Source organism: Carya illinoinensis, chromosome 10 (genome assembly GCF_018687715.1).
Source record: "Carya illinoinensis cultivar Pawnee chromosome 10, C.illinoinensisPawnee_v1, whole genome shotgun sequence".
Taxonomy (NCBI): Eukaryota; Viridiplantae; Streptophyta; class Magnoliopsida; order Fagales; family Juglandaceae; genus Carya; species Carya illinoinensis.
The window spans coordinates 30,846,728-30,918,816 of record NC_056761.1 but is presented as its reverse complement, the minus strand read 5'-3'; the positions used below and the strand labels follow the sequence as shown (position 1 = coordinate 30,918,816).

The following is a 72,089-nucleotide window of genomic DNA, read 5'->3' as shown; positions in this document are numbered from 1 at the left end:
TTCAACCTATAAAACGCAGCAATTCACAGATACCAACAATTCTGGGTTCGTTGCTGCTTGGACGCCAAAGTTTCGTTGCAACTAGTTTAACTTAGCTGATCATGTTGTGAATCGTTAGAAAAACATATGTTTTCCATCGTTTTATACGGATGGGAAAAACAGAGGAAACCGCTGCAAATTATGTCATGAGTGATGTTTGTAATCGCTGCATCACTCAGTTTGGGTCGATTAGTAACGTTGCAATACCGCATATTTTTCCGTTGCAAAATATCAGGTTTTCCATCGATGAATCGGAATTCACAGAACAGTTCTAACTTTACATCGGCAAATCGCGTCCACCACAAATTCAAACTTTACTCTGTTCTGGCCGGGTTCGTTTACGGCATTGAAGGAGAGGAGGTGGAGCCCGATCTGTGTGGGGGAGAGCAGATCGACGGTGAGAGAGACGGAGAGCTTGTGGAGGGGCTGTGGAGCATGGGAGCGGCCGTGTAGAGGGCTGACTGAGCGGTGGTGCTGCGCCGTGGAGGAAGGCAGCGCAGGGCTTGATTGAGAAGCTTCAGCCCGATCCGTGTGGGGGAGAGCAGAAGAGACACGGCCGAGAGACAGAGAGCTTGTTTGGGGCTGTGGACCTCATTTGCTGGAGGTGGTGCGTTGGCTGAGGAGGCGGCGGCTGGGAACCCATGCTGTTTTGTTGGACTTCGACGGCGGCTGGGAACCCATGCGAGAGAGGGCCGGGCTTGGGGGGGTCGACGGCAGAAGATCTGTAGACGGCGAGAGAAGGCCGGAGCTTGGTTGGGTTGGCCAGCGCGGTGGGTCGACGGCGGAAGATCTGTAGAACATAAAGGGGCCAGAGAACGTACTGAAGATGTGAAGATCGGAGGCGTGAAGATCTGTAGGGGGGAAGTGAAAAACAGTGGGTACGTATAAAGGCGCACGGTTTTGTTGACTAATTTGAAAACCGTTGCAAAAGTTTTTTGTTTTTGTTTTTGAGATGTTGCAGCGACTATTTTGTTGCAACAAGTTCAAAAATCGCCATAACAATTAATTTGAATATTGCAGCAATTTATAGTCAACGTAAAAAGCCAAAAAGTGCTGCTTAAGACCAATTTCGAATTTTGATGTAAAAAGTTTTGCAATAACATAAAAATTGTTGCAAATAAAGATTTTTTGCAACAATTTTATTTTCATCAAATATAAAATTATTGGAACAAGACCTTATTCTTGTAGTGCCTCCTATACTTTATTTATATGCTTTATTTATGGTACACGTCATGCTAGCTCATAATCAAAAAAACCTCGCGTTGGAAAGGTGGGGTAATCCATATCTCAAACCATCTTCCCATAAAACAAAAATTAAAAAATAATGAAAAAAAAAGCCTAATTTCGAGGGCTTTGACCATTGGCTAAAGAGAAGGGAAAGAAAAAAAAAAGGGGGGTACTTGTGGTTTTGAGTACCCCACATCTATCATTCCTAGGCTTTCTTTAGAAGATTGAAGAAACCTTTTTCCATCGTTCCTTATGGTCAAGAATAAACCTCGTGTTTGAATGGAAGGAAAAAAGAAAAAGTAAAGTCGGTCAGACAATAGATCTACACTCTTTTACGCATCTATCACCTAAAGTTGTCTATAATTTTCTAATGAATAATGCTAGTCCAGGGTATAGCTGGCATTTTATTTATTTATTTATTTATTTATTTTATGATTAAGAAAATAGTATTTTAATAATATTTTAATTTTTTTAAAAAAATATTAAAAATATATATATGTAAAAAAAATAAAAAATAAAAATATATTAAAATAACTAGTAGTAGCTGTAGTGTCACCCATTATTAATATTATTATTATTATTTAATCTTAAAGTGTTATAGATAATCTGATATTCTTATCTTAATATAGAGTGTTATATAATTAAAATTATTGGGATATCTATTGTGATATTATATTAAAAATAATTATTTATTTAAAAAAATAAAATTAATTCTTTAGAATTTTTTTTTTGAAAGAGCCTTCTTATTGATAAAAAAAATCAATTATAGAATTTGTCTAACAAGATATTACTTGAGATAATCTCAAAACTCTCCTCGATCATTACAATTTCACTTTCATAACGGAAACTTAATTTAGTTAGTTGATGTGCCACACAATTTTCAGATCTTGAAACCCATGACACCTTCCAATTTGACATCCTTTGAAGCATTTCTTGTATATCATCCACAATTTGTCCAAACCAAAGCCAATTTTCACCCTTATTGTTTCCTACCTTCACAAGCACCTATGCATCACTTCAAAGATAACATTACCAAAAATAAGTTCTTTACATAGTTCCATAGCTCTATATAAAGCAAAACATTCGGCTAAGACTGGTTTTGAATAGAAAGGGTTGGTAACAAAAAGCGATGCTAATATCTCCCCTTCGTTATCACGCACAATGACCTCGATATCTATTTTTCTTGCACCTTCATCGACTGCTGTATCCCAATTGGCCTTAATAAAACCCTCAGCTAGTCTTTTCCATCTTTGAGCAACATGCATTTCGGATCCCCCTTGGTTACCCCCCTGTCCTACTCTATGTTGAGAATTGGTAAGCAAAACATGTTGCGTCCTTTCCCTACTCTTTAATGGATTTTTTTCCGTTCCTTTTTTTCCCTCTGATTCTATTTTCTCTTTTTGAAGATTTGAACTTTTATTCCAAGTTGCCGGATGTGAAGTTCGGTAAATGATTGATTTCAAGAGAATAAACTTGTAATCATGTTCGGGATATTCGAAGGCCTAGGGCCGGCGCTAGCTTCATGCTATATTTTTGAAAGGATAAATGTCCTTGCATGGTGGCACTAGCTAGGGGCTACTTGCTACATGTTTGAAAACAAAACTGTTTAGTTCATTCAAATTAACTTACAAACTGACGGTGTTTGTTACTTATCTCTGATTGATAAAATCTATATTCTCATGTAAAGCAGATTTTTTGTATTACATATAATCATATTAATTTGTGAACATAATTTTTTGTGAAATCCATTTATAAACCTAGTTCTTTTGATATGAGAGTAGTGGGAATCACTAAATAATAAGAGGACCACCCTATCTAAATTACCCCATTTGTTTTTTCAAAAATTTTATGTATAATCTCTTTTGCACGTGTAACAGCAATAACAATGAAAACTGTACCAAGAAGAAGCAGCACAGCTCAGTGAAAAGTTGAGTTTTGCTGGGTTATAAAATCAGAAGCAACCAAGTTGAGAAACTCTCAAGAAATTCGGCCATTAGAGGACATTACAACCATATAAGAGCGAAGTGTCTGAAAATAACTTCTTCGTGCAAGTGGGTTACGACTAAAAAGAACCGATTTTTATCAGTATACGTCAAACCAGAGTCTTGCAAATGAGTTTAGTGGCTTGCTTATAAGAAAAAAAAAATGAGGACTTTTTACATCATATAGAGTTTAGTGGCTAGCATTCACTACAAGAAAATTAGACAGTTATTGTAGATTAAAGAAATGAAAAAAATATATAAATGCCGAAATACCGGCTAATACAGGCCGAAATATAGGTTGGTACATGTCGAAATATTAGCTAGTATTTAAGACGGTACAAAATAGATATAATATCTATACTAAAATCAATAGCCAGTACAAAATATACTAACTATATGGTATGATATTTAAAACACATTTACAGTACGTCGGTTTGATTAAAAATATTATGATCACTTGATCATTAGATTTTAACCGGAGATATCCTGATACTTTTGTAAATAACAGGCCCAAGCAAGCCCAACCCATTTTGAAAAAGGAAACCGAGGGGTGGCCTTTTGGTACTACTACCACTTGGGGTTCCCACCACCTGGCGACCTTGTCTTGGGCCAGATGGTGGCATCCCTGGTTTTTCATTTTTTTAATTTGATTATTATTATTTTTAAATCTTAAAAAAAATAATAAATCTTTAAAAAAATAATATAACTGAATTTATATTTACTTCTTTTTTCCTTTGTTTAGTAAGAATTGTAAAAGATTTTAGGGGAAAAATTCTAAAACTTGTTTAATTTCTTACATTTGCAACTATACACAACGTACTAGCATTACCATGACCTTATGATTTAGGGATATTTATATTTTTTGCAACTCGATCGGGATACTAGAGGTAAAAAAAATAAAAATAAAAATAGCATACTAGCACATTTAGGTGTTGTTTATATAATGAGTTGAGATAAAAGATAAAAATTGAATAAAATATTGTTATAATATTATTTTAGAATTTGAAAAAGTTAAATTGTCTATTATATTTTATATGAAATTTTGAAAAAGTTGTAATGATGAGATGAGATGAAACACTTTCACTATCCAAACAGGGGTCTTAATGTCACAAACTTGACTTATATTTTTATCCAAGCTATTTGGATTCATATTTTATTCTTGTTGAAGGTAATCTAAGTAGTTCATATCCTACATTCATTTATATGAGTTTAGATGTTTGAATTACATTAACTTTATTTATTTATTTTTATTAGTATTGAAATATTCACTTCAAAATTGTTATAAATTTTCCAATTTACTCGATTGATCCTACCTCCATTCCAAATCCAATTTATGACTAAACCCTTTTTAGCTTCAAAACTAAGAAAATTGGGAAATCGGCTTTGAAGTAATCTATACCGGAAATATGTACATACGTTTATACTAGAAATTCACTTAGTGGTGGACTTAATACAAATATTGGGGGCGGGGCAAGGTGGTGTCACGGTGGTGCACGAGGGTCCCCACCCATGAGGACTGCAGAGGGGGAAGCTCCATGGCCACCATTCCCCCTCTGCAAGGCCTGTGCAAGGTCAGTGAAGAGTTCATCACTAGTTGTTGGGAAAGTTTTTGGGACCCAAAATAAAAAACGAAAAAGGCTTTTACCTTCCCCTTTGCTTACACTGCAAGGCCAAACATTTACCATTTCATCAGCTTCCTTAACTTAATCTTTTCTTATAAGGAAGAATTCAATGAAATTAGAAAATTTTAGGATGGATCAATTACCTCCTTTTAGTGAGTTTTTCATGAATAGGATGTTTGCCATCATGTTTTGAGCTTGGAATAGTTGGAATGATTGAAATTGTTAGTTCGTAGAAAGTGTGCTTTTATCTGCATGTTTTATGCTTGGTTTTACCTTTTCAGTTAGGCTAATGAGCTTAGAATATATACGATTTTGAGTAAGGTCTTGATTCTAGGAACATAACCACTCAAATCCCACTTTCTAAGAACCAACAACATGAATCAATTGAACAAGTACTTCTTCAAAGTTGACACATGACCAACATCCATAGAATCAACTAATGAGATGAAACCAATAAAATAGAAGACTATCAAAAAATGAAGTGATTGGCTCATTCGAACGCTCTTTTCTTCATTAAGTTCCTCTCCATAAACAAAAGGTTTAATTGGGTTGGCCTCAATCTTGCAGGCAACGACCATTTTTATTTAATGGTAAGAATTCTTCAATCTTTCACCACTACTTTACCACTTGTAATGTATTTATTTTTTTATCATTTTCTTTTAAATATTTTTTTAACATCCTTAGTCATTAAGAAAAAATTTTTAAAATATATAATTTTAGTGATAGTCACTTGCTTAATTATTAAGTAAAAGAAAAATTTTAAAAAAATTAAAAAAAGTAGTAAAGTAATGATAAAAAAATAGTAAGTGTATCATTATTCTTTATTAAGGTCAAAAGCGAACATTTTACAACGAAATAGATGATACTACACTTCATCCCAATTCTTATCATCTCTAAGCACATTTACTGTTACCACTTTAATAGCAGCTACCTAAAACATACTCCAAAGCAGGTGTGACTGTGAATGACGTAATATTGAACGAAGAAGAGTTTATTCTTGAATAATTAACTCTGAATTTAGTGTCCTAACCTGCTGAGCTCTTAGGTATTGTACAAGAATAAATGGATACGTATCTACAACGAAATCCAGGATTTTTCTTCACCTATCTTCAACAGTAAAATCAGGTTCAACCGGTTTCTGTAGCGAGTTTAGGATGTCAAACTCTGATGCATACCGCGTACTTCCACCTCTTCTAGTGCTTGCCGCATATTTGCAACAGCCTGAGCTGTATGGGGGCAAGGGTGCACTCACTTGTAGTGCAGATTCGGGCACAGAGGCAACTAGACTCTCCCTCTTCTTGAGCTCAGCTGCTTCTTTCTGTCTTTTATATCGAAACCAAGCTGCCTGTATGAAGCAGGCAGCCCATGTTCTCCATTGGTGAGAATGAAACCTAAATGTGTGCCTGAGTTGCTTACTGTGTAGCCTTCGGAATTGGGCTGCTACAAACTTCAAGTCCTCAGCAATGAGAGCAAAAGCTTCAACTTCAGTGATGGCTTCCACTGTGCGTGTAGATGATGGAAGCACAACATTTGGACGAGGGTCTAGGGCCCATGTTAGTAATTCCTCACCACAAAAGTCGCCCGGGCCAATGCAGCATGAGTTAAAGAACCCAGTGCGACCACCATTAGTGGTGTAAGAATTTAAGTAACCTCGGACAATGAAAAGCATCTCAACTACAGGATCACCCTCTCGAACTAGGCAAGTGCCAGGAGTGCATAGGGAGGGTTTCAGCCTTTCACATATGGCATCTAACATCCTATCATCCATCTGATCAAAGATTGGTACCTGTTTTACATTTTCGTGAAATTCAAAGTCAAGAGTAAGATCTTATGGTTATTTCACCCAATGTTATGAGCCCATTGTCAACCATTTGATCAACAAGAAAGAAAAGGAAGCAAGAAAGAGACCAGTCCAAAAGTACTGCTCTGATATGGTGTTAAGTATTATAGGAAATAGGAAAGACATCCTAGAAGGAGTTCAAATGAATTTGAAGACATACTTTGAACAGTGAACAAAAAATACTAATACCGTTTTCAGTCCACACAATAGCAAATTACTAGCAAGAGATAGATCAAGTTAGGTAAGGTCAAGAATTGCTCAAGTAACTTGATGGGAAGTTCACAAAATTCATTCATCATAGAAAAGAGAGAGGAAGTGGAAAGCCTACTTGTCGGACTAGATCAAGACAGAGGTGGCGTTTGATATCTCGCCTGAGATCCATTGGAAGACCCTTCAGAATATCTTCCTCGTCAACTCCCCGAGTTGTAACCCATCTGTATTGATCATACCTTCGCACATTTTGCTTCAAATCACGTGGTAGCTGCCTGTGACGCATCCATTCTTCGGTATCTGTCCTCCTAATCCTCCACTCTTCCAATCTCACAGTAGTGGATTGGAGGTACATCTGTACATTAAAAACAATGATACCCCAGGAATTCAAAACTTCAGAAATAGAAGGTGCCTGAATAACTACAGGGAGAATGTTAATTCTAAGAGGCACAAACAAGGATTTCAAGTAGCTCAACTTGAACAGTATAATGAATTTAACATAGAAATGGACAAAAATGCACGTATTCCAAGGACACCCAACAATTCTCAACTATGTTATTAGTCACCCATTTTAGTGAAAGCACGGTGGAACAAGTTTATGGTGAAAATAATTCAACAGAACAGTGAAGAAAGCTTGAACTGGTATGAACCTTCCATAGAAAATCGAAAATGCATCTAGTTTTGAAACTTTTGTGAGGCCTAACACAAGCAGACAAAAGCCTATGCTAGAGATGATTTTCTAGGCCCTGTAGAAAGTCTCTACAAGCTACGCTTACCTGCATGTTACCTATAAGCAAAGCAAAAAGCACCAATCCAAGAATTGCAATGATAACAGCAAAATTAATTTCTCCAATATAAGTGCTGGTGAAGAGATTCTGCCCCAAAGAGCTGCAATGTTAATACATAATTGGTTAGACTACAAAATACTGGGGTGCAAATTTAGTTGAAAGCAAATAATGAGTCAATGATTCAGAAGAGTGACCAAATAGATATTTAAAATAGCATCTGAGATGAATCTATTAGCTAACAATTTCCAATTCACCCTAAGAATTTCAGAAAGATGAGATTGTTATAATTTGTCTTCTTCATTGGCACTGAGTCTTTCTCATGATAGATCCATTTGGAAGTATGAAAGTTCCTTCAAATAACAGGGACTAACATGATGGAACATTTTTTTTCAGTTTCAAACTGTATTGTGTTGTCCAGGCAAAGGGATAGTTACCTTAGATTTCTAAGCCCCCACCAAAGACAGTAGTAGTACTTGTTGAAGAAACTCGAGGCTGTAACTCCGAAAGTCAAGGCATCACGATAAATGCCAAACTGAAAGAAGTCACTATTTGCACCACACATTCTAGAGATATTGCTCGCTTTGAACCAAGCAGCTCTACTAGTGTCATTTACCATATGACAGTAGAAAAACCAATCTTGGCAACCTTCTTGTTGAAGACTACAAACTTTCTTCCAACATTCTTCTTGCCGTTGAAGGGATAAGAGGTACCAACAGGATCCTAAAACCTTTGAAAAAAAAAAGAAAGAAAGAATAACTGGAGTCAAATTGCGTATTGCTTGAACCAATAAATTATTAAAGATAAAGGAAGCGAAGAATCAGTAATTCTGAATATTTATTCTCAAAATAACAGACGATCAAGCTCATAAGAAAGGTCATACCAAGAAACATACAACAAAATAAGGTTTTTGCAGGATAAAATCTTTCAGATAATGCTCATGACTAGTTGTTGCTCTTGTATATGTCCCGTGTACTTGGCTATGCCTAGTTCTATCAATAAAATTTATTTACTGATAAAAAAATCTTTCAGATAATGGAGAATTGCTCAAATAATTTCAGTATGTGAAGAAGAACATATTGAAAGCATCACAAGTTTCTGTCAAGAAAGTGATTTATAGAAGTAACTTACGTGACTTGCCAACATATACAGCATCAGATTATACACTGCTCCAGCCCATGCTGTTTCCATCACAAGCCCATTGGTCTTGACAATTTGATATGAGAGGGGAAAGATAAGATATAGCCTCAGAAGGTACTGAAAGAAGATAAGGAAGCGAAGAACAATACTTGAAGGGGTCATTTCCGAATCTCTTATACTTGGGATTGCAGCCCAAATCAACATCTGCCATAATAAGAAAGTGTAAATTATTCAAAATGAATCTAGTGGGTATTCACTAAAATGGGGGCTGAAGTTTAACTATGCTAGAGGCACCAAATTCTTAACCTGTATAATCTAAATCAGAATTGGACAAAGAATTTGCACTCATTAAGTAATGCTTCTTGTAGCACCAATAACGTGATAGACATATACTGTTGGTTACGGTTTGATATTTGAATTTCAAATCTTTTATGGTTAATGCATGCCTGACATCAGTGCTGTTACGTGGCTATTACGCTTTCAATATTATAAGTAACATTACTCCTTTTATCAGTATTCCCCCTGACCTTTTTTGGGGCAATTCCCTTAGCAAACAGGCCCTTATCCACCTTTCATATCAGAAATGAAATGAGTTCTGAGACTCTTGAATCTTTGGCAGTGCATTTGGGTTAAAGGAACTTCTATAAGATTCCAAGTTCTGTTTTCTCCCAATCAATTTTGTGGCAATGAAGCGTGCATTATCATGGTGTGCGAAAAAGACTAAGAGAAGTTGGAGTCCATTGACTAGGAAAATTTTGAAGTTAAACAGACTAAACAATAAGGTCAAACTGAATTAAAATGCTCCATTTATATCGATAATTCTTGTTAACAGGACAATAAACATAAATACATCTATAACAACCTAAATACCTGTGGAAGGGGTAGAGCAGCAATAAGGTCAAGCCAAAAGTCTTTATGAAGGTATCGTGAGGATATCTTTGAAGGGTCAATAACAAGTTCTCCCCTACCAAATACTCGAGAGGAAGGAGCAACATAAGCAGTTCGAAACCGAACAAAAATCTGAACAATGTAAAATGCATCAACCAGTGACCGAATGACTGTGAGGGCTACTTCAAGGGATAAACTAATATCAATGCATGCCTCTTCATTAGCCACTGGTAAGTAAAAGAACAGGGGGTCCACAAAAAGTGAAACCAAACATGCCAATAAGAGTATTTTGTTCCATCTGTTCAGAACAGTTCCCCGAGGATCCAATACTATCTTCTCCACCACATCGTAATCCTCAGAGAAGACTCTGGAGAGTTCTCTTCTACCAAATGACTTGCTTGTTGCATCTTTCTTAGTCCTCTTCAGGCTCCGAAGAATATTTTTGGGTGGTGTGGAGTTTGAAGTTTCAAGATCATCATGAAATCTGGATGTCCACAGAATAAAGACTTTCAATACAACATTGATAAAGAGATACAAGAGATACAGCAGATACAAGACTTTCAAGAGATACAGCAGAGAATTCTCTCTTCTCTCCCTTTTGATTGTGGACTCTCTACAGTATGAACAGTAAATGTTGTAACTAGAAGAGAAAAGGAATTTTACATTGTAGCATAATTAAATCAAACAATAGATACCGTGAACAGCAATGAATTATACTAAACTACTACTGTTAAGTTGTATGTCATGGTCCTTGCTAGAGGAGTTTGCGGACAAACCTTACAGATCTTGATCTACCCGAAGCCATGGCATTTGAGAAACACAAGAGTTGTGCTTATTAATCAGTGGATGCCCTAAATATATATACCAAAGCACAAAATTTATCAAGTCATTAATCACCACAAAACCATAGATTCAAGAACTCAACCACGTGTGGGTCAAGAAACCTTTCAATACATAGTCTTGTTAAGCAACATGTGAAAGGAAAAGCACAGGTAAACACGTGAGTTTCATTACTTCAGCTAAGTTGAAAAAAGTCATTGTCGCGTTTTCATGTGAATGGTAAAGCAACACCAGAAGCAACCCGAAAGCACAAAGTTTTTGCACAATGTAAACAACACTCGTTAACAGAAAACACAAGAACAAAGCAGGCACAAAGAACAATTACAACACAGATATGCAAACTTACAATCATGGTCTCTATCAATGTTCCTCTCAGCCTAAGATTAACTAACATAAAACATGGGGTTTTCACCATTCGGTGGGAACATTAAGGAGAGTGAAGCGCAAGGAACTCGTAGCCATGTATGAAGGGGGGGAAAGCCGGCCAAGGCATATGGGAATGGAAGGAAGCTCACACATGCTTGTTAATTTTAATTTATGTTGCGCAGATGACTAACACAAGAGGGGGGGTAAATTGAGTTGTAAAAAAAAAATAACAATTATAAATCAAATATATAATATAAAATATAAACAAAATATGAAATAACAATAAATATAAAGAGTAAGGGTAAGAGAGAAGCAAATTCAGTATGTTAACGAGGTTCGGCCCCACTGCTTACGTCCTCGCCTCAAGCTACCCCTTGAGAATTCTCAAATTCACTATTCAACCTCTTTCAGGTGGAGATAGAAACCTATTACACCTTTGAACAACACCGCTACAAAGGATCCGTGTAGAACATCCTCTACACTTGCAATCACCTTACACGTGGTGATTTAACTATTTCTCATGTAGAATACTTTCTACACGCATAAGCTTTATACACACCCTTTTTCTGATACAAAAGCTGATAGTGGGTAGGTTATCAGAAAACACATCTCAATGAGTGAAATAAGAACAATACAGCGCAAACTATATCTCTCAAAATGAACAAAGATTAATGCTCAATGCTTAGAGAAGAGAGAATGAAAGTTTTGAATGAATGTTGTATGCTCTTGGTGTTGTGAACGTGAAGCTCTCAAATGATCTATTTATAGGCATATGAGACTTCATATTCAAATTTAAAAAGATTCACATGTCAAAGATAACATCATTCACTTTTTCAAAAAATTCAAATAAAAAGTTCTTCTTTTTTAATTGTCAAAGATAACATTATTCACTTTTTCAAAAAAATCAAACCTAATCTTTTACTTTTGGCATATGACAAAATGAGCACACTTTCCTTTTCAAAAAATTCAAACCTAATCTTTTACTTTTTGTATATGACAAAATGAGCATACTTTACTTTTCAAAATTTTCAAACAAAATCATATACCTTTTGTATAAGTCTAAAAAAACATCAATCACTTTTGAAAATATTCAAATAAAACATGCACATGTGAAAGATGACAATCAATCATTTTTAATATTTTCAAAGTTTAACCCTTTAATCAAAGCATGCACATGCAAAAGATGACAATCAATCATCTTTCAAAATTTTCAAATTTAATTTTCAAAAAAATTCATGCACATGTAGAAAATGTATTTTAATACTTTATGATAAAATATTAATTTTGAGCATTAATCTTAATTTCGAATTTTAATAGATTTACAACATTACTCTATGACTTTAATGTGAACTTGTTTCCTTCTTACTCATGCTTGGTTCTTTGATATGCTTGGTTCTTTGATGTGCTTGATTCCATTGTGTGAATAGCTTGAGCTTGAAACTCCCTTATTCTTTGAATTCATTTTTTATCATCAAAATCCATGTGTAGATTTATAATCACATGAAACTTGAAACCTTGGGTTCAACAATCTCCCCCTTTTTGATGATGACAAATACTTGATAGAACTTGAAACCTGTATTAATACTTAAGCCCCCCTGAAAATATGCGTTAGTTTTTCAAGTAAAAGTATAAATATAATTCCAAACATATATAACAAGTTTAGCAATTTAAACAATGTTAATGTTCTAGTCTAAAACTTCTCCTCCTTTTGGCATCATTAAAAAGGATCCGCAACAAGTAAATGGACCTGAAGAAAACGGTGCGTTAGTAGACACTGTAGATAGTTAAGTTAAAAAAAAAAAAAAAAATTCATCCGTCCGTGACCCGACAAGTGCGGCTGGAGATTTGAAAAAAATCGCCTGATGTTGTTGACAAACGAGATTGAAGGTTCCGAGTTTCTAAAAAATGTCATTTTCACCGATCGGGAAAAAAATACATTACTCTTTGACTTGGATGATAGTTTGTCTTGTTCTTTATGCTATCTGTATAAAATCAGTCCTGAAGTTCATCCAATTCGCATCAAGTTTTCATCTCATCTCTATAACTCATCTGCATTCCTTCAACATTCTCGTTTTAAGCCTTTTATTCTTTTCTCAATGGATCATTCTTCTAACATTTCTCTAGATCCATCTATGAGGTATTCTGTATCTCAACCTCCTGTCCTTTCTGCAGCTGCCATTGGTGACATGTTGCAGCAAGAAAATAATAATCTGACTAATAAGTCAGATTCTGATGCTATTTATGACTTGGTAAGTCTTGGGACTCGCTACTCTTCCTCTATTGTTACTTTTTCTCAGCGGCTACAAGCCAAAAATCACGAAGTTGAAAAGCTCAAAGAACAAATTGTTGTACTTCAACAAATTGTTCAAGAGTCTCACACAAGGGAAGGAATCATTCGACAGAAGAATAAACAGTTGAAATCTTTATTAGATTCTTTATTCCGCTTGCCGGTTCCCATGGATAAGAATGACATGATATTGTATGAAGAGAATGAGCGTCTCAAACATGAGGCTAAGAATCTCAAGTTTATGTAAAAGTATTTAAAAAATCTATCTCTATTTTTATTGACTCTGGTCTATCTTTTAAGAGATATTCATATCATGCATCATACGTATTTATCTTCTGATCATACATAATCTATCTTCTGGTAAAGGTTTTGTGAAAATATCTGCTAACTGATTGTGTGTGTTTGTGAACTCTAATATTATATCGCCTTTTTGCACATGATTTCGAAGAAAATGATACCTTATTTCAATATGCTTAGTTCTAGAATGTTGTATTGGGTTCTTTGAAAGATTTATAGCACTTATATTGCCACATTTGATTGGAATGTGATTATACATGAGTTTAAAATCTTCAAGTTGTTGCTTCATGTAGAGAACTTGAGCACAACAACTACCCGCAGCAACATATTCTGCCTCAGCAGTAGATAGTGCAACAGAATTTTGTTTTTTATTAAACCAGGAAACTAGTACATGACCTAAGAAATGACATGCTCCACTAGTGCTTTTTCGATCTATTTTACAGCCAGCATAATCTGCATCTATGTAACTGATTAGATCGAAAGATGTGTGCTTAAGGTACCATAACCCTAAGTTAATTGTACCACTAAGATATCTAAAAATGTGCTTAACTGCAATTAAATGTGATTCTTTTGGAGATGATTGAAAGCGTGCACATAAGCACACACTAAACATAATATCTGGTCTACTGGCTGTTAAATATAATAAGCTACCAATCATACCTCGATATATTTTCGAGTCAACTGATTTACCGGATTCATCTTTATCAAATTTAGTTGATGGACTCATTGGTATTCCAATTTCCTTAACATTTTCCATCCCAAACTTCTTCAGTAATTCCTTAATATATTTTGATTGATTGACGAATGTCTCACTTTTTGCTTGCTTAATTTGTAATCCGAGAAAGAATGTAAGTTCTCCCATCATGCTCATCTCAAATTCTTCCTGCATAGTCTTAGCAAAAACTTGACACATATTTTTATTAGTAGCACCGAATTTTATATCATCAACATAAATTTGAATCAAAAGAATATCATCATTTTCATATTTAATGAAAAGAGTTGTGTCGATTTTTCCTCTTGAAAAACCTTTTTCAATCAAGAAACCACTAAATCTTTCGTACCAAGCTCTAGGAGCTTGTTTAAGTCCATATAGTACTTTTGTGAGTTTGAAAACATGATTTGGGGAAATATGATTTTCAAAACCTGGAGGTTGCTCAACATATACCTCTTCATTTATAAAACCATTTAAGAAAGCACTTTTAACATCCATTTGAAAAAGTTTGAAATCTTTATAACAAGCATATGCAAGTAGCATTCGAATAGCTTCTAATCTTGCGACAGATGCATATGTCTCATCATAATCGATTCCTTCTTCTTGATTAAAACCTTGGGCTACAAGTCGAGCCTTATTTCTAATAATAACTCCGGACTCATCTTTCTTGTTTCTAAAAACCCATTTTGTTCTAATAATAGTATGATTTTTGGGTCTAGGAACAAGTGTCCAAACATCATTTCTTTCAAATTGATTCAACTCTTCTTGCATAGCTAGAATCCAAGATTCATCAAGAAGTGCGTCATCAATATTTTTGGGTTCAATTTGAGATAGAAAAGCAGTATGATTGCAAATATTTCTAAGAGATGATCGAGTACTTACACCTTGTGAAGGTTCTCCCAAAATTTATTCCACTGGATGATCTTTCACAAATTTCTACTGTTTGGTTACATCTTATATTAAATTTTGATGATCTTTCCTGATGGCTCCATGTTGAACTTCCTCTATTGTTTTCTCTTTGTTGAGATTGAGACTTTCCGTATTAGTTATACCTTCTGTTTCTTCATCAATAGATTTCTTGGAGAGTGAAGAATTAGATTCATCAAATATTACATGCATAGATTCTTGTACAGTCAAAGTCTTTTTATTAAATACTCTATAAGCTTTACTATTAGTAGAATACCCGAAAAAGATACCTTCATCAGATTTTGCATCAAATTTGTCTAAATTATCCCTGTCATTCAAAATAAAACATTTGCATCCAAATACATGAAAGTAACCAATGTTGGGCTTTTTATCATTCCAAAGCTCATAGGGGGTTTTATTTAATTTAGACCATAGCATAACTCTATTTATAACATAACATGCAGTACTTACCGCTTCGGCCCAAAAATAACTAGGCAAGTTGTTCTCATTGAGCATTGTTCTTGCCATCTCTTGAAGAGATCTATTTTTCCTCTCTACTACCCCATTTTGTTGAGGAGTTCGAGGAGCAGAAAAATTATGCACAAAACTATTTTCATCACAAAAAGTTTCAATATTTTTATTAACAAACTCTTTTCCCCTATCACTTCGGATACTTGAAATAGTATAGCCCTTTTCATTTTGAATTCTCTTGCATAACTTGGTAAAGGCATTATGTGCCTCATCTTTATGAGCAAGAAAGATGACCCAAGTATATCTAGAGAAATCATCAACAATAACAAATGCATAATATTTTCCTCCTAGACTTGCAACTCTATTTAGTCCAAAAAGATCCATGTGTATCAGTTGCAATGGTCTAGTAGTGAAAATATGTTTCTTAGTTTTAAAAGAAGTTTTTGTTTGTTTACCAAATTGAAATGCATCACAAATTTTGTCTTTAAGAAAATTTGTTTTTGGTAAACCTCTCACAAGATCATTTTTTGAAAGTTTGGAAATAAGTTCCATATTGGCATGACCTAATCTTCTATGCCATAGCCAACTAGTTTCATTTTGAACTGAAAAGCAAATAGCAGCTTGTGAGGTAATTTCTTCAAAATCGATTGTATAAACATTATTGTTTCTAAAAGCAATAAAACAAATATTACAATCATGATCATTCAAAATAATGCATTTATCCATTTTGAAAGTAACTGTAAATCCTTTATCACATAATTGACTTATGCTCAAAAGATTATGTTTTAAACCTTCAACAAGTAGAACATCTTCAATTATGAGAGAAGATTCATTACCAATTTTACCTATTTCCACGATCTTCCCTTTCGAGTTGTCTCCAAATGTCACGTGTCCTTCTTCTTTAGATCTAAGATCAAAGAACTTAGTCTTGTCTCCCGTCATGTGTTTTGAATATCCACTATCTAAAAACCACTTATTTTTGCTTGTGGATGACCTCATGCATACCTATAAAAACAATTAAAATGATTTTTCTTGGTACCCAAGTTTTTTGGGTCCTTTATTTATTAGTATTAGAAGAAACAAGATTTTTAGGTACCCATATGACCTAATAGTCATTGTATGATTTCTTCTAATAGGACAAGTATGATAATTATGACCATTTCTATTACAAAAATTACAAATAGCATGTGACATATATGAAAAACTTGAATGATTATAATAATATCCTTTTTTGACAAAATTATTTTTATGAAAAGAATTTTGAATATTAGTCTTTGATGTAGAATGATTATCAAAGAAATTTTTATAAGGTTTGTATTTTTGTTTTGGCATATATCTCAATCCTGCATTGTCAAAAACACATCTTTGACTACCAAGAAGTTTTTCAAAATTTCTTTTTCCATTCGTAAAGTTTTCAAGAATATTTTCTAAATCGATTTTCTTCTTATTCAATTCAAGATTTTCATCTTTCAAAATGATACTTTCTTTTCTTAAAATTTCAATTTCGTTTGTTAAAGAAGAATTTTTCTTTTTCAAAGCAGTATACTTGATACCCAATTTTTCAAATTCCTCATAAATCTCTTCTAAAACATTTTGCAATTCTTCATGTGAAGGATTTTCAATATTATCAAGATTTGTTACGTCAATGTCATCTTTAGCCATAAGACAAAAATTTGCTGATTCTTCATTGCTTGCTTCACTATCTGAGCTACTTGAATCATCATCCTATGTAGCTTTCATTGCTTTCTTGCCCTTGTTTCGATCTTTCTTTAGCCGAGGACAATCTGGCTTGATATGACCAGGTTTATTGCATTTATAACAAATTAAAGTGTCATTTTTACCTGAATCTTTCTTGGAAAACTTTTTGAAGGATTTCCTCGGAGGAGTTCTATTTTTCTTCAAGAACCTCTGAATTCTTCTTGTTATCATCACAACTTCTTCATCTTTATCGTCATTTTCCTCATTTTCATCACTTTCACTTTCATGAAGAACAGCTTTAAGTGCTAAGCTCTTCTTTGGCTTTCCTTTTTCTTCTCCTCTTTTCAATGTGTACTCATGGGTGATAAGTGATCCGATGAGTTCATTGACTTCGAGCTTCTTGAGGTCTCTAGTTTCAAGAATCGCTGTAACTTTTGATTCCCAACGTTTTGGTAAAGAGTTGAGAATTTTTCTTACTATCTCCACCTTGGAATAAACTTTGCCAAGAGCTGTCAAGCTGTTTATGATGTTAGTAAAACGAGTGTGCATACTAGAAATAGATTCATCATCATTCATCTTAAACATTTCATATTCATGAGTAAGAATATAAATTTTTGATTCCTTGACTTGCGAAGTTCCTTCATAAGTTACTTCCAAGTTATCCCAAATTTCCTTTGCCGTAGCGCAATTCATTATTCTATTAAATTTATTTCCATTAAGAGTATTATATAATAAATTCATAGCAGTTAAATTTAAAGTATAAAGTCTATCGTCTTCACGATCAAACTCTTCTTCTTCCTTTTTGGCCTTTACTCCATCAACCACTTTTGTTAGAATATAAGGTCCATTTACAATACATTTCCAGATTTCTCTACCTTGAGTTTGAAGAAATATTCTCATTCTAACTTTCCAGAATGAGTAATTATCTCCACAAAAGAGTGGAGGCCGACTGCTAGATTGACCTTTACCAAATGAAGTTGCAAGGTTAGCCATAAGATCTTAATTCAAAAGATAGTTAATCTTATAATAGAGCTTTTAGTTCTGATACCAATTGTTGCCCAGATGACTAACACAAGAGGGGGGTGAATTAAGTTATAAAAAAATAATAATAATTATAAATCAAATATATAATATAAAATATAAACAAAATATGAAATAACAATAAATATAAAGAGTAAGGATAAGAGAGAAGCAAACTCAGTATGTTAACGAGGTTCGGTCCCACTGCCTACGTCCTCGCCTCAAGCTACCCCTTGAGGATTCCCAAATTCACTATTCAACCTCCTTCAGGTGGAGATAGAAACCTATTACACCTTTGAACAACACTGCTATAAAGGATCCGTGTAGAACACCCTCTACACTTGCAATCACCTTACACGTGGTGATTTAACTATTCCCCGTGTAGAATACTTTCTACACGCACAAGGGTTATACACACCCTTTTTCTGATACAAAAGCTGATAGTGGGTAGGTTATCAGAAAACACTCCTCAATGAGTGAAATAAGAACAATACAGCGCAAACTATATCTTTCAAAATGAACAAGGATTAATGCTCAATGCTTAGAGAAGAGAGAATGAAAGCTTTGAATGAATGTTATATGCTCTTGGTGTTGTAAATGTGAAGCTCTCAAATGATCTATTTATAGGCATATGAGACTTTATATTCAAATTTAAAAAGATTCACATGTCAAAGATAATATCATTCACTTTTTCAAAAAATTCAAATAAAAAGTTCTTCTTTTTTAATTATCAAAGACAACATCATTCACTTTTTCAAAAAAATCAAACCTAATCTTTTACTTTTGCCATATGACAAAATGAGCACACTTTCCTTTTCAAAAAATTCAAACCTAATCTTTTACTTTTTGTATATGACAAAATGAGCATACTTTACTTTTCAAATTTTTCAAACAAAATCATCTACCTTTTGTATAAATCTAAAAAAGCATCAATCACTTTTGAAAATATTCAAATAAAACATGCACATTTGAAAGATGACAATCAATCATTTTTAATATTTTCAAAATTCAACCCTTTAATCAAGGCATGCACATGCAAAAGATGACAATCAATCATCTTTCAAAATTTTCAAATTTAATTTTCAAAAAAATTCATGCACATGTAGAAAATATATTTTAATGCTTTATGATAAAATATTAATTTTGAGCATTAATCCTAATTTCGAATTTTAAGAGATTTACAATATTACTCTATGACTTTAATGTGAACTTGTTTCCTTCTTGCTCATACTTGGTTCTTTGATATACTTGGTTCTTTGATGTGCTTGATTCTATTGTGTGAACAACTTGAGTTTGAAACTCCCTTATTCTTTGAATTCATTTGTTATCATCAAAATTCATATGTAGATTTATAATCACATAAAAGTTGAAACCTTGAATTCAACAATTTATTAGGTATATACACTACTACTTGTTTTGTCCAAACCAAGTAAATTGCGGTTTTGAAAATTTTCCACATTTTAGCATCATGCGAAACTGACATCTACTACCAACCATCGAAACACTTTGCAATTAAGAAAATGTCTAGTAAATTGGAATAAACAGTTGCCAGGATACACTTAAATTTTCCCGGAATATATGAGACAAAAGAGTTAAATTTGTTGTCAGGCTCCAGCTAAAAGGATGATCTCTAAAAATGGGAAACACGCGGCTTTACTAATTACAATGTAGTTCGACGGCATTGAGGATCCAGCTAGTTCCCGACTGACGAGGTAATCGTATTTTGAAAAACAACGCCGCTCGTTGACTTCTATCTCCCAAAGTAAACGACGCATGCGGTTGTGACAATCTTTTCGCAAGAAATGTTTGGTTAATAAATAAAAGTTAATAAACAAAATTGAGATTTGCTTTAGAATTTGCTGAGAGACGATATATTTATTTTAAAATAACATAAAATCATAATTTAATATATCATAATAGAGTTTTGCTATATACAAGCAAAGTCGCGTACTAATCTGCGTACCAATATTGATTCTTTCATACTTAAAAGTTAAATTAGAACTGTTTTCAATAAAATTTATTTGTTGACCAATCACAATAAATTGGTGTACATATTAGTGCACGAGTGTGCTTGCAACTAGACTTTTCCATCATAATAAATATTCACTTCAATCTGTGAGTTATATATAATTTTGTGATTTTTTAAAAAAAAAAAAAAATCTAGAACTCCTCATTGCAATTTTTTTTTTTTTTTTTTCATAGGTCGGTTGCCCCATTTCATTGTAACTTCTAGATTTTGCCCCTCTCAATGCACCGAATTAGACTAATTAAGTTCATGGTCAATTTTTGATAACAAAAATTCTATGTATATTCACTTTTGTATATTTTTTACGTACTATATTAATGTGATTTGCCACATCATATTTTTTTAATATTAAATAACTGATTTTATCAATCACATCAGTGTATAAGGAATATATAAAAGTGACTGTATATAACAGAACTCTTTAGATAATTGATGAATTTAAATCTTTTATCCAACATAACTCAAACCTTAGAGTCGGTGAGACATAAATTTACCAACTAGATCTTATATCATTTTTAACTCTTTTAAGTTTTAAAAATTTTAAGAAACATATATAGTCTATTGTTTGTGCAAACTGCTGCATGCCAAGTCTATTGATCAGTCAACTGCCAATTTAATAAAGAGAAATGTCAATTAGCTGCCTACATATAGATTTTATAAAAATAAACTTAATTACAAGCTAATATGATTTTATATGGCTAGTATATATGTGAGATTATAAGACATTTTTTATTATAAGGTAGTATCACTATAATAATAATAATAAAGTATTTTTAATGCGTTATTTACGATAAGAATGACTATTTGCGACAAAAATGTTTTCGTTTTGCTGGAAAATTGTCATTTTCATAATATAAAACTGAAAACAAATAAACATTGTTCTTGTTATATATATCAAACTGCATTTTACAAGTTTACACTCGTGAAAGATTTGTATATATAAATCTAATTACACTTCTCTTTATTAGACGATCGATATTAATTTCTCACACGTACGGTTGGTCGGCGTTTCTTTCCGGCCTCAGTATTTAAAGATACAATCCAAAGCAAAAATCAGTGGAAAAACCAATGAATAGATCGAACGAACGTGTGGAAGGGGACGTTGCACGGGTCCACCTCACAAAGCTCTGCTTTTAGCTAGTTTTTGCAAGTAGTAGGTTGAAAATGACATGATCGATCTCGCAAGATCAAAATCACGAGCTTACAGTACCGCCATGAATTCTGCATGCATGACTGCTTCCTCAGAGGGGATATCTTTGTAAATAGATCATGATCATGACTACCTACTTTGTACGCAAGCAATAGATTTTTGGCCACAAAATGGAAGGAAGCATGCATGCATGCATGAACTTAAAAAGTGTATTTAGGTACGTACGTCAATCGCAAGCCCGTTTGTGGACAACACGAAACTCAAAGTTTGTGGTAATTATTAAAGTAGCGGTATTCCTATCAACCAATATTGATTAATGCGAGCAGAGCCGTAGAGGGTGCTTTCATTTAATGACCATATGAAAAAAGCCTTCTTCTTGTTCCTATTCTGGTTAATTCATGCATCATGCAGCTATTACAGTTTCGTAGATGACTTCCCTAGATATTACTTAAGTCTATAATTTCATTCATGCAAGAATAAAATGTTTTAGACAATTTTAAGGCTCATAAAAATGAAGTAAAAAATCAATGTTATAAGCAGAATAAAGTGTCTCAGATGACCAACAATTTCCAGAACCAATATTACTTTCATGCTTATTATGAATCTATAATATAGATTGTTCATGAGACCATTATGACCAACACTTAGCAACAAAATGGCCGGAATCTTAGAAAGAGAAAAAAAAAAAAAAAAATTTTTGTAGAAATGATTAATGTCATGGTTACAAGTTCTAGTGTTACTGATAGTGTTTTAGAGAGACAGTGTTTTCCAGCGTCCTATATATATATATATATATATATATATTAATTAATAGAATACCCTATAAGAAATCTAAAATCTGGCCATATGAACTAGCACTACAAGAGATATGATTTTTTGAGACAAAAAATTTTGTCTCAAAAAATGGAAATTTCGTCCCTAAAAGTTTTGAGAGATGAAAAAATTTCGTCTCTATTTTGTCTCAAAAAGGCTGTCTCAGAAAGTTTTTGGAGACGAAAATCTCCGAAAAGTATTTTTAGGGACGAAATTGGGCGGAACCGGTCGAAACCGTTCGAACGGGAAATTTTTTCTGAGACAAAAAAATGTCGTCTCAGAATCAAGTTCGAACGAAAATATTTTTGTTCGAACAACATGAAATGTTAATTCGAACCAATAACCATATCTGACCAAGTCCGTTCGAACAAAAAAGTTCGTAAGCAACTTTAGTTCGAAGAAAACTATTAATTGTTCGAACAAATAATCTATTTATAGAAATCTTCTGTTCGAACGGACTTTTAGAAATGAATTAATTCGAATGAGTATTTAGTTGTTCGAACGAACGCATGGATTGTATTTCTCGATAAGTTCGAATGGGTATATTTTTGTTCGAATGAGAATTATTTGGTTCGAATGGATATGTTTTTGTTTGAATGTATGCATAAATGGTAATTTACCATTCAAACGGCATTGATCAAACAAAATGAAATTGATACTAATACAAATTGTAATCTATTACATCAATTGTTTAAATGTTTACAAACATCATAAATATTAAAGGCAATTAAAAAAAACCAAATGAATTATGATTGTGGTGGTAGTGGTGGTATAGGGTTTTGGGACATCATTAATTGAAATTGTTCAAACATTTTTTGGTTATTTAATTGTAGCCTCTCTTCTAATCTTGCTTCTAAATCTGCTGCTTGATCTAATCGGGTCAGCAACTCTTTTTTCTTCGATCTCAATCGTTCTATCTCAAGTGCAGCTTCATCTAATTTTTTAGTCTTGTCGTCATTCGATCTGGCTTTAGAAGATGATGAAGATGTTGAGGATGGCTTCACGCAACGTCCTAAGCCCCTCAAATATCCAGAATGTGATCCAAGAACTTGAGAAAAGATTTAAGCATCGTTGACAGATGATTCATCAGATGGATCCGCAACAGTGTCTTTAAGAGATATCATCTTGTCCTGGAAAAAGAAAAACATTAAAATTAGTATATGTAACAAAAATATATTTGGACAATGAAATTAAATAAACTTAAACTTACATAATTTGCCTCTGCCTCAGGATTGCTCCAAACACCATCACGATTTTTATGTGCTTTAGCATACAATTGGGTCAGATCATAATCAGTAGGATTTTTTTCTTGCTGCAAAATGAAAATTAATATCATAATTTATACGAAAAAACTGTATATATTAAGATTTAATGGAGACAATAAGAACTAACCATTTTTTTTGACAAGCGATGAAAAGATCGAGAACCCGCGTGATGGTGTATCGTTAAATTTGATCTATTTGTTTTGTTCACTGTACTCCGTTTCTAGAAAAAAGTATTATAATTTTTATTTAATACATCTATTATATATTATTAAAAAAAAGATAGTTGCGAGATTACCTGATAAGCAGGATCTTCAAACAGATCACAAACTTTCTCCCATTCGTTTGGTGGCATTGCTTGGAATGGATTTTGACGCGCCTCTATCGTAGTACTGAACTTCTGATAGTGTGCATGACATCGACCTTTGTACCTCCGGAATGCATTCGACATGAGTTCTTCAATCGTTAGTCGAACCTCCCGCCGACCAAAATTTAGTTCAAACTCGTCCTTCAAAGAATTATAAACAATTAGTATAATTTCAAACATTCGCATTTAAATAAAAATGTTATACAAAGTAACTTATTACCAGACAACGATTTTTGATGTGGTCTTTCACATCTTGGGGAACTTTAGCCCAAGAGGATGTAGCCATTGGTGCATACGTGCGAGTAAGTGTACCAACATAAGAAGCAAGCCAAGCTGCCGAATCCCCAAAGCCACTGGTGTGATCATCAGATATATCAACTTTAATTTTACCCACTTTCCTTATTTTTTCTATGCAGACACCCTTCGTAATGCCTCTAACTCGGCGCTGGTTTACAACAGCTACATATACAAAAATTAAAGCATATATTTTAATTAAATTAATCTTATTTGAAATATATACAGTGAAAAAATACCTTGTTCTGGTTATGGTGACGGTGGCCCACCATTGTTGGCATGTGAAGCACACGGGAATTCGCTAAGTGGTGGGGATGGCTCACGTGTTCTTTTGCGTTTAGGAGGCATATCTGTTTGAAATTATAATAAATTATTATTCGAACAAAATACATGAAATATTTTTATAAGAATTTTACCTACACAAATATTTGTTTGAAAATCATTCGGTATCAGTATTGCTGGACCAATCGCTCTCATCCTCAGTAGACATTTCAGTTGATTCATGTTCTTCCGACATGTCACATTCAATTACTTCGGGTTGAACATCTTCTCTGCGCAATGGGACCATGTCATAATGGCTTAGATCAACAAATAGATTGATGCATGATTCATTTTCTTGATATGCTTCTTCATGGTCTGGACTATCAACTTCTTCATGTGGTTTGTCTGCCTCTGGAATATAATCATATACATTTCTTGGCGCAAATTTCTCGACTATTCTCCATGGATTTCTGAACTTCGGATCATTTAAATAAAAAACTTGATTTACTTGGCATGCGAGAACAAATGGGTCATCCTCATACCATTTGCGAGATGTATTGACACTTACAAAATATTCATCCTTACGCACTCCCAACATAGGTTTTGGGACATCCCACCAATTACATTTAAATAACCAGACCATATATCCCCTCACATACTTTAATACTATGATATCTTCCACAATTCCGTAAAAATCAATATTTTCATCCTCATGGCTTCCTTCGACAACAACCCCACAATTTTGAGTTTTCCTATATCGTTCTCTGTCTGCTGTGTGAAATCTATATCCACGCACCAAACATCCTGAATATTGGATAGCCCGCTTAGACGGACCACATGCCAAAGCATATACTTCTGGTGAGATTTCACCTGAATGTTCATTATATTTCGATGCAACCTACATAAATAAATTTTACCTCATCTTATATCAATATCATATATAAATATGATGACACCTACAAATTAAATAAAGTTTAAAATACTTTCAAGCATAATTTTTTCCCGAATAATACCTTATGTTCAAACCATGAGGCAAATTCTTCTTCATGCGTCTTTTCTACGTCAGTCACACCATTCGTGCGAAGTAGTTGTATATGTTCATTGCATATGTTAATGTGAGTTATTAATTTGTATCAATATATACTATATTATTAGAAATGCACTTAATACTACTACCAAATTAGATGATCATCACGAACCTCAAATACTGTTCAATCTCTTCACAACTATTTAAGACATACCATCGATCTCTTTCAAACTCTCGCCCACATAGGTCATAGCCCCCTTGTGCACCTATAGGACGTACTTTTTGAGAAAACACGGTAAATGCTGACGAAACTCCCATTTGTCCACCTTTATAATTTCGATCTGGTCTCGTAAATCTAGTATCAACCCCATGAAAATACATTGAACAAAATGTATGCCACTCATTATGAATATATGATTTTGCGATCGATCCTTCCGGACGAGCCTTATTCCCCACAGATCGCTTAAGTTTTCTCAAAAATCGTTTAATAGGATACATCCATCTATACTGAACGAGGCCAGCAACTAAAGCCTCACGAGGGAGATGCACAGCCAAATGAACCATTACATCAAAGAATGAAGGCGGGTGCAAACTCTCCAATTTACACAATATCAATGCAATGTCGGCTTCCATTTTTAATAAGGCATCAACTTTTTACGTTCTACTGCAAATATTTCTGAAAAATCTCCCTAATTCTGTGATAGTTGTACGAACATCTGGAGTAAGCTTTCCGCGCACACCAACTGGCAACAATCGCTGTAAAAATATATGGCAGTCGTGACTTTTTAGACCAGTTATCTTCTAATCATGAGGTCGGACACATCTTGACATGTTCGAAGCATAACCATCGGGTAATTTGATTGTCATAAACCAATTACAGAATTTCTTTCTCTCATCACTTGAAAGTATATACCATCCAAGGGGCATATAAGCTGATGACCCAGTATCTTGCAAATGCAACTCTGATCTGATTTCCAACTCTTTCAAATCTTTACGAGAGTTAACTGTATCTTTTGTTTTTCCTTGTATTGACATTAGGGTACCCAAAATATTCTCACATATATTTTTTTCAATGTGCATTACGTCTAGATTGTGATGCAGTGTTAAGGTAGACCAGTATGGCAACTAAAAAAAAAATACTTTTTTTGGTCCAATTCAATTCCACTGCTTGTCTTTTCCTCTTTCGGCATCTTGCATTCTTTCCAAATCTGTTGTCTGGGACATCTGCCAATTGAGTGAGAATATCACTGCCAGAATACTCTGGCGGTGATGACCTACGATCAACCGTTCCATCAAACATTATCCTATTGCTTCGCCATCTATGATCATGAGGTAAATATCGACGGTGTCCCATGAAACATAATTTTTGGCCATTCGCTAACCACTGAGACTGTGTATCTTTGTTATAAACAGGACAAGCCATTTTCCCCTTTGTGCTCCACCCAGGCAAGTTCCTGTATGCCGAAAAATCATTTATTGTCCAAAGTACTGCAGCATGCATTTTGAATTCACGCGAAGCGGCCACATCATATGTATTGACACCCTATTCCCACAACTCTTTCAACTCTTCCATCATTGGCTGCAAATATACATCTATTTCATTTCTTGGTGACCTTGGCCCTGGAATCAATAGAGTCATCATAAAATAAGGATCCTTCATACACTTCCATGGTGGCAAATTATAAGGCATTACTATGACAGGCCAAGTGCTATGAGAAGTGCTCATGTTGCCAAATGGATTAAAGCCATCAATTGCTAAACCAAGACGTACATTGCGAGGTTTTTCAGCAAACCATAGATACTCGTCATCAAATTTCTTCCATTGTAAGGAATCTGCAGGATGAGTGAGAAATTGATCATTTTAAACTCTTTCTGTGTGATGCCAAGTCATATCTTTCGCAGTCATCCGGGAAGTAAATAATCTTTGAAGTTGAGGAATAAGCGGAAAATGTCTTAGCACTTTCTGGGGTACATTACGCTTATCTGATGTCCATCTTGACTCAAGACACACCGGACATGATTCACATTTTGCATATTGCTTTCAGAAGAGAACACAATCATTCTTACATGCATGGATGATATTATAATCAAATCCTAACCCTCGCTTCAATTTCTTCGCTTCATAAAAATTTTGAGGTACTACGTTATCCTCTGGCAGAGCCTCTTTAAATAATTCAAGCAGCATATCGATAGCGTTTGCAGAAATACGACAAATAGACTTTATATGGAGCAACCTAACAGTGAATGACAACTTGCTATGACAGGTGCACTCTTCGTACAATTCTCGTTGTGCATCCTCCCACAATGATCCAAAGTCTTCATTTCCCTCAAATGACTGGGTAGATGTTCCTTCTCCAACCCTGGCACCAAATATGTCTGCGCCAAGATCTCCTAACATTTCAGTCATATCTTCTCCATTATCATAACTATCATCAGAAATATCAACATTTATGTCCTCCGTGTCGATCTTGTTACATTCATCCATCTGGTTGAGATGACTACCAAATCTAACTCTTTGGGAAAATGGTTCTCCATGTAAAATCCAATGTGAATATTTAGAATCAATTCCATTTACGAATAAATGATCCTCCACAGTCGTCATATTATATGAACTAAGTTTTTTGCACTTCTTATATAGGCATCTTATAAATCCTCGACTATCAACACTCCCACAAGCAAATTCTAAGAAAGACTTCATCCCTTGTTCATATTGCTTATAGTCTCGACCAAGTCTATCTCCCAACAACATCCAACTTTTATCCATCTATAAAAGAAAACCACAATCATGGGATAAACACTATCATTCAACTATTACAATACATGTGTTTAATTACCATGTACTTTTAAGGTAGTTGGTGCTATCCCATTTGAAAGACTATCATCTATATCGCATATATACTCAGTCTAAAACTCGTATGTTAGTAAAAATTTCGGCAGCATTTCCCTACAATTCTCTAAGTATGTTAGTCACGATAAGTCGTCGACCCTATTCATGAGCCGAGAAACTTATGAACTACATATTCGAAGAATGTAGGAAAATGCTAAACCAAAATTTAAATTGACTAACACAGGAGTTATAACTAAGTATATATGCCATATAGATGATAGAATCACAAACTGTCCACTTTGGACAATTCAAGAGTTATACCCAAATATTCTTTAAGAGAATATTTGGCCACAACTCTCGAACGGGTCTAAGGTTTAACTGCATGTAAAATAACTATAAAATCCAAACACTCAGTAGTAAACATAACAAGCATAATTCACAAATACATGGGAAGATTACATTACAAGTATACATGATGGGCCATTAAAGATTTTGAAATATTTAATACTTGAGTACTTACTTATGTTCAAATATTTAATTATAATTTTTTAATTAAATATCTTATTATTATATTTGGAGTATTAAGCTATTTAATTAGTGTACTTAGATATAATTAATTATACATTATGTATTAATCATCTTATTAATTGAGTACTTAAATATTTTCACATATGTAATTATAATTTTTTAATTAAATATCTTATCTTGAATATTTAGAGTATTAAGCTATTTAATTAGTGTGCTTAAATATAATTAATTATATATTATGTATTAATCATCTTATTACTTGAGTACTTAAATATCTTCACATATTTAATTATAATTTTTTAATTAAATATCTTATTATTATATTTGGAGTATTAAGCTCTTTAATTAAACTATATCATAGATATAATTAATTATACATTACGTATTAATCATCATAATTAATACATGAGTACTTACTTATGTTCAAATATTTAATTATAATTTTTTAATTAACTATCTTATTATTATATTTGGAGTATTAACTGCTATTTAATTATCACTGCAAATAATAAGTATTTAATTGATACTGTTCGAACAAACACTCTATAAATTCGAATGGAACGCTGGTCGAGTTATATTCTGTTTGAACAAATAAAAATAAATTCGAACGGTATTTAGAGCGTTCGAATTAAACCAACCCAGAAACCAGTCACGAAACAGAGTACAAAACTGAACCACAAAATACAATTTTCACATTCATGATGCCATATTTCAATACAACACATTGAAAACTATATGAATATCCACAAATATGATTATTAAACAACTTAGAAAACTAATAAAACTTACCTCTTGTACTAGCAATTCAAATTTCAGTCAATCCACAATACCTATAACATAAAACACATTAAACTGTTGTTCTATCCCAACAAATAAATGCAAAAAATATTAAAATATTTGTAAACGAAAATCGGAATGAAAAATACAAAAAAAAAAAGCAACTTACCTCTTGTCCTTCTCCTTTCTCTCTCAAGAATCTCTTCTCTGTCAATGCTTTCAAGCTCTCTCTCTCCACAACACTCTCTCACAGCCTCTGCCACGCTCTCTCTCATTTTCTCAATCTTCAATCCGAGTGAAAATGAAGTGAAAGGATCGGATTAATAATATGTGCATTTCCGATCGAACTAAATTTTATAAGTTCGAACGCGAAAATCCAAATACCACTAATTTTTTCCACAATTTTTTCCCATTTGAATTAATATTTTTCCAATTCGAACAGAAAAAGAAATATTCTCCAGCATATACCGATAACTTGGCGCGAATTTTTCCTCCAAACAAAAAAAATTCGTTCGAACATGAATCATATCTATTCGAACTGACATTATATTAGTTTGAACAGATAATTAGATAAATATATAACTATACACATAATACACCCAATATTATTATGTGTATATGTAAAAATTATATACACTATATAATACTAAGTGTCACTAATATCATAATACTAAGTTTCTTATCAATCTATAATATTAAGTATTTAAAATAGTATAATATTTTACTTACAATCACTAATAGTGTTATACTTATAAGTTAGTATCACTATAAGTATAATACTAAGTATCACTAATAGTATAATACTAAGTGATATTAAAGTATAGATAGCATCAAAATATGAAAACTAATAATACTGTAATACTTTATAATATAGTCCAAGTACTTGGTTTATTATTAATATACAAACTAAATATATTAGAAATATGTTTTTTATACATATAATTAATGCAATGTTTTACTATATACTTACTATATTTACTTTATAATGCAATGCTTTAGACAATACTATTTTATACTCATCTAATGCATAATATATATACTATTACATATATATATACTAGTTACTTACAATATATATAAGTTACTAGTATAAAACTCTATACTATCGATATATAATTATCTAATATATATTATATATACTAGTGAGAAATTTTTTATTAGTACTAATACTAGTATTATATACTAGTATTACTAATATAAAACGTATTGTTTTACCTCTTGTACTTATATATATATTTTTATGAAGTATTATATAATTCATTCGAACTTATACCCTTTTAGTTCGAACTTATTATACTTCCGTTCGAACGAAATTACGTTATTTAAGCCGCGAACCAGTTTCTTCTCCATTCATTTCGTGCCTTCTCTCATTCAAACTTACTCTTTGATTCCTCCACCGTTAGCAGCCACAACGCCGCCACCAACTCCGACCAACTCCTCAAATCTCTTAGAACAAGAGATATGGGTTAAATGATCTTTATTTTTTTTAGTTTTTTGGTTAGTTTTGGGGGGGGGGGTCGGATTTTGAATCAATCCGGACCCATTTTGTTGTTTTGGGGCCAAATGACACAACTATAATCGGTAGAAATGATAGGGATTTACTCCTAAATCATTTCTACCGATTAAAATATTGGATTCCTTGTGAAAAACGAATGTGTCGGTTCGGTTCTGAGTCAACTCAGCCATGTCTGTTTGGCTCAGGTCCGTTCGAATGAATATAAATTCCATTCGAATTAAAGTCAAGTCCATTCGAATTAAATTTAGGTTCATTCGAATGGAATATAATTTTATTCGAATGGAGTTTAGGCTAATTCGAATGGAGTTATCTGAGGTCATTCGAATTAATTTTATGTTCATTCGAATGAATTTAAATTTCATTTGAATGAATATAATTTAATTCGAATTGAATTAAAGGCCATTCGAATAAGCAGTTGTCAAACATGACAGCACAACATCATCATTCCTCTAATTCACTTTAATTAGATCACATATATATTTTATACATCAACAGTATACTAATGGCAAGCAGCAGCGGAAGAAAACATTCCAGACCCCAGACATTCGAAAGTACTTCCGCAGCTCCTTCTCAGCCGGCCGTTAGGCCTATACTAGTTGAGCGGGAAATCATTCTAGGTGACTTCCGTGACCTCACTTGGGAGGGGCGGAGCATACATGACATCATCACCGATCGTGGATGGACCCCGATCTGTCGACAGAGGGGCACAGCATATCCTGAGATGGTTGGTGAGTTTTACCGTGCCATCGGTGAGTAGTCTGGTGATGCTCTATGCGATAACTTAGTGGTCCGAGGAGTGAGTATTATGTTCTCTCCCTGCGTTATTGCTGAGTTTCTAGATTTGCGGCGAAAGCCCAGTGCCTATTCTGCAGCAGCAGCAGCGAGAGCAGCGACTGCACCATCTGGAGAGGATACAACAGTCGCATCCTCATCGCCAGTATCGGATGTACAGATCATAGAGCTGGATGCTAGCTCGGATGATAGCGAGAGCAGTGATGAGGTACCTGATGATGGTCTCACAGACGATCAGGTTCGTGACCTAGTGCGAGACCCTGAGGCTCTTCCATATGATGGCAGTAAAGTGATCCGACAGACCGACTGTATAGCATTTTTCAGAATGCTTAATTTGATTGTCGGGTATAACATTGATTCAAAAAAACACAAGACTGATTTCGGGATCAAGCGGGCTAGATTTTTGTTATGGTTAGCACAGGGGGAGCCGATTGATCTGGCATTATATTTCTTCCTCCGCATTCGCACAGAGTCACGCTATTCGGGTGGAGGTAGTCTACCATTTGCGCTTTTGATATCTAACCTCTTACTCCATTTAGGGGTTACAGTGACTTTGACTGAGCGGAGGTCGCCACAGATGGGGTCCGTTAACAAGATCACATTCAGTAAGAGCAAGGGTCACTTGTCGAAGACTCGTGCAGTCCTACAGGATTAGCCTCCGCCTACTGATCCAGCTTCTACTGCTGCTGCCCCTATTGAGAGACACCCTGTTGGGGTTACTCCAGATGAGGTACGAGCTATATTGGCGGACCACCGCGACATTTTATTGAGGGATTTCATTCAGCCCATTGGACCTAGAAGGACGCTTGCAAACTTTATAGGAGAATTTTGATTTATATAATAAATAAATATTGTTAGTAATTGTTTTACTTTTTTATGTTGTATAGAACGTCTCACTCATTTTGGAATGTAATTAATGCAGTATAGTTTTTATTTTTCGTGTTTGCTAGCCTCTTTATTGTTAATTATATTTTCTTCTCATTATACTTAATGTTCACGATAATTGAAAAAATGACATTATCTTTAAATTAATATTTAGTTAACTAAAATATTTTTAAATTAATTACATAAAATTAATTTATGAATTTGTAAATATTTTAATTCATTGTAAATCATAATATATAATATATAGAACTTTTTATTTACTTTGGAAATGATAAAAAATTAATAGAAAAAATATGTATCCTTACAATTTTAACAATATATCTTTTCAATTAAATAATACCGTTCGAGCACGTTAATATTAATTCGAACAAATAATATTGCATTCGAATTAATTAATTTTCTGTTCGAATTAAATTTAATTAGTTCGAACGGTATAGATTTTTGGAGACAACCTAATTCGTTTCAGAATTTTCAGTTCGAACTATTATATTTTAGTTCGAACGGATTTATAAGGTTTTCCATATTTTGAGACGAAATTAAAATTTCGTCTCAGAAAAGTATTTTTAGGGATGAAATTAATTTCGTCTTTAAGAAATTTCGTTCCTAAAAATTAAATTTCTTGTAGTGTAGGAAGAAAAGAAAGCAAAACTCGAGTCATTTCAAGGTTTGAGATTGCTTAGCCATAATTAGACTACCTGAACCCAAGATAAAAAAAGTTAATATAGAAAGCCATTGAATGCATCTTTTCTTCTTTAGGGTATGCACATCAGAATATAGGTTATAGGTTTTTTTAATCCAGTTATACAAATTTCTTTGAAAGTAGGTTCATCAGTTTAATTCTATTTTCTATAAATAAAATGGGGAGACCTTTCAAATCACTTTGAAATAGTGATAAATCTAGTTAATCTACATAACCCTTTAAACTAAGGGGTAAACGAACCAAAACAGAATTTTTTTCGGATTTTTTTTTTTTTTTTTTTTTTTTTTTGTAGTTGGTAAAAGGTGCAAAGGATCCATCTTGTAATCAAGTTTGATTACATGTATTACATGTTGTAATTAATATTGAATCTGATTTTCTGAAGAGACTATGAATTAAGTCTCAAGATATATATAACTTCATGAAAAGAAACTATTTGTGATGCTCTCAGTTCCTGCTAGTGGTTTGGTGGGAGGTTGAGGTGTTGGAATATGTACCACACTGGTCACATTCCTCGTTGTGTGTACGGTTTGTGCATGTGTCATGTGCTTGTATGCTCGGCGCACATGGGTGTAAAAATTTCGAAATGGAAAGAAAAGGGTATGAAATAAAATTATAAGCCCTTGTTTGGATTCAGAATTCAACTTATCCAAACTCATCTTATATCATCTAATTATTACAACTTTTCCAAATTTCTAAATAAAATACAACAAACAATTCAACTTTTTCAAATTTCAAAACAAAAATAATATTAAAAATAATATTTTATTCAATTTTCAACTTTTATCTTAACTCACTATCCAAACTTCCCAATGTAAGTACCATAGAATTTACAAACATCAAACTTAACGACATAAATATCCATACATCATGAAAATCCATCATAAGCCCCCAAGTTGTTCTCCAAGTCTCTAGAACTTAAATAAGTACATATCTACTGGGTCTGACAAAAAACGAGGACAGGCCCTAGCCTCATTCCTCTAGTTGATTTTTTGGGGAATATAATCTTTGGCAATGGAGTGAAGTCTAATCCAGCTAAGATCTCTTTGATAGTAGAATAGCCTATGCCTACTTCATTCAGGTCATTGAGGGGTCTCCTGGGACTTACAATCTATTATAAGATGTGTATAAGGCAATATGGGTTGATTGTAGCCCCATCAGTTCTGTTGTTAAAAGAAAAACTCCTTTGAATGGATTGAAGAAGCAGCAAGGCTTTTCTACAGTTGAAGTATGTTGTCACTCACCCTCCTATTCTGAGGCTACTTGACTTTTCCTATGATTTTACTATTGAACGTGATGCTTATTGGGTTAGGGGCTCTTTTGATGCAGGAGGGTTAGCCAATTGCCTTTTTCAATAAGGATCTTAAAGGGACAACATTACTTCTGCCTACACATGAGAAAGAACTATTGGATTTAGTTTCTGCAATCGAAAAGTGGAGGACATATTTGTTGGGGAAGACTTGTAGAGTAAAAACAGACCAGCAAGTTCTTGAGTATCTGTTGGAGCAAAATGTGGAAACAGAAGCATGACATAAATGGATTTCGAAGTTAATGGGATATGATTTCATAATTGAATACAAGAGAGGGAAAGAGAACAAGGTAGCAGATGCCTTGTCAAGGAAGGTGAAAGAAGATACTGCTGCGATAGTCTTAATTTATTTTCCTACACCTCTTTGGATAGAAGAGTTTAAGCAAAGCCACTTGCTATCCCAGAAAATGCACGAGATTTATTCTCAACTCTAGCAAGGTGGAGAAGGTCCTTAACATTATTCACTACAGAAATGCTTATTACTTAGAAGGGAAAGTTAGTTCATGTTGTTCCCTTATCACCCTTGAAGGGTAAAATATTATAGTATATCCATCATAATCCACAGGCAGGACATGTGGGTTATCACAAGACCTTGCAAAGAGCTAAGATGGACTTTTATTGGAAGGGAATGCGTGAAGACATTAAAAAGCTTGTTAAGGAGTGTGACATATGTCAAGTTACTAAATATGAAGCTCTCCATATAGCAGGATTACTTCAACCATTGCCAATTCCTAAGTCACCATGGTTGGATATATCAATGGATTTCTTTAGAGGCTTCCCCTTTCACGTAGATTGAGTGTAGTTTTCTCAGATGTAGATTGACTCAAAAAGTTTGCGCATTTCTTTCCACTCTCTCGTCCCTATACAGCTAGCAAGGTGGCTCATGTATTTTTTTTTCTGGTATGTTCAAACTCCATGGCATGCCAAAACCAATTGTTTCGGATAGAGACCCAGTGTTTACAAATTCTTTTTGGAGAGAGTTGTTTCAATTGCAAGGGACTTCATTAGCCATCAGTTCAACCTATCATCCTCAAACCAATGGGCAAACTGAGGCATTAAACAAGATTTGAAATGATACTTGAGGTGTTACATTGGTAATAAGCCAAAGGAATGGAACGTGTGGATCCCCATGACATAATAGTGTTATAACCCTACAACTCCTTCCATTGGAGTCTCTCCTTTTGAAGCGCTGTATGGATATTATCCTCCCAAGCTAATCACTTATGTTCATGGAACAACTGTTTGTGCTGCAGTAGAATAGAAGTCAAGATCAAGGGAGAAAACTTTTGACACTGTTGAAAGAAAATTTACAAAAGACTCAGCAAAAGATGAAGTTTTTTCTTGATAGAAAGAGAACCAAGATGAGCTTTAAGATTGGTGAATGGGTATTTCTAAGGTTACAACCTTCCAGATAGAAAACAATAGAAATGTGCCATAAAAAAAAAAAAAAAAAAAAAAAAAAAAAAAAAAAAAAAAAAAAAAAAAAAGAAAAAAAGAAAAATGGGCCAACAAATTACTCCTCTGCCTACACTACCACCGATTGATCAAGAAGGGAACATTCAACTTGAACCTGAAGCTATACTTGAAAGGCGTATGAAGAATGTGGAAAATCATGCTATCACAGAAGTACTTCTCGTTACGTGGCTCGATGCACCCTTAGATGACAACTCTTGGGAATTCCTATGAAAGTTGTGCAACCTTTATCCACACTTTGTTGGCAAGATTCTTTGAAGTTAGGGAAAGCTTGTCAACAGCCTTGCGGTCGAGGCTCTTAAAGGAGGAGAGAATGTCAAGGGAGGCATAAAGAATGCGGATAAAATGCAGGAAGAAGTATCAAAAATAAGAGAAGGAAGAAGAATAGTTTAATGGCGCGTAACAGGTTAATGAAACTGGACGTATGGAAAAAATAAGTGGTGCATTTAGTAGATTTAATATGGTGCGTTAAACTCTTGTAAAATGATAGTAACAGACTGATTGTTTATAAGCAAGAAGATATGTACTAGAGAGGCCATTCAGATTGTAAGGGACAATTGCGGAGATGGGATTTCATCGAAAAATCCATTTTACATAATAAACATTGTCGTTCTTGAATTCTTTCTTCTCTTTTCTTTTCGTTCTTTACTTGTGTGTAAGAAGGAAGTCCATTAACACCCCCTGTTATTCACAATGTTGTTGCCTCCTGTGCTTGTCAAATCTCATTTAAGCAGGATTCTTTTGCTTTGAATCTATGGTTCTTTATCAAAAACTCTTGCACTAGGCTATCAGGACAATTGGTTGTAATTTTCGTTGGTATTTATATCTCGATTCATTTTCACTTCTTGTGTCTTTTTGACTTTATGAGTATAAATTAGCATATACTCAACCAAGTTTTCTTAAAAGTTTTGGAGAAAGTGGCCATCTATGTCCCAACCAAATTCCAAGTCCATTCCCGAGTCGAATAGAGTTGATCACATTTTCGCACCTAGAGCAAGTAAAGTTTACAACAATATTGAACTTTTTAGTTTTATACAAGTTCCTTTGGTGTTTATGTGTTACAAAACTCGAGATAAGGGGTAAAAATATTTAGATTGAGATCAAAAAAATTTTAAAAAATTTCAATAAACATGAGATAACGAGGCCACATCTGCTTCCTCTCATGGTAGTAGCAGCCAAAATCTGACTCGTAGGAAATTATAGTGATACGGAGGCATGGGCTCTCAATGCCTGTGCTTGTATGAGAATATAGCGGGACACTACTTGCCACTGGTTATTTCTTCAGGCCCAAAAAGCCCGAAAGGAAGAGGTGAGGCGTTAAGTGTTCAAGTGGGCTTACCTCGTAGTGTTAATTCTCACAAGATTCACAAAGTTTTAGGCCTCGCTTTAGTACCACAGAGATGAGATGAGATTAGCTTTGAATCTTGATTATGGTATTCAAAGCATACAAAATCAATGATCCTTCAGAGCATGTTTATCAGCTCTTGTGCATCTGAAGGCCCAGAAACAGTGCAGTTCAGGGAAATTTTCTGTAACTTATCAAAACACGGAAACTCTTTTCTGTAAATTCTTGAAGCAATAGAATCCACGCTTGCACAGCATGTCCCTGAAAGAGAAGTTGGCGGTTTTGCATTTAAAAACTAAGGACAAAGAAATAAAAATAAAATAAATAAGTGCAGCAATGAGGTAACAAGTTAAAGCTCATATTCATTCTGATAACAAGAAGTATGTACCTCAGGACCTGTGCAACTACAGAAAGAACATAAACAAAACAAAAGATTTCCAACAAATTTTCTTATACCATGCAAAACACACACTTGGGGTAATGAGGAAGGAAGTGATAGCACAGATAATTTAGAACCATTTATGTTTTTTTGTTTTATCATTAAACAAGTTTTATTGATAGAAATAGGTATAGCCCAAGTACACGGGACATATACAAGAGCAACACTAGTCATGATTGTCTAGATATACAAAAAAGTCATGGAGATTCAAACCAATTGAAGACCCAATTATATGACAATAGGTTCAGAGTTATACCCTGCCTTTTGTTGGTCGACAACACAATACATTCAAAAATCAAAATTGACGTCTTGGCCTAGCTTCTGCTGCACTGACGCGTAGGGCTCTGCCATTCAAGTCCTACACCAAGAAAAATTTTCTTATTGTGAAAGCACGAAACTCAATCAGATCGGACACTTAAGATGATTGATTTACCATCATACAATTACCATGCCTTAATGCAAACTAGTCAAATAATTAAACATATAAATAAATATACATATATATACATAATATGTAAAAATATTACTTTCAAGATTCAACGTATAAATATAGAGCAAATAGCCAAGACACAGTATCTATAAAAGAATAAAAACACGTTAGCATACATAGATTAATAAGCCAATCAACATTAGTGGCTATCTAGATTAATAAGCCAATCAACATTAGTGGCTATCTATATTGATGCGGCGAGTGTTCTCATAAACTTGACTAGCACAAAAGTGTCAGCCTAAGTGTAACTGACTATACATTAGATGCAATAACTTTTTCTTTTTTTTTCTTATACAAGTACAAGATGAAATAACTTAAATCATAAAAAACTTTAAGACTTACAAGTATAGTACTTGAATTTAATGATCTTCCAATCTAACTCATAGACAGACATGGGTGAGAATGATATTCAGAAAATATCTTTACCAAACATTTTTTGTTTACAAGTGAACATTTTTTTTTTTAATGTCGGGGAACCTCTCCAAGGCAGGGCCCTTTGAATCCATCTCTGCAAAGTAAACCTCGGTCTCATGCACCACACCCTCGGAAGTTCCCTACACGGAACTGATTAAATCGTTGGCTTTTCACCAAGGGATGTGGCTGCAAAGGATTGTTTGCATCCATGAGATGTTAAACATTGGACCTTAAGGGGAGTGATACCCCAAGACCAAGGTCTTCACCACTTGGGCAACCCTTTGGGGTTTAACAAGTGAACATCAATTAATGTGTGTCCAATATAACCAACAAATGTATAGAATAGACCCTCAAGAAGACGGATAATTAATTACATTAAAGCTTATTATCGATCGATCATTTCGATGAGACTTCTAGATGTATCTTGTGACTCATGATTGGTCAAAACACATACACTAACAATTCATAATATCGCAGTGAATAAAGATGATATACTTACAACACCATTCAAGGATTCAATAGCATTGTTGGCACCTATCGCAGAGCTGTAGGTTACAAAACCAAAGCCTCTTGATCTGCCACTCTCCCTATCATGAACCACCCTTGCTTCAGCAACCTTTCCTTGCTCACTAAACAAACTCTCAAGTGCCAAATCATCAACATCCCAAGCAAGGTTACCCACATGAACACGGTGGCCAGCACCAAAACCTGGACCACGTCCATTGCTTCTAAAGGAGGAATCCTCCCTCCTAGGTGGAGGAGGCCCAGAATTCACCCTCAGTGCCCTTCCCTCGAGTTCCTGTCAAATATCACGAAGTTGTACCTCAGATGCAATAAACCCATAAACCCAGCGATCAAGAACATTAACTCATGATAAGTAAACCGAAATTGGATACCTCGCAATTACTACTATAAAAAGCAATGACATCCTCAAAATTGCACAAAATATATAAACTTTATTTTTTCCCACTTGAACCGAACTTGACCTTGTCTCTAAATTTAATAAAAATCTCCGCCACCACCAATAAACTTTTGTGGCACGAGTAATTTTGAGCTCAAACTCAGTTTAAAAAGTTAGGAATTGATGTAAAAAAATATTTTGAAGAAACAATGTAGTTCTTTTTCCTTTAATATAGTAAACATAACTACTGCAATCCAACTTCTCAAAGTGACAAGGCCACAAAGAACGCCTAATCAAACCAAGTAATAACACATGATGTACTTACATAGCCATTGAACTGTTGAGCAGCAGCGTTAACTTCCTCAACTGTAGACATGGTTACAAATCCAAATCCTCTGCTTCTTCCAGTCGTCTTGTCATAAATAATCTGTCAATCGCAAAGAACTCATCACATCTAACCAATCGGGTTTCTTAAAACAAAAACAAAACAATGTATGCACAAAAAAATAAGTGAAATGCTTTGGGACCCGAATTTGGGTCCTTTGTGTCCCGAAAGTTTTTTTTTTTTTTTTTTTTACTTAATCAACTTAGTGATGAAGGAATTTTTTTTTTTTAGTGATGTTGTGAATTTTTTTTATTTAAGAATATTAAAAAAATGAACCAAAAAAATGCCTTATTCGGTGGGTTCTCGGCTACATCCCCTCAAAAAATAATAAGTATTTTTGTAACCATATAGTCTATGGATGCATGCAACAGGAAAAAATGGAGCTTAAATAATACCTCGACCATTTCAACATTTCCAGCGCATTCGAACAAGCCGGCGAGCTGAGCACTGTCAACACTGAAAGGAAGATTACCCACGAAGAGTGTGAGGTCAGGGGAAAAGCCAACCTCGTCGCCATCGCTCAAGACCTCCTCCTCTTGGTCGACCTCGGAAGAAATGGCGACATTCGGGACGAACCGGGAGGGCGGCGAACAGTGAAGAAACGAAGCGGAAACGGAAATGGGCTTGCAATGAACGCTGAGAGGAGAAGGGGAGAGAGAGAACAGAGAGAGCGAAGTGGGTTTGGAATTGTAGGGGAATAGGGTTTTAGGGGCGAGAGATGGGAGGGCGAGGGAAGACGCGGTGGCAGACATGGCTTCCCTGCTCTCGTGATAAAGTTCAAATGAGCGGAGCGTCTTGTGAAGTACGGACTACGGAAGGCCCAATCGGTAATAACCTAAAAAGAAAGGAAAATGCTGGGATCCCGCTGGAGCTTACCGCTCCTCTTTCTTTTCTTTTTCTTTTTTTTAATTTTTTTTTAATAATTAAGAAATTATTATTTAATAATATTATAATTTTTTTAATTTTTAAAAATATTAAAAAGTGTAAAAAACATGATGTAAAAAAAATAAAAAATAAAAATAAATAATAAAAAAAAGCCTAGCGAGAGCTCCCAAGCAGTAGGCATAGCAGTTTCCAAAAAGAAAGGAGATTTTTTGAGAGTGGATGAAAAGATATGATTTTAAATTAAAATTAAAAGTTAAATAAAATATTATATTTTAATATTATTATTATTTTTAAATTTTTAAAAATTGAATTAAAATTAAAAAAATAAATTATTTACTATATTTTATGTGAGAATTTGATAAAGTTATAATTATGAAATAAGTTGAGAGTATTTCTCAATTTAAACTGTCTCTTCAGGAGAGAGTGAGGTCTCGTTTAGATGTTGAACTAAGTTGAGATGAATTAAATTTTTTTTAAATAATAGTGAGTTAAGATGGTGGAATGAGTTTTGTGAGACCCACCGAAGATGAGTTTAGATGTATTTATGGAAAGTTAAAAAAAGTTATGAGTCTCATGTGTAAAAATGTGTTAAGTTAAAAAAAATTATGGGTCCCACATGCAAATAAATTTTGAATTGAGATTAGTTAGTAATTTGAGAATTGAATATTGGATTCAATTTAAAATTAAACTTAACTATTCAAGTTACAAACGAGATCTGAGAAATATCGATCTAGCTTCCGAGTCTACGACTTCTGAACAAATGTTTAAATTGTGTTTAGGTGATTATACGTTAAAGTATGGGGCGGTAATTTAAAATAGAGTTTTTCGATAAAGATATATCTTTTGGATTAGCTTTATACTAGTAAGGTGGGCAACCCCATTACTCTTCTCACCCTTGTCTAATTATTTGTTGGATACGCTCCATTTTCTCTCCAACCCCTCAACAAAAACCAATCCATAGGGGTTGGAGCTTCGGCTCCTCCCTCCTCCCTCTTATCTCTAGTTTTTTCTCTTTCTTTTCTTAGTTTTTGTTTCTGTTTACAATATGGCGAAAGGTTGATATGTTATTCTTCAGAGCCCAACGACCACCATGTACCCCTACCCGCAAGATTTCTGAGGTGCTGATCCTTCAGACGGGTGAATAATTTTGTCAAATAGAACAATGTGTGAGCCACACGCATGGTCCAACATTCACGCGCCACCGCAAGGGGACCTCTGTTCCGGCCATGTGAGACCTTTATGGGAGCAGGGCCATCGGTTTCTTCAGACCCGACTGCCTGCCATACTTTCAGGGTACACGTGTGATGCGCCACCACAGTCGCTTTGTTGGTGTTTTTTGTTTTCCTCAAATGTTGAAAATGCGGATCTACAGCTTTCCAAGCTGTAATTCTTTATTTTCCCATGTATCTTTATTTTTCTATTATTTCTTTTGTTTTAGGAAAAAAAAATAAAAAAGAAAAAGATATTGTCTCTTGAACTTTTGTTCATAGAATATGTCATCTACTCCATCTTAAATAGAGTATGGGGTTTGTTAACAGAGTGTTGTTTCTTAGACGGTTGGTCTGTAGAGAATTACAACATGGACAAGACCATGTCAGTCACAAAGAAATTTGTGTATTGGGAGCTATTAAAGTTGTAATTGGCTTGTAATCTGGGAGTTTTCTTATATGTTTCAGGTCAAAGTTGTAATGTCCCGTTATTAATGATTGAAATATATTTTACTAAATAATAAAAAAAAGCTTTATACTAGTAAGGCACAACATGTAATGCACGTGTGTTCAGTTGCAAAAATATGAGAATTATTATTAAAATTCAAAACTTTTTATAAAAATAAATAATAATTAAATTTTGATTAATAAATATAATTATGATATGTAGTAAGTGTTAATATTGAATAAATTTACAAATATGATAGTAAATTAGATCTTACTTAGTTACATGTCACTTCACAATGAATAACAAAATGAGAATTTAAATATATACAAAGTTCAAACAAGTCATAGATTTGTATAAGTTAAAGTAAACTTAATACAAAGTTAAGAGAAATGATAGATCCATACAAGTTTGGAGGATTAGCAAACTATAGAAATTTAAGTAACAATTTTTATGACATTTAATACATGTAAAATAGTGTATAAAAGTAAGATAAAATATGCGTAATGTTTCTATTGGTCAATATCAAAATTAGTTACTTTTAGTTACATTTCCCTCTTGTATCTTTACATATAAATACAGAGGTTTCATTGTAAAATGTAATCATATTGAATAAGAATCAGTTTGGAACTCTCCTTCTCTTCTTCAAACTTCTTTTCTCCTCTGCTCTGTTTCATGGTATCAAAGCTGATGCCTTAAAATGGGGTCCGCTATGGATTCTTCCGCTTCTATTTCATTGAATATGTAGAGTTTTGCAAGTCCTTATTATCTACAAAATGGTAATTCACAAGGCACCATGCTGGTGTCAAGTGTCCTCACTAGGGAAAACTATCATACATGGAGCAGATCCATGATAATGGCTTTGAAAGCAAAGAATAAGGTTGGCTTTGTAAATGGATCAATTGTTTGTCAGAGTTCGATAGATCCTTCGTACAAAATGTTGGAACAATGTAATAACATAGTTTCTTCTTGGATCATTAATTTTGTGGCTAGAGATATTGGTGGAAGCATTATTTGTGCAAGAACAACAAAAGATATGTAGCAAGATTTGAAGAATTGCTTTATACAAGGAGGCCAAGAATCATTCAATTACAAAAAGATTTGTCAGCATTAATGCAAGAAGATATGTTGGTAAGAGACTATTACACAAGATTCAAGTGTTTATGGGATGAATTACTTGAATATAATCAAATTCCTACTTGTTCTTGTGGTGCATTACAAAACTATAATTGTGGGGCTATAAAAGTTTTCTTGGATTACCAAGATAGGCAGCATGTTATACAATTTTTGACGGGGTTAACTGAGTGGTTTTCTCATGTGAGATGACAAATCTTGATGATAGAGCCTATACCAAATATCACTAAAGTGTTCTCCTTGGTAGTTCAAGAAGAGAAGCAACGAGAAATCAGTAAAAACAATATGATAGATACTATGGCTTTCATGAACAAGAAAGTGGTGGACAATACAAGATTTATTTATGGAAAACAGCAGCCACGAAAAGAGAAATTACTTTGCACCCATTATGGCATAAACAATCATACAGTTGACAAATGTTACAAGATACATGGCTACCATCCAGGGTTCAAGCAGGATTCAAGTTTTCAACAAAAGAGAAAGTTTACAGCAGCTAATCAAGTATCAGGCCAGACTTTGAGTACACATTTTGAGTCTTATAATCAACTACCATTCTCTCAAGAAGATTGTCAAAATTTGTTAGCTTTAATCCACTCACAACTTACTAATAATACAAACCACCAAGCAGCAAATGTTACTTCTAATTCTAGATCTCTTCAAGGTATATCATTTCATTCCAGCCTTTCTTCAAGTACCTTAGTTTCTCCTCTATTATCTGACACTAGTTGGATTATAGACACGGGAGCTATAGATCACATTATTCATTCAATTGATACATGTACATCTATTACAAAGTCTTTACATACCTCAACCAAACTTCTAAATGGTGATATTGTGCATGTTACTCATCTTGGCATAGTTTAATTGTTTGAAAATTTAATCCTAAAAGATGTACTTTGCATACCATCTTTTCTCTCAGTGAGTAAAATTACTTCATCTCAGAAATGTTGCTTTCTTTTCTTACCTGATTCTTGTTTTATTCAGGAGTTTACCCCATAGAAGATGACTAGGATAGCTAGAAGATCAGCTGACCTATACATACTTCACGAATCAGGTGTTAATGCTGTTGAGAGTCAAAACAAATCAAATCTAGTGAATTCTACCATAAATTCTAAAGTTTGGCATAGCAGATTAGGACATCCCTCTATGTCTTGATTGTTACTTCTTTCCAAAAATATATCCAATATTTCCTTCTTAGATAAAGATAGAATTGTTGATCATTGTACAGTTTGCCCTTTAGCAAAACAAAAAAGACTGTCATTTTAGATACATTCATATAATGAAAGTTTTCCTTTTCATCTAGTTCATTGTAATATATGGGGTTCATTCTCTATTCCTACTCATAATGGTTCCAGATTTTTCCTTACTTTAGTTGATGATCATTCTAGGCTCACTTGGGTGAAGTTAGGAATATATTCATTACTTTCTATAATCTGATTAACACAGTTTGAACAAAAATACAATATGTAAGAAGTGATAATGGCTTAGAATTTAAAATGACAGAGTTTTTTGCTTCAAAATGAATCATACATCAAGTATCATGTGTAGAAACCAAAATTTTAAAAATCGTTCCGTTTCGGCCGGAATGACCGGAATTTTTCGTGCCGGAACAGTGACCGGAATGGGGTAGGTATCTATTCCGTTTCGGGTCAAATTCTGGCCATTCTGATCAATTCTGGCTGGATTCCGGTATTCCGGCCGGAAGAGTAATTCCGATTCGAAATTAAAATTCAAATTAAAAAAATGGCTCTCTTGTAAATAAGTTGAAAAATAATGGATAAAATTGTACTTTTAGAATTCAAATACCCATTTCCATGCACTAAAAGTATTATTACTTTTAATAATCTGTCTATTCTTTAATTTTTCCTTTATTTTTGTATCTCAACTCAAGTTTGTGATTTTTTTCAATATATATTCATTTTATAAATCTTTAATTCTTCTATATATATACACATATACATGATACACACTTACATATATATATTTATTTTATTAATTGTTAGTTTATATATACATATAAATATTCATATATAATATATAATTAATTCCGAAACGGTACACCGAAACGTACCGGTACCGAAATATTCCATTCCAGTGTCTCAACCGGAATGGTCTCCAGAACGGATTTCAAAACTTTGGTAGAAACAACCCAACAAAATTCTATAGTTAAGAGAAAACATCAACACTTATTAAATAGTTTTATATACCCACTTACAACCTATAGGTATTTTGTTTGGAGGTAGTGTTGTAAGGGCCCAAGTGTTATTAGATTCTAAAGCAGATAATTTTGCAAACATAGCATCACTCCAATGAGCATGCTTAATAGCTTGGTAATAAAAAGTGGATTCCAAATCAGAAGAGATAGCAACAGAAAAAGCTTTATGTGATGGGGACAATTTAGAGTAAGACAATACTTTAGAAATGCTATATTTGTTACCTAAACATAGGACATGATCTTTAGAAAATGCTGGAGAACTAAAAGCAGCCAGATTGCAGTGATAAATTTGCAAGTAATCAGGTGCTTTTTGTTGCCTAGTTGACCTTCTAATAGGTAGAAAGTGAGTTTCATCATTTAGAGATGGTAAATTTGTGGTATATGTAGTAACTGGATTAATAGAATGTATTTGAGATGGAGAGGATTCAGATTATGTGAAAGTTTTAGTACAATCAAGAATGAATTTAGGAAGAACATCATGATTTTCTATAGGTTTTTCCAAACTAGAATTTGAAGCATTGGACTGAGAATGAAATGGAAAATTGGACTCATGAAAAACTACATATCTGAAAATGAGAAATGTATGCTCTTCAAGATCAAAGAGTTTATATCCTTTTATACCAAAAGGATACCCTATAAAAATACATTTTCTTGCTCTAAAAGAAAATTTTGTTCTGTTTTAGGCAAGAGTGGAAGCATAACATAAACAACCAAAATTCCTCAGGTGATTGTATAATGGAAATGAATTGTAAAGAATCTCATGTGGAGATTTTATTAGTTAGAACTAAAGATGGAATTCTGTTTATAAGATAATTAGCAGTGAGTATATATTCTTCTCAAAAATCTAGAGGTACATTTGATTGTGAGACATAAGATAAGATTTATTGCCAAAGGGTATACTCAAAAGGAAGGTCTAGACTTTTTTAACTTTCTCACCTGTTGCAAAAATGGTTACTATCATATGTGTTTTTATCTCTTGTTGCTATCCATAATTGGCATATCTTTCATTTAGATCTCAACAATGTTTTCCTATATGGAGAGTTAGATGAAGAAGTTTTCATGAAAGCACATCCCCGTTACCTTAGTAAGGGGGACACAAGAGTATGCAAGCTGCAAAGATTTTTATACGGCTTAAAACAAGCCTCTAGACAATGGAATTCAAAGTTCACATCTGTTTTGTTTGATATTGATTTCTCACAATCAAAGGCAAATTACTCATTGTTTACTGAAAAGGAAGGCAATTCATTTGTGGCCTTATTACTTTATGTTGATGACTTTCTTTTTTCTAGTAGTGACTTATATGCCATTGAATTTGTCAAAGCATCTTTAAGTGCTCAGTTCAAGTTGAAAGATTTGGGTCCAGCCAAATTTTTTCTTAGAATGGAGATTGTACATTCACAGAAAGGCATTTCTATATCTCAAAGAAAATACACTCTAGAGTTGATCTCAGATTCTGGTTTACTTGCTATAAAACCAGTTCCTTTTCCTATGGATACTCATTCCAAGTTATCTAAAGATGATGGAGAAATAGTTTATGATATTTCTGCTTATAGAAGGTTGATTGGCATATTACTCTACCTTACTCATACCAGACTAGATATTACATATGCACTCCATCATTTACGTCAATTTTTGGACTGTCCTTATGTACCACACTTACAAGTTGCCTTAAGAATTCTCAAATATCTTAAGTTGTCTCCTGGTCAGGGTTTGTTTTTTCCAGCCTTTTCTAGTGTTCATATTAAAGCTTTTTCAGACTCAGATTGGGATAGTTTCCCTGATACCCGTCGCTCACTCAGTGGATATTGCATCTTTATTGGTAAGTCACTTGTGTCTTGAAAATCCAAGAAACAACATACAGTTTCTAAATCTTCTGCAAAAGCTTAATATAGGTCAATGACCTATACAGCTTGTGAAATCACTTGGATTCGAGCCTTGCTTACTGATCTACATCAACTACATCCTCTACTAGCACTTCTATTTTGTGATAACTAAGCTACAGTTCACATAACAACCAATCCAGTCTATCATGAATGCACTAAACACATTGAGTTAGATTGTCATTTAGTGCATGAGAAGATTCTAGAGGGATCACTAACTACTTTACATGTTCATTCAATTCACCAAGTTGCAGATTTGATGACCAAGCCCTTAGGTTCTAAACTTTTTGAGTCCTTGTTATCCAAGATGAATGTGCATAATATATACACATCATCTTGAGGGGGACTATTACAGATTTAATACATTGTAAAATAGAGTATAGAAGTAAGATGAAATAAGTGTAATGTTTCTATTGGTCAATATCAAAGTTAGTTACTTTTAGTTACATTTCCCTTCATTTCTCTCTCATATCTTTACATATAAATACAGAGGTTTCATTGTAAAATGTAATCAAACTGAATAAGAATCAATTTGGAACTCTCCTTCTCTTCTTCAAACTTATTTTCTCCTCTAATCTATTTCAGTTTTGTTAACAAACAGTACACCTTATGTCAGCATTTTATGTAGTTATATAATTACAATGTTAAGGTGTTTGATGAGAATAGAAAAAATGCATAAAAAATATGCTACATAAAAGTTGTATTTTTGAACTCTCGAAATCATGCTATATTGGAAATAATAGAATTAGTAGGATTTTGTGGACACTAAATTTTGGTACAAAGAGCTATCATTTCTCTCTCTCTCTCTCTCTCTCTCTCTCTCTCTCTCTCTTCACAGACACACATACAAGTTATCACATGTATGAACATGCAAACAAATTTTAATCATATTATAAATGGAAAGCATCCCCACAAACAAAATTAATGAAATTTAACAAATATCTAAATCTATTTAAATTTTTTTAATCCAACAAAAAGATACTGAAATTTAAGATGCAACGAAACCTTAAATTAATATTGTAAATATCGATATTAGAATTTCATTAGAAAGCATCAAATGGTAGATTTTTTTTTTTTTTTAAAGACAACTTTAACATACTGTATCTATATATCTTCATGTTGTAATATCTAAATTATTAAAAACATATTTAAATAAAAAAATATAAAAGATGTTTATCAATTTTTAACACTTTAAATTAATATTGATGACAATTTTTACACATTTCTATAAAAAAAAGAAGATGGGGGATGAATTTTTACTCCTACGTTACGGGCTATGCGTATATGACATTTACATTTTAGTTCTATGTGACAACCCCAAATTCAGCTTGGGATCAGACGGATATTTGAAGTTTCGAGATATACAACACAAGGTTACCTACTCATATTCATGACATATAAGATATAATATTCCTAACATGCATTTAGCATTATGCAATATTCGTAATGGATAATTTTTTTCTTTGAGCAACACTACACACCAAACTGATAATATCTCAAATACTTAAAATATGATCCATATATACTTAGCAAAATAATTATCCATGATTACAGTGTGGGTCTCAGAAGACTGTAATCTCAAAATTATGGGAGATCGAGCTCTACAATTATAACATCAAAATATACTACTGGGTTAGTTCATCGAGCAACTCGCGTAACTCGGCTAACGATGCCAAAATACTATCTAAGAATCTAACTATGGAGTAGGACTGTTCAAACCATTCGCCCACTCTAACTCCATCTGACCTCTACTCCGATTCAGACTCCAACGGAGTCGATGTGGTTGGAAGTTAGAGTCGAAGTCGAAGTGGCTCTGAGAATGAGTATTGAAGCGGGAGTCAAAATCGGAGCTCCATGAAGCTCTGAAGTAAATTAGGATTTAAAAAAAATAAAATAAGATGTAAATTAGGATTTTAAAAAATAAAATAAATAAACATCAGTGTTCCACTTAATGTGGAATGGCATCGTTTCATCACACGGGGGTCCAAAACATAGGACCCCCCTTCTTCTTTCCTCTCTTCCCAGGTTATTCTCTTTCCCTTTCTTTTGAATCTTCTCTGTTGTGTCTATTCCCTCTTTGAGTCTCAGTTACTCCATTCCCGTTTGTCATCATGATCTTGTTGTCGTCTACGCTGTTGCCATTCAACCTTTGCGACGCCGTAAATCATAAGTGTAGTCCGAGACTCTGAGCCCTAAATTAATTAAGTTTCTCCATTTTATTTTTTGCCATGATGTTGGGTTGCCTTAATTACTTGATGCTTTAATTGTTTTAGGTCTAGTTATCAGCTGTTGTGTTTCTTGTAAATGTAAAATGGAGAGGATTACGGTGGAATAAAATACTGTGACATGCATCAGTGTTATGTAGGGAAGGTGTTTGTGAAAATGAAATTGTGAACTATGAAGGTGCAATTTTTGTTAATGAATTGGCAGTGTTTTAGTTTAGAGGTTTGGTAAAGGAATTAAGTGAACTGTGAAGGTGCAATCTAGTAATTAAGTGAATTGTCAAAGGAACAGCTGTTACATGCAAGTCAAAGAAATAGGTTAAAGAAAATTGACAAAGGAACGGCTATTATAGAAGGGTGATGACACCGAAGTTTTTAAGAGTTTTAGTTTCATTTACAAACAACCATCCACTTTCTTGAAAAAATAGTTAGAGAAGTACTGATTTCAGGTCATTCTTTAATTGAGGAATTATAGTGGATCAAAAAAAGATTTTCTACGGGAGCCCAGGACCGTTAGGTGTCTTTTGAATTTGATCTTATAAGGGAATGCATAATCATTTATGGACCACAACCATGGTTTTTTTTTTATTAGATAATTTTATTAATGAGCAAAAAGGTGTTACTCAAGCTTACAAGAAGGATACCGGTAGATACACATAGTTAAAAAAGGTAAGTGAGTGTAAAAGATCCTAAATGCTAAATGTGGAAACATGTGTATGCTGCCATCCAATGGTAAAGGGATGTATAAAAGAAATCCTTAAGCTCCTCCATGGTCTTCTGACGATTCTTGAAGCCTTGATCATTTCTCTCCCTCTATATGCACTATGCCATTACATTAGGCAATTGGGATCATTTTCCGTCTAGTTCTCACTTTTGTTGGTTGCCAAACTGACCCATCCAACACTTAAAAAGATTCACCTCTTGTTCTTTTTATACATACAAAATTAATTTATTGATATAAGCTGCTACTTCCTCAAATGCGTAACAATTTTCCCTAATGCTGCCACTCAAAAATCAATTTATTGATATAACCTACTGCCACTCAAATTATCCTATGTAACACTTCAAAAGATTCACCACTTGTTCTTTTTAGCAGATACCCATGTACTTCTTTCTTCTGCAATTTGCATGTCAAAGCAAACTAATATGTTAATGACCAATAACATACAATACATGTTTATTGAAACTAATATATGCAGTAGTAGTACATGTTTATTCAAACTAATTTTTTGCTAGTAATTTATTTTTTTAGTTTCTTTGATTGTGATATAGATGCTAGACCTAGTGGAAGTGGAGTCTATGGAGATGATGCCAGTGCTCTTACACCGATGATGGTGGGTACTTCCACCCCAAGAGCCTCATCTAGAGCAACATTTAGAGCAGCTATTTCCTGTGCAAGTAGTTAACTCCCAATGGATATAGAACTAGAAGATGAGGATATGTTCAATGAAGAGGAGAAGATGCTCATTGAGCACAATAGACCACCACGGCTTCTAAAAAATGGTTGTAGACATGGAAACATTTCACTAAAATTCTTGGTGATCATGCGAGCCCGCAAGCAAGATGCCACCACTATGGGCAACTTTGTGATTGTCATTCGAAAAAGCAAGGCACCAGTGTATTAATAGCACATCTTAATGGTTGCCAATGATATAAGACCGCAAAGGGATTGGCAGCCACTAATCAAACTAATTTCAGTTACGAAACTCAAATGGCCACTGATGGTATCGGTACGCATGTTAAGAAGTTGTCAATTCCTCAATACAGTGAGAAAATATTGTGAGAATTGCTTGCAGAGATGATCATTACTAATGATATGCCTTTTACCACTGTTGACAAAAAAGGCTTCAACAAAATTGTGAGGACTCTTGAGCTACATTTTCTCATGCCTTCACTGTATGTAGTGATGCGAGATTATTTGAACAGGCATGCGAAGGACAAGGCGGAAATGAAGGAGATGTTTAGTCAGATTGGACACAGAGTGTCATTTAAGATTGATACATGAACGTCCATACTGAATGTCAGCTACATATTTATCACATCCCACTTTGTAGATAGTGAGTGGACGCTGTATAAGCAGATTATTAGATTTAAAAAAAATTGTTGATCACAAAGGTTCATCCATTGGAGTATCGATGGATGATTGTATTCAAGACTGGGGAATTAAAAAAGTCATTTGTATCACAATTGACAATGACAGTGCCAATGACACTGCAATTGAGTGGTTCAAGAGGAATACAATGGCTAAAAATGACATCATTTGTGGAAGTGAGTTTATACATATTCAATGTTGTGCTCATATCATCAACCTCATAGTTGCTAAGGGGTTCAAGGAGGTTGATGATTCCATTACCAAAGTCTGCAACATTGTGAGATATGTGAGGGCTTCCCCAAAGGCTTGGCAAGTTTAAGACGATAGCCAAACAGCTTTAGATTCCATGTTCTGCCATATTGTACTTGGACATTCCGACTCAATGAAACTCGACATATATGATGTTGGATGTGACGCACCTAGTGATGCATTTATTTTATTAACTTCGTGGAAGGTTAATTCGACCAAATTTTCTATTCTTTACTAAATAGCCTGAGATGTGCTAGTTATTCTTATCACTATAGTTGTTTCTGAGTTGGCGTTTAGCACTGGAAGTCACGTGTTGGATGCTTATCGGAGTTCATTGTCACCGACAACTGTGGAGGCCCTTGTTTGCACACAGAACTGGCTAAGTGAAATGCCCATTAGATTAGATACCATTGATCCGAGGGTTATAGGTTTGACTCAGGTAACTTTACAGCTTATATGCTTTTAAATGATAATATAAATATTTGTAATGTTTTAATTTTATAATTTCTAATTTTTATGATTTTATAGACCTAGTTGTGAACCCTAACATAATTGCGTATGAGTGATGATTGAGAGTCTTACAAGTTATATGGATGAGGAGTAGTGTTCATGTGTTGTATATTTAAATCATTTAAAATATTGTTGGCAATTTCATAATTCATACTATATTTTTTTATATTTTTTAAAGTATTTTTGGATGTATTATTTTGTAGATAAAAGCTGACGAGGACAACTGGCAGCGGCTTCAAGAATCAAGACTTTGTTTCTTTCTCGATTTTAATTTATATTGTCATATTATATTATTGTGTTTGTCATTGTTCAATTACAACTCTTTGGTTTTGTAATGTATATAATTTAATCATTGTAATTTGTATTTAAGTTTTTTTTATTTTTATTTTCCATAATTCTTTGAAAATTGGAAGCTAATTAGGTTGTTGGGCCTTGGATTGGGTATGGGCCTTCGGAGGTGAGCCTGGGCCCAATCACACTTCGATCGGAGTCGGAGTAAAAATTTTCCTCTGTCAAAGGTTAGAGGTGATTACTCTGACTCAGCCCATCTCTACTATGGAGGTTGTAAGTGTTGAGTTATCTCAACGGCATCTAATCAATGTCCTCCAGTCTGCCAGGCTCCGCTCCGTATCCTTATCGTGATTCATTGCCTACTATTCGAGGGGAATGGTAGTTGTGACTACAATATGAGATTTGAGTACAAATCTCAACAAGTTAATAGAGAACATCCACGCAGGTTAATGATACATGCATGACAATAAAAGTATGAATGCATAATCAAAGTTATAAGTAAGCATAATATAACTTGACATATAACATGGTATGAATTGACATAACTTGAACTAAAACATGAATTAAACTTAAATTTGACATGACATGAATTTAATCTGAATAACATGAACTTAAAACATGACATGAACGTGAACTTGACATAGCATGAACGTGAAATACATGAATTTGAAATCTTGTTCAACAAACTGAACTTGAGCATGAACTTTAACATGAACGTAAACTTGAAACATGACTAAACGGAACTTGAAAAATAACTTGACTGCAAGAAGACGTACATGAACGTGAACTTGACATGACTTGAAAGGTTGTTCCCGAGATACACAAATTATATTCGAGACGAAACGTGACATGAAACAAAAGGATAGAAGTCTTGACGTAGCGTAACATGACAAAAACATAAGTAGAAAGACATGACGTACTTTTAGACAAAACATTTCGTAGCATGACTAACATATAATAGACAATATTTGATAACATGACATAATATATAACAGACAATATTTCGTAATATGGCGTAACATGTAACATACAATATTTCGTAACATGGCGTAACATATAACAGTAAATATTACATGACATGACATACATGTAACAGATGATATAAAGTAACATGACATACTTGCAACAGATAGTAATATGTGACAAAATAGATTATGTAACAGATAAATATTTTATGATAAAATATATCATGTGTAACATATAAACATGTAATGGCATAGCATGACATGTCATATATGATAACATACATACATAAACCATAGTTCACTTACCAGTCGCACATATACAGTAAAGTAATAGTAACTTAAGAGTTAACTTATCTCGATCGTAACATTTTACAAAAAATCAAGTTTGAACACGAGAAACTGTAAGTAGAGATTCTAAAAGTAAGAAACTTTATCTCTAATAATTAAAAACATGAAAAAATGCTAACTTAAATTAAAATTACCATTTTACCCTCTACATGTGGGAAATGACAATTTTATCCATAACTTAAAGATTTCACATCCTAATTCTAAAAATTACCAAACTTTACATTCTTCATGTAAATTTTGTTCTAAAATCAAATATCATATTAGAAAAATCTAAAACAAATCAGAACTATGGAAAAATTCCTAGGATCAAAACATCCAAAGCCAAAACTCTTATTTTTGTTGCAATTCTTCCAACTTCAAAACTCATGATCAAACCGAAATTTTGCAAAAAATATTTTCCTATCTTAAGTTTAAAAACATACTTAAAACATCCAATAGAAATATAATAATCATTAACATAAAACTTTCATAAAAAGATCCAAACCTTTTAACTAAAAATGCAAACCATTGAATCACGAGATTTGACCCATTTTAAAGCATCTCCAAGGACTCCAAAAATTGAAATATTTTTCTAACATATTCATAATACATTCCTAAGAACTAACATGCTTTGAATCATCATAAAAAAGTCAAAAAAAAAAAAAAATTACAAAACATGATTTGAAGTGTGATAACCCGCTTTTACGTATATTTTCACTGAATGGTTGTTTTTAATTTAATTAATATATTGGTTTATTTATTTTAAATTAATGTATTTTAATTTATTTTTAATTTATTTGATGTAGTGTTTTATTTATTTAGTCGTTTTATGGTTTTTCAATATCGTTTTCGGCGGATCTGTTTTGGTTTCCGGAGTGAGGACTGGACCTCATTTATTTCCCCTCATCTTTTCTTTTTCTCTTTTCTTTTCTTTCTTCTTTCTATTTTTTCTTCTTTTTCCTTTTTTCTTTATTTTTTTTCTTTCTTTTTTCCCCTCCCCGGTTCTCTCTCCCACGCGACTCTCTCTCTACCCATTTCCGTTCGTTTTTCTCTCTCCGCCCAGAACCACCGCCGCCGGCCACCGTGCGGCACACCACCCCCACCATTTTCTTCCCCTCCCTCCGGTGAACCACCCCACCAAATTTCATCCCCAACCGTGCCGCCATTTAGCCGGAAAAAGCCCATCAAGCCACACGATTTTTGCTCTTATTTGCAGCGGTCGCTCCACCTCCGGCCACCACCTCTTCACCAATTCATCACCGACTCCTTGCCATCTTAACCCACCCATTTCCGGCCTCTAACAGTTGCCGGAACAGCTCCCACGAGCTAGTTTCCGTTTTGGGCGTTTAAGCCCTTCCTCCACCGTTTTCGTCGCCACCCACGGCCAAACTACACTTCTCTTAGCTTCATAAACATCTTTAGACTATTCCCTATCAATCCCAAGTCTTGGTTTGTCCCCTTTCAAAAGTGGGTATTTTACAACCCACGGCCACAGTGAAATTTCACTGTTACGTTGCTTTTCTTCCGCCGTTTGCAACACCGCGAGCTTTCTAAAAATACCATATAGCACTGTAAGTATTTTTCAAATCCTACTTTTAGATTTAAATATATTTTTCTCATTCAATAATTATTTGTTGTTGGTTGGCTGATTCCGGATTGAGTTCGAGGAGTTCAGGGGTCGGATGGATGGAGGACGGAGTTGCTTGTTTTATTGATTTTTGGTTGGTTGATCGTTTTGTGCATTGAAATTGTATTTACATGGTGCATGCGCGTGCGCTTTATTTAATTTGAGAAAATCCTGTTTTATTGGCGTAAGTGGATTTTCGAGTGCGTGTGTATCACGACCCCAAGCCGGGATAAAGTATTATCTCGGTGGAGCTCCTTTGGTCACTCGGGAGCGTAATAAACTGAATGATGTCCCTTGGGTTGTCGCTGGGCGACGACAGGAGCGGGGGCTAGAGGATGCTTGGCTACGAACGCGCCAGGCGCGGAACCGAGCATCGCTCTACGCACCGACTCCGTGGCCCTCCGCTGGCGAGGGCTAGAGGATGCTTGGCTACGAATGCGCGGGGCGCGAAACTGGGCATCGCTCGTTTAGGTGTCACATGCGTGGTCGTCACCTGCAGTGTGGCACTGGAGCCAGGGTGTGCTGATGACCCCTATAGGAGGTCATGGTGCATACGGATTAATGGGTTAATGGTTTGAGTTTGATATGGGTCAAATGTGACTTTTGGCGTAATCTTTGGAAAGGTTATGTTTTTGGGCCAAATGAGATTTTTTTTGGCGTGCGTGGAAAAATATGATTTTATGGGTTTTGTGCATTGGCATCCTTTCATGCATATTGTTTGAGTTCTATATGTTTTTATCTGGTGGTGTTTGGATTTTACTTACTTGTGGCACCATTTTTGGTACTGTAGATTTTAGTACAGAGATCGAGGATGAGGAGGAGGAGGCTGAGCTCGAGGATGCGGCTCTGCCGGGGTGCTGAAGTTTATGTTTTGTATTTGGTTTAAAACTATATTTGTGTTTTGTAATATTTATTTATGTATGTTTTGAACAACTTTGTATTAAACAAGAAAAATTCTGGTACTTAGTCATGACTTTCGTTATCCGCTGCATATTTCTTTTTGCACATTTGTTGCTTTTACACACATTTGACACTCGTCGATAGGAAAATGACCCGTCATGTCATCATCCAGACGTCTCGATTTCCCTGTGTCTGTGCATGGGGATTTGGGGGCGTCACAGGTGGTATCAAAGCGGTTTGGCTCTAAGTAAAACCACATGTCCCGTAGGTAGTACCAGAATGTTTTTAAGGTTGTGTTTTAAAAATTATGTTAAGCAAAGTTGCTATTTGATTTGTTTTATTTTTTTTATTTGTTTGAGTTTGTTTGCTTGTTTTTATTCATTTAGTTATGTTTTTGCAAGCTGGTTTCTTTTTGTTTCTTGTTATGTAGTGTTGGTCTTTGGTTTTTGTTTTTATTTGTTGTTGGTTTTATTTGTTTTTGTTTTCTTAAAGGGGGTCAAAGGTTGTGATGGCAGGAAAAATGGTGAGACCAAGGAAATCTACTCAGGAGCCACGGGACAATACATCAAGAGATGACTCCATAGCCCAAGCAATACGGCAGATGACGGAGTTTGTGCAGCAGAATTTTAGGCCACAGCAAATAGGGCCTTGGCCACAACAAGGAGGACCTTGGCCACAACAAGGGGGTCCCTGGCCACAACAAGGGGGTCCCTGGCCACAACAAGGAGGGCTTTGGTCACAACCAGGAGGTCCTTGGCCACATCAGGGAGGGCCTTGGCTATACCCAGGAGGATCTAGTAGCATGGTGCAAGCCGGATGCACTTATGAGCGCTTTCTGGCGCATAGAACTCCACACTTCACTGGAGAAGAGGATCCACTTCAAGCTGGAAAGTGGATCAAGGACTTGGAAAGAACTTTTGAGATGTGTGGTTGCACCGAGGTGCAACAGGTACTCTACGCCAGCTATCTGTTGCAAGGCACCGCTTCTGATTGGTGAGATACCAAGAGGGTGATGCTGAAATCAGAATTGAGATCTTTCGCCGCTGTGACCCGGCAGCGCTTCAAGAAAGAGTTTAATGATCGCTTCTTTCCCGCTTCTGTAAGGAAGCAAAAGGCAAGAGAGTTCTCAAATTTGGTCCAAGGAAGCACGACAGTGAAACAGTACGCCCGAAGATTTATAGAACTTGGGTGATTTGCTCCCCACCTCATCGCCACTGAGGAAATGCGAGCTGAGCGTTTTCAGGAGAGATTATGCCCTGATATACGCCGTATGGTGGTCAGTCACCGGATATCCACTTTTCAGGACTTAGTGGATGTGGCCACCCTTATAGAGCGAGAGAATAATCTGTGTGTGGGCTCCCCTCCGGGTCATAAGAGGCGGAGTTTTTCTGGTGAAAGAAGCAACTCGGGTTCGCCTCAGAAATTTGTTCAGCGAATCAGAACTCGACCTCAAGCGTCCTCAGGTGTTCGTATGGGAGAACGGGTGCCAATTTGTGGAGCATGTAATAGATCTCATGAGGGCGAGTGTCGGCTGAGTGGTAGACCCTAGTGTTACCGATGCAGCCAAGTGGGACATATTGCTCATGAGTGCCCCGTCAGAGTTCAAGGAAGCCGTGGAGGTAGACGCGGAGGAAGAACAAATCTAAGACAAGCAATGCAAGCCCGGGTTTATGCTGTCACACCCGGAGATGTGGATGATGAGGCGCGAACGACCCATGATGCTGGAGTAATTACAGGTATGGATTTAATTTAATTTTATGTTGGATTTAATTTTTGGTATATTTGGTTTCTCCTTTGTTTTTGGATTTCATGGGTTAATGTGTTTGGTTTAGGAAGAGTCCTTTTATATGAGTTTTATGCTTGCACTTTGTTTGATTCTGGTGAGTCACAGTCATTTGTATCTTTTACGTTTGTGTTAATGTGTAATTTGGTCACGGAACCTTTGCCGAAGTCATTGGTAGTGGCTCTACCCAATGGTGAAATGGTGTGGTGTTCCAAGGTTGCTTTGGGATGCCCATTAAATTTTGATGGAAGGTTCTTGGATGCTGATTTGGTGGTGTTTAAGCTGTTGGGTTTTGATATCATTCTCGGGATGGATTAGCTATACCGATATTCTGCGAGTATTAATTGCAGAAGTCAGGTAATTACCTTTCAGCTTCCAGATAGTGATTGTCTGGAATTTGCAGGGAGTAAGTTAAAAGAAAAGCCGATAATTATATCGGCAATTCAAGCAAGAAGAGAGATTGCATGGGGAGCGGATGCATTTTTAGTTCAGATGGTGTCTACGCCGTCTGAGAAGAAGTCTTTGGCAGACATTCCAGTTGTGGAAGAATTCCCCGATATGTTTGGGGATGACTTGCCTGGACTACCTCCTATTCGAGAAATGGAGTTTGTTATAGACTTAGAACCTGGAGCGGCTCCTGTACATAAAGCTCCTTATCGCATGTCACCGGCTGAATTAAAAGAGTTGAAGACTCAGTTGCAAGAGCTGGTAGATAAGGGATTTATTCAGCCTAGTACTTCGCCGTGGGGTGCTCCAGTTCTGTTTGTTAAAAAGAAAGATGGAACCCTCCGTATGTGCATTGATTATCGGGAATTAAATAAGGTGACCATCAAAAATAAATATCCTCTCCCGCGGATAGATGATTTATTTGATCAGCTTCAAGGAACAACTGTGTTTTTGAAGATTGATTTGAGGTCGGGATACTACCAGCTGAGGATCGGAGACAAGGATGTGCCCAAAACTGCTTTCAGGTCGAGATATGGGCATTGTGAATTTAAGGTGATGCCGTTTGGATTAGCCAATGCCCCTACTGCTTTCATGGATTTAATGAATCGAGTATTTCGACCTTATCTAGATTCCTTTGTGGTAGTATTCATTGATGATATTCTGATTTATTCCCGAGATGTTGAAGAGCATGTGTATCATCTTCGTCTGGTACTTGGGAAATTGAGAGAATACCAGTTGTACGCCAAGCTCAGCAAGTGTGAATTCTAGTTGGAGGAAGTCAGATTTCTTGGGCATGTGATTTCCCGAGACAGAGTGGCTGTTGATCCTAGTAAGGTGGAAGCCATTTTATCATGGCAGCGTTCGACTACAGTGCGCTAGATCCGGAGTTTCTTAGGACTAGCTGGATATTACCGAAGATTTGTGGAGGGTTTTGCTCGCCTATCCGAACCTCTCACAACTTTGACTCGGAAGAATGCAGAATTTATTTGGTCAGATAAGTGTGAGAGAAGCTTCCAAGAATTGAAGAACAGGTTGACGACGGCACCAGTGTTAGCGCTTCCAGAACCGCACAAGCCATTCGTAGTCTTCAGCGATGCGTCTAAATTTGGATTGGGTTGTGTCCTTACGCAGAAAGGACGGGTTGTTGCTTATGCATCTCGTCAACTAAAGGACCATGAGAAGAATTATCCGACGCACGATTTGGAATTGGCTGCGATTGTTTTTGCTCTCAAGATCTGGTGACACTTTTTGTATGGGGAAGCATGTGAAGTATACACCGATCACAAGAGCTTGAAGCACTTGTTTTCCCAGAAAAATTTAAACATGAGGCAGAGGCAATGGCTAGAGCTAATCAGTGACTACCAGTGCGAGATCAAGTACCATCCAGGGAAGGCTAATATAGTTGCTGATGCTTTGAGCCAAAAATCGCACTTGGAAGATGAAGCCGAACCGTCAGAATTGGATTCTTTGCTTTGTGGGATGAGAAGGCTCCTTATTGAAAGTTCACAGTAAGAAGAGATTTTATCTTCAATTCTTGATATTTGGCTAACTGATTTTGAAGAATTTAAGACTCTTCAAAGGAAGGATCCGAAGCTGCTGAATATCAAAAAAAGAGTCAGAAAATCTCGAGGGTCGTTGCACTATAGTATGGATAAAGATGGAATACTTCGGTTCCGAGATCGCATAGTAGTCCCCAAAGATTCAGAATTTAAGGAGCGGATCATGGCAGAAGCTCATGTGACCCCTCATTCAGTTCATCCCGGCAGTACAAAGATGTACTGGGACTTGCAGAAAAATTATTGGTGGGATGGAATGAAGAGGGATATTGCCTTATATGTTGAGAAATGCCACACATGCCGTCAGGTGAAGGCTGAGCATCAAAAACCCGCAGGTATGCTCCAACCCATCTCTATTCCTGAGTGGAAATGGGATGACATTACGATGGACTTTGTAGTGGGCTTGCCGAGGACGCCTAGTGGGAAAAATTCTGTTTGGGTGATTGTTGACCGGTTAACGAAGAGTACTCATTTCTTGCCTGTTAATAACATCGATTCTTTGGGTAAGTTGACACGCTTGTACGTGAAAGAGATAGTGCGGCTGCACGGCATACCAAAGAGTATAGTGTCGGATCGAGACCTAAGGTTCACGTCGCAGTTCTGGAAGAGTTTGCAGGCAGCTTTGGGTACTAAGTTGAAGTTCAGTACTGTGTATCACCCACAGACAAACGGCCAATCAGAGCGCACCATTTAGACCCTTGAAGACATGTTGCGAGCATGTGTCATGGAATTTCAAGGGAGTTGGGAAAACCATTTGCCGCTCATAGAGTTTGAATATAATAATAGCTTCATGTGACCATTCAGATGGCTCCCTATGAAGCTCTTTATGGGAGGAAGTGTAGATCACCCTTGTGTTGGGATGAAGTTGGGGAGAGTAGGATAATTGGACCCGAAATAATTCAAGAGATGCAAAGCCAAGTTTGGATCATCAAGGATAAAATGGCGGCAGCTCAGAGTCGCCAGAAAAGCTACGCTGATACCAGGAGGAGAGAGTTATCTTTTGAAGAAGGTGATTGGGTTTATCTCAAAGTCTCTCCCATGAGAGGAGTTAAGCGTTTTGGTAAGAAGAGGAAATTGGATCCGAGGTATGTCGGCCCTTTTCAGATTCTGGAGAAGGTAGGGTCCGTCACCTATAGAGTTGCTTTGCCAGAATATTTTGGGGATTTTCATGATGTCTTCCACGTATCATCCCTGAAGAAGAGCTTTGGACAACAAGAGCCACGCTTTGTCGACCCAGAGGGTATTCAGTTGCAACCAGACCTAACTTATGAGGTTGTTCCGTCACAAATCATGGATTGGAAGGAGCAATAGTTGAGGTCCAAGACGATACCTTTGGTTAAAGTGGCATGGGGAGATCCGTTAGCTCAAGACTTCTCTTGGGAGCGAGTAGCGGACATGAGAGAGCACTACCCGTACTTGTTTGAGTAATGATGGTACGTTTCTTAATCTTGGTCACAGGTGGTTTATGTGATTTTATGTGGCTTGTTTTAAGTTGGTGGTTGATCTTGCAAATTTCGAGGACAAAATTTGTTTTTAAGGGGGGAGGATGTAATGACCCGCTTTTACGTGTATTTTCACTGAAGGGTTGTTTTTAATTTAATTAATATATTGGTTTATTTATTTTAAATTAATGTATTTTAATTGGTTTTTAATTTATTTGATGTAGTGTTTTATTTATTTAGTTGTTTTACGGTTTTTTAATGTCGTTTTCGACGGATCTGTTTTGGTTTCCGGAATGAGAACTGGACCTCATTTCTTTCCCTTCATCTTTTCTTTTTCTCTTTTCTTTTTTTTTCTTCTTTCTCTTTTTTCTTCTTTCTCCTTTTTCTTTCTTTTTTTTCTTTCTTTTTTCCCCTCCCCGGTTCTCTCTCCCGCGCGACTCTCTCTCTCTCTACCCATTTCCGTTCATTTTTCTCTCTCCGCCCAGAACCACTGCCGCCGACCACCGTGTGGCACACCACCCCCACCATTTTCTTCCCCTCCCTCCGGTGAACCACCCCACCAAGTTTCATCCCCAACTTTGTCGCCGTTTAGCCGGAAAAAGCCCATCAAGCCACACGGTTTTTGCTCTGATATACCGTTGTCGCTCCACCTCCGGCCACCACCTCTTCACCACTTCATCACCGACTCCTTGCCGTCTTAACCCACCCATTTCCGGCCTCTAACAGTCGCCGTAATAGCTCCCACGAGCTAGTTTCTGTTTTGGGCGTTTAAGCCCTTCCTCTGCCGTTTTCGCCGCCACCCACGGCCAAACTCCACTTCCCTTAGCTTCATAAACATCTTTAGACCCTTCCCTATCAATCCCGAGTCTTGGTTTGTCCCCGTTTAAAAGTGGGTATTTTACAACCCATGGCCACATTGAAATTTCACTGTTACATTGCTTTTCTTCCGTCGTTTGCAACGCCGCGAGCTTTTTAAAAATACCATATAGCACTGTAAGTATTTTCCAAACCCTACTTTTAGATTTAAATATATTTTTCTCATTCAATAATTATTTGTTGTTGGTTGGCTGATTCCGGACTGAGTCCGAGGAGTTCGGGGGTCGGATGGATGGAGGACGGAGTCGCTTGTTTTATTGATTTATGGTTGGTTGATCGTTTTGTGCATTGAAATCTTATTTACATGGTGCATGCGCGTGCGTTTTATTTAATTTGAGAAAATCCTGTTTTATTGGCGTAAGTGGATTTTCGGGTGCATGTGTATCACGACCCCAAGCCGGGATGCTTGGCTACGAACGCGCGGGGAGCGGAACTGGGCATCGCTTGTTTAGGTGTCACATGCGTGGTCGTCACTTGCAGTGTGGCACTGGAGCCAGGGTGTGCGGATGACCCCTAGGGGAGGTCATGGTGCATACAGATTAATGGATTAATGGTTTGCGTTTGATATGGGCCAAATGTGACTTTTGGCGTGATCTTTGGAAAGATTATGTTTTTGGGCCAAATGGGATTTTTTTTTGCGTGCGTGGAAAAATATGATTTTATGGGTTTTGTGCATTGGCATCCTTTCATGCATATTGTTTGAGTTCTATATGTTCTTATCTGATGGTGTTTGGATTTTACTTACCTGCGGCACCATTTTTGGTACTGTAGATTTTGGTGTAGAGATCGAGGATGAGGAGGAGGAGGCTAAGCCCGAGGATGCGGCTCCGCCGGGGTGCTGAAGTTTATGTTTTGTATTTGGTTTAAAACTATATTTGTGTTTTGTAATATTTATTTATGTATGTTTTGAACAGCTTTGTATTAAACAAGAAAAATTTTGGTACTTAGTCATGACTTTCGTTATCCGCTGCATATTTCTTTTTGCACATTTGTTGCTTTTACACACACTTGACACTCGTCGATAGGATGATGACCCGTGATGTCATCATCTGGATGTCTCGATTTCTCCGTGTCCCTGCATGGGGATTTGGGGGCGTCACATGAAGCACTCAACTCCACACTTAGTTCAAAAATAGAATTTTTCTCTTAACTAGCTTTGATCAAACACTTGATTCATGGCATAAAATGACGATATATTCAAAGAAAAATCCTCACTTGGTTAAAATATATTTTCTAAGGCAGATCAAAGCATTATACTTAAAATTACATGGCTAACCAAAACATCGATCTAGCAAAAAAAAATCAAACATTTGGCCTAACCGAGTATCCTATTGATAAAAGAAAAAAAAAATTATATCTTAAAACTAAGACCAAAAATCTTCAAAATAACATCCTAATATTTATATAAGAGGTTTAGGATCGTCAAAAAAAAAAAAAATATCAAAGTCATTGGAATAAGATTAAACCACAAAAGATCCAAACTTTATTAAAACAAAAACTGTTTTTCCTCTTTTAGTTACTAAGTTCCTAGACCTAATAAAATATTTCATCAAAATTTTTAATCATGCAAAAATTCCTCAACCAATATTCATATACACATGTTAAAAACACTCCATAAAAATTTTAGACCAAGATCTATCCGTTAGTTTTGTCGAAAACTCCAAAATATAACACAATCTCTAGTTTATAGGCCATAATGACCTTTCCATGGTTAAAACAAATTTTAACCAATCCAATTACCACTAAATGAAACAAAAAAGATACTAACAGAAAATAAACTAAGAAAAGAACAACTTTCATAAAGGAAGATTTGTGAGAAAATACTTTAAAAAGCTTCAAAAATGGTGTTCAAAGTGACTCAGAAAAAACTGTCCAAGAGAACCTTTTGGTTTCTTTCTAAGAAAAGTGTGAGAAAGGGATCGAATAAATGGAAAATGGGCTAGAATACATCTTACACAACTGATGGATGATGAGCGGGCTATAAATAACCTTGAGTGATGGTTTTTTCAGCCCAAAACAATGGGCAAAACTAGCACATGGTATTGCTCTCTTTAGGTGCTGTGTGAGAGGTGATGAGTGAGGTGGCTCTAGCCTTCACTTCAAGTACAATCTAGGATTATTATGGGTAGAGGCTGGAATTCCATGATAGGGAAAAAATCTTAGCCAAGAAATATTGTCAAGGTGGCCAAATTCGTGGACCTTAGTAGGCCTTAATTTAGGGTTTAAAGAGGGTTTGAGATTCTATCAAGCCCAAATCTAATTTTTCTTAGTCCAATCAAAATTTTAAGATTTAAAATATTGAAAAATGATGTCATAACATGAATTTGAGGGACTAATAGTATGTGAAAGTGATTTAATTAAGTGATTAAACACAATGCTAGAAACCGGATCAATTATGGTTTGGAGGTCAACTTTAAGGTTTTCGGAAAACCGTTTAAGGTTTCGGTTTCAACCAAGCATTTGAGGTTTCAATTATTTATAGCACTATAATGAGTGATAATAATGACTATGCTAACAGACTAAAAGTTACACAATTGATCAATTCGTGAAAACTTACAAGGTTTTTAAGAGATTCCTAAAGCCTATAAAAATTCCACCATTGAATTTCTAGTGGGCTGTTACACTCTAACTCTCATATTTATTTTTTTATGAAAAGATATTGTTGTCTTTAAAATTGCTACACAAATTGTAATACATGTCAAGAACCCCATCAAGATATCTGGCATATCGAACAATGAATGAATTTGCCCAAGAAATTATTAATTTTCACTTACTTAGCTATCTCAAACTTCAATTAATGTCGCATATAAATTTGTTTCTTACTTCTTCTTTTTTTGCATGAATCATTTTCATTCTCATTTTTATTTTCATTTTCAATTTCCTCTCTTAGTGAAATAGCTTTAATCCTCATGCATAGAACGGATCTCTCTCTCTTCCCCTTTTTCTTTCGTAGTCATCTCTTTCTTCTACCTTTGTCTCTGTGTCATTCCTCAACCCATTTCCTTACCAATTTTCCTTCCCACAAGCGTCTCAACCCTCCCTACACCTTCCTATAACTTCTATCTAGGAGTTAAAAGAAAATGGTCATTTTTTTTTTATGTTTCCAAAGACAAAAAAACCCCAAACCCACACTCTCCCACGCATCTCTTTAACGCTCATCAACGACATGGATTCTTATCTCCTCAAAACTGGTTCAGCTTCTCTCTTTCCAACCACACCAACTCCCACTTGCCCTTTGTCTCGTCCCCACTCTGCCTCTCCAAGCCTTCACCTCCTCTACCTGAGGTTCAACATGTCTCTCCACCTCTCCATACCGTCAGTCTGAAGCTTGAGGACTTTCTCGGCTACTCCACCGTCACATCCAGAGCTACACCGCTAGATGTATCTGTCTCTCCTTGCGTCATCATCTCTCTGACTATCATAAATAATTCTCTATATACCTTTGCCACACTCTTCCTCTCTCGGTATATCTCCGTCTCGTATGCCACACTCTTCCTCTCTCGGTATATCTCCGTCTCGTAAGTCCTCTGTTCTACTTACCTCCTGTTCTTTCTCTCTTCGTCACTCAGTCCAATTCTATCCTCCCTTCTGTCTGTTCCATCAAGTTTCCACCAAGAACAACCGCAATCCTCTAGAATATCATGTATTATAGAAGCATACCCACCTTTTATTTCTGGAATCGTTGGAGCGACTTTTTTTTTTTTTTAGATGTAGACATGTATCACACCTACACTCTATTTCTGAAATCATTTGAGGAATTTTTTTTCCCTAGAGCTAGACATGCATTACAGATTGTGTTTGGATTTAATTTGGTTCCATGTATATGGGTATGATTTGGAAATGTTTGAGGAGATTGTTTTTTCTAAATGTAGACATGTTTTACATATTCTGGATGGATTTGGTTTGCTTTCATGTATATGGGTATTATTTTTTGAAAAATAAACTAGCCACCAAAAGAATTACACAATAGTAATCCCACAAACTCATATTGTTTGACGTGGTTCGTCAAATTATAAATTTATTTTTATTGTAAAATAGATCTACCAGATCAGATAAACCCGTCAGTTTGTGAAATTTTTTTTGTATAGTTGCTTTATAGATGTAGCATTACTCTTATTTTTTTACTGATCAACTTGTAGAAATTCAAACATCTTATAGATTGTGTATGGGTTTTATTTGTCTCATGCACATGCATATGATCTATTTAATCATACTATGGAAATTTAGATATCTTCGGCTAAGACAAAAAGACAAAAAAGCATACCCACGAGATTGTCGAGATTCAGAAAGACGAAGATCAATTCGATCTCCACGAAGAAGTTTGTGTGAAAAAGGGAGAAATAGAAAACGCGATAAGAGGAAAGAAAATATTTCTGGAAAGTTGAGATCAAATAAGTACAAAACGTGTATGAAATAAACTTCAGAAATGTTAAAAAAGAACAAAGTCAGTTGGCAAACGAGGAGGAAAAATAAGAGAATCGAATTTCCTTATAAAATCAGGGGCAAAACAAGAAGAAATAATGGATGAAAATACTGTTCATCCCCTATTCACACTTATTTAATAGAGATAGATGTATATATAAAAATTGATAATTGGATATTTTTAAAATGAATATAGGTTTAAAATATTTTAAAAAATAGAGATATTGGTGTCAATATATAATATTAAAAAAAATACAAACTCTAGTTGAGACACAAAGTAAAACAAAGAAATAAATAAAGAGTCAAGAAGTTATTAAAGATAATTAGATTTAGAGAGAGAGAGAGAGGTGACATATTTAAAGTTACAAAAATAGATTTAAAATATATAAAGCCCTTTTAGATTTTAAAATTACATGAATGACATTTAAATTTAAAATTTACAAAAATGTCATCCAAACAAGTTACAAAAAAGATTTTAAATATATAAAGCCCTTTTAGATTTTAAAATTACATGAATGACATCTAAATTTAAAATTTATAAAAATGTCATCCAAACTCAAGAAAATCACAAAATCACTATTAAAATAGTCTGAAATAGAATCTAGTCCAAAATTAGCTAGAATGAACCGAAATTGGTTGGAATAGGCCGGAACAAGTTGGAATTTCGAATGAAGATATATTGTGTACTTGGTACCGAGTACGACACTAGAATGAAAAGTTTCAGCCCTTTTGATCGAAATGGAATGAAATCCCAAACTACGCTTCCGAGTATATATGCTGAAGATATTTGGTGCTCAGTTTAAAGGATAAAGTCCGATTAAACTAAATGAAGAGCATGAGATTGAAGGACTAAAAAAGTAAGAATATTCTAGTTTCTAATGACAAATGAATAACAACATAAGATATTTATATTAAAAAAAATTCATAATCAAATTAAAATACGAAATAGAGAATTAGAAACTAAATAAATAAGATTTGTTTTGATATTTAAAAATTATTTTATTTTGTTTGAATAAAAACCATAATATACCACAAAAAGTTAGATAAATTTGTGAAATTTTGTAATTTTTTGCCCATGAAAAAGCAGTGGTTCTACACAACACTACACCTAGAGGGGGTGAATAGGTGTAATCTAATTTTTATGGCCTTTTGAAAATTAATCAAACAAGCAGTTAATAAATAAATCAAATAACATAAATAATCAACACATGATTTTGTTCACGGAGTGGAAACTCATTTGAAGAACATCTTCAAAATCTAAAACCACTCCGGGTGTAAGACACCACCTCAAATCCACTATAGAAACTTTAGTTTGTTACAACCAATTTAGAGACACTCACAAAACCTTTGTAGTAGCTAAACTTGGCTTGCAACACCACGAGTGACCCACTCGATCTCTACACGCATGTAGTGTCAGAACTCCGACCTTCCTATAGCTTCCCACGAGAACCTCTCGATCTCTGCATCAACGGCAGCTCCGGACTCTTCCGGCCAACAAAAATGTCCACTTCAATGGACTCAAGTAAGAGTTGATTTTGTATGTGTTGTGATGGAGAAATATTTATCCAAGAAAGAATCAACCAAATGGGGGAGAGGTTGCTCTAAGAAGTTCTTGGAGGCCCTTAGGGTTTTTGCTCTGATTCTCCACACATAGAACAGAAGCTAACATGTTCTATTTATAGTTCCCATCAAATGAGGCGTTCAAAACCCTACATTGTAAGTGATCTGGAACATTGGCTCGAGCGAAGGTCGAGCGCCGAAATCTGCCTGAGTTCGCTCGAGCGCCATGTCGAGCGAGTATCGAGCGGTCGACTCTGCCTGAGTTCGCTCGAGCTCAGTGTCGAGCGAGGGTCGAGGGACACACTCTGCCTGGGTTCGCTTGAGCTCAGTGTCGAGCGAGGGTCGAGCAGTTGAATCTGCCTGACTTCGCTCGAGTCGTATGTCGAGCGATGGTCGAGCGGTTGAATCTGCCTGAGTTCGCTCGAGCGCTCTGTCGAGCGAGGGTCGAGCGAAGTCGCTTCTTTTGACCAATAATGAGCACACTTCCAGCCCACTTCAAGCCTTCCGCAACAGCACTTGTTACAACACTATTTTACACAGGTTTTTACAAGAATATGCCAACACGCTCATTTTTCCCTCAACAATCTCCCCCTTTGGCATTTCTGTGACAAAACCTCTAACCTATACATATGACCTAATCCTAGCACACCCAATTAGATCCATATTCTTGAACATGTTGAAAAATTTCTGCACACGCTTAGCAAACGGTTAAACATACCCATTCACATATGCACAAAAACGTATTTGCAATTCTCAAATCATACTTCTCAAATCAAATCATAATTAGAAAAGAAATACTTCATTAAGCAACAAATCAGGAGTTCAAGAAACATTTGTCAGACAATCAGTAGCTAACAAGAAATATAAATCAACAGAAATAACCAAAAGCTGTTGTTCCCCCAAAACAAAAAAATGTGTTAGTACAAGTAACACTCCCCCTGAGTTAATACTGTACTACTCCCCCTCAACAATATCTCCCCCTCAACAATCAATCTCCCCCTTTTTGTCACAAGAAGCCAAGGGTCTCAATCATCACCATCGGCATCCTCATCATCCTCATTGAGCTGCCTCTCGATGTCATTGAAGCGTTGAGTCACAAGTTGTTGCAGGTTGTCAACTTTCACCTCAAGGCTGTCGAACCGGGCCTCAAGGCGAGCTACATACTCAAGTACCTGCTGAAGACTGCTCTCCGACGAACCGGGGGCTGAGGAAGATGGATGAGAGCTGGATGGGGCCGAGGTAGACGGCTGAGAGCTAGATGGTCGAGAGCTCGAAGGCTGAGAGGAGGGAGCGGGAGGGTGCTCAACACGGATAGGTTGTGGAGTTGTGTGAGCACGACTCAACTGGACCGTCCTACGACCAATAGGAGCCTTAAGTGCAATTCTAGGCTCCTGAGGATGGAAAGCAACAGATTGGGAGAGAGCTAGTCGTATTTTGTAAAAAGGTCGGCTAGTTGATGTTCGGTGGGAACATACTCAAGGGTCACAACCTTCGTTTCCACAAGCTCCCGAATGAGATGATGCCTAATGTCAATGTGCTTGGTCCTGGAGTGTTGGACAGGATTTTTTGAAATGTTAATAGCACTGGTATTGTCACAATAGACGCTCATCACTCCTTGGGCAATGCCATAGTCACATAGCATTTGCTTCATCCACAACAATTGCGTGCAACAACTCCCTGCAGCAATGTATTCAGCTTCAGCCGTAGACATGGAAATTGAGTTTTGTTTCTTACTCATCCAGGCTACCAAGTTCGTCCCCACATAGAAACACCCACCAGAGGTGCTTTTCCTATCATCTGCATTACCTGCCCAATCAGCATCTGAATAGCCTGCAAGTTCAGTGTTAGAGTCTCTAGAATACCAAATCCCAAAGTTAATCGTCTCATTCACATAACGAAGTATGCGTTTGACAGCTATTAAATGTGATTCTTTTGGATTGGCTTGAAATCTAGCACACACCCCAACACTAAAAGCAATGTCAGGTCTATTTGCAGTGAGATACAGTAAACTCCCAATCATGCTCCTATACAAAGATTGCTCAACATTCTTGCCTGACAGATCAGCGCTTAGCTTAACACTGGTGCTCATGGGAGTTCTAGCATGGCTCTTGCCATCTAATCCAAATTTTGTGATAAGATCTTTTGCATATTTGGATTGAGATATGAATAACCCATCATTCAACTGTTTTACTTGGAGTCCCAAGAAAAAGGTTAATTCACCTACCATGCTCATCTCAAATTCACTCTTCATCTCATCAGCAAACTCAAGAGCCAGAGTGTCAATAGAAGATCCAAAAACAATATCATCCACATAAATTTGAGCAATTGTTATGTCTTCTCCAGCTTTTCTGATGAATAATGTCCTATCAACACTTCCTCTCAAAAACTTGTGGTTCTCCAAATAGGAAGTTAGTCTTTCATACCAAGCTCTGGGAGCCTGTTTTAGGCCATAAAGAGCTTTCTTCAGCCTGTAGACATGACTAGGATATTTTGGATCCTTGAAACCCTTTGGTTGTTCAACATATACTTCTTCTTGGAGAACTCCATTCAGAAAAGCACTCTTGACGTCCATTTGATAGAGCTTGAAGCACATATGACAAGCGATGCTCAACAAAATTCGAATTGACTCAAGTCTGGCAACCGGAGCGAAAGTCTCATCGAAGTCTATACCCTCCATCTGGGCATACCCTTGAGCAACCAGTCTTGCTTTATTTCGCACAATGATTCCATTCTCATCAGACTTGT

The 72,089-nt window shown here is 35.3% G+C and overlaps 2 protein-coding genes across 2 annotated transcripts; both read right to left on the bottom strand.

The window, feature by feature from the left end:
* Positions 1-5,662: 5,662 nt before the first annotated feature.
* Positions 5,663-10,660, bottom strand: LOC122278142 (protein CNGC15b-like). Its single transcript, XM_043088243.1, has 7 exons — positions 10,510-10,660; positions 9,716-10,217; positions 8,837-9,049; positions 8,143-8,435; positions 7,697-7,808; positions 7,039-7,275; positions 5,663-6,656 (listed from the first exon to the last, which is right to left on the bottom strand). The coding sequence occupies exons 1-7, from the start codon at positions 10,536-10,538 to the stop codon at positions 5,970-5,972; spliced, it is 2,073 nt and encodes a 690-aa protein (XP_042944177.1). The 5' UTR covers positions 10,539-10,660; the 3' UTR covers positions 5,663-5,969.
* Positions 10,661-37,735: 27,075 nt separating this feature from the next.
* LOC122278055 (29 kDa ribonucleoprotein A, chloroplastic-like) lies at positions 37,736-41,140 on the bottom strand. Its single transcript, XM_043088127.1, has 5 exons — positions 40,704-41,140; positions 40,249-40,350; positions 39,522-39,821; positions 38,375-38,476; positions 37,736-37,940 (listed from the first exon to the last, which is right to left on the bottom strand). The coding sequence occupies exons 1-4, from the start codon at positions 41,058-41,060 to the stop codon at positions 38,414-38,416; spliced, it is 822 nt and encodes a 273-aa protein (XP_042944061.1). The 5' UTR covers positions 41,061-41,140; the 3' UTR covers positions 37,736-37,940; positions 38,375-38,413.
* Between the last annotated feature and the right edge of the window lie 30,949 nt (positions 41,141-72,089).

Coding starts and splice junctions, on each gene's coding strand:
- LOC122278142 (XM_043088243.1), bottom strand. CDS start 10,538: ATGGCTTCGGGTAGATCAAGATCTGTAAG. Junction 8,436..8,836: donor TGTATATGTTGGCAAGTCAC/GTAAGTTACTTC, acceptor TTTTTTTCAAAG/GTTTTAGGATCCTGTTGGTA. Junction 6,657..7,038: donor GTCTTGATCTAGTCCGACAA/GTAGGCTTTCCA, acceptor AATGTAAAACAG/GTACCAATCTTTGATCAGAT.
- LOC122278055 (XM_043088127.1), bottom strand. CDS start 41,060: ATGTCTGCCACCGCGTCTTCCCTCGCCCTCCCATCTCTCGCCCCTAAA. Junction 40,351..40,703: donor GAAATGTTGAAATGGTCGAG/GTATTATTTAAG, acceptor TGCGATTGACAG/ATTATTTATGACAAGACGAC. Junction 38,477..39,521: donor TTGAATCCTTGAATGGTGTT/GTAAGTATATCA, acceptor TTCTTGGTGTAG/GACTTGAATGGCAGAGCCCT.